Source organism: Microcaecilia unicolor, chromosome 8, assembly GCF_901765095.1.
Source record: "Microcaecilia unicolor chromosome 8, aMicUni1.1, whole genome shotgun sequence".
Classification (NCBI taxonomy): domain Eukaryota; kingdom Metazoa; phylum Chordata; class Amphibia; order Gymnophiona; family Siphonopidae; genus Microcaecilia; species Microcaecilia unicolor.
In genome coordinates this window covers 170044303-170116391 of record NC_044038.1, presented here as the reverse complement: position 1 = coordinate 170116391, position 72089 = coordinate 170044303, and the positions used below count along the sequence as shown (strand labels likewise).

At 45.1% G+C, this 72089-nt stretch overlaps 1 protein-coding gene and 1 long non-coding RNA gene across 2 annotated transcripts; both read right to left on the bottom strand.

Moving 5' to 3' along the window:
• Positions 1-18895: 18895 nt before the first annotated feature.
• On the bottom strand, positions 18896-20855 carry LOC115476578. Its single transcript, XR_003943202.1, has 2 exons — positions 20492-20855; positions 18896-19405 (listed from the first exon to the last, which is right to left on the bottom strand). It is a non-coding gene; the product is annotated as an uncharacterized LOC115476578 (long non-coding RNA).
• A 13412-nt stretch (positions 20856-34267) lies between these two features.
• SAR1B (secretion associated Ras related GTPase 1B) lies at positions 34268-69239 on the bottom strand. The gene is made up of 8 exons (XM_030213014.1): positions 69031-69239; positions 61530-61624; positions 52361-52432; positions 50562-50686; positions 48431-48496; positions 37356-37459; positions 35508-35639; positions 34268-34986 (listed from the first exon to the last, which is right to left on the bottom strand). The coding sequence occupies exons 3-8, from the start codon at positions 52411-52413 to the stop codon at positions 34870-34872; spliced, it is 597 nt and encodes a 198-aa protein (XP_030068874.1). The 5' UTR covers positions 52414-52432; positions 61530-61624; positions 69031-69239; the 3' UTR covers positions 34268-34869.
• Between the last annotated feature and the right edge of the window lie 2850 nt (positions 69240-72089).

Here is a 72089-nt window from a genome sequence, read left to right as displayed (position 1 = left end):
TGCCATCTCCTGGAAGTTGACAGGAAAAAGAGAAAACGGGTCCTATAGGGAGCTGTAGCAGCTGAGTGAAATATGAGCGGTGCAAGTGTAGGTCCGTAAAGATTTGCTTCAGTACATCTCTGTTATCCTATAGCAGGGCCAGCGTAACCATTAAGCAGGCAAGGATGGTACCTGGAGTGGCATCTTCTGGGAGACAACAGATACTATCAAAACAAAAGGGAATGTTTTTAGCTGCATGGAAGATGATTTCAAATAACCCATTTACCTCAATAAAGAGCTTTTAAGAATTACCCTCACTGCCAATATATGACTAATATTTAAAAGTATGATGTTCACTTATGCATTTTTACAGGATTGTTCTGAGACACATGTTGATAACAGGGGCGTAGCCAGATTTTGGGTGGGCCTCGGCAAGAATTGGGTGGGCACCAAGTGTTCTTTCCCCCCCCCCCCCCCCCCCCCCCCCCAGAAAAAAAAAAATCTCAACTGGTGGGAAAACGTTTCCACCTTGGCAGCAGTAATGCACTGAAAAGCAGGTGTCATGGAGAGTAGCGTTTTTGTTACCATCAGGGGGAAATCTTCAGCTGGCGGAGCTTGGGATTCACACCAGTTACTACTAAACATGTGCTACTGTTGGGTGGGCCTGAGCCATAAATGGGTGGCTACGCCACTGGTTGATAAGGTGATTCTGATTATCAAAATGTCAGGGGATGGGGAGAACTAGAGATCTGAAAGTTAATTGAGAATGGAGGGTGAATTGCTGCAGATGGAGAAGAAATAATGGAAGTTGTTGAGGGAGGAGAGTGTGGGGATGTGAGAACCTACTGTTTGGAGTTTCTTTACAAGAACTGTTGTTTTGGTTCTTATAGGATCGGTTGTGTTTGCTTAGGAATCAGGATGGTGGGGGGGGGGGGGGTCAAAATGATATGTTTAAAGTGGTGCATTGCAGAAACAACTTGCACTATCTGACTGAATAATTTCTACTTTTGGGGGGGGGGGGGGGAAATCAATAAACTTGTTTAAAAAAAGAGTGGAGGGTGAGCTCACCCAGGGCAACTAATATCCTTGCATTGGTCCTGTCCTACAGTGATATTCCTAAAGCATCTTGAAAAAAAAAGTACGAAACAATGGGGCCAGTGTACTAAGGAGATTCTTCAATTTTATACCGATGGGAAATATTTGATTATGTAATAGCCTGGACTGTGTGGTGATTGAAAATACTTTGGTCAACAAAATTATTAATAATTATCATTACATCTCAACTAGAGACCAGGAAATCAGATAGTATATACCGTAAGAAAACAAACCCTAAATAACATTGATCCAACAAGTCCACCTGCCTATAGTCATTAAATCTCCAAACCCCCCCCCCCCCCCACCCCCTCTAAAAAAAAACCCTAACGCCTACTTTTTTTTAAATAGCAAGAAAACCAAGTTTCTTTTAATTGGTCAAAAGGATAGTTTATCACTCATGTGCTTTCTTACTCTGAGCAGCATCACTTATAATCTTGGCATATCTTTAAAAAGCTTAGGAGTAATCCTAGATTGCAATTTGTCATGGGTGATGCAGTTGTAATCCATTCCAAACCTGATTTAGGTATGTGCAGAATATTTACAATTTATTTATAGCAGTATTTATATCCCACATTTCCCAAACATGTTTGGTTCGATGTGGCTTACAAATTTAGATTTGAAGAGGTAGAGAAATACAATTTGGTTGGAAGAGGTAGAGAATTACAATTTTAAGATGAAGGGTAGGGGGAAAGAGGAACAAAAGAATTAATTTTTCAAGAATTTTAAGCGAGTTACATCTGAAATTGTGGCGGGTCAGTTAGCGAGTTCGTTTTTGTTCTGTATGGGTAGGAACTTTTTCAACAGGTAGGTCTTGAGGTGTTTCCAAAATTTGGTGTGAGGTGTTAGGGATCCTAGTGACTTGGAAAGGCATTCCACGTCTTGGAGCTTTGGTAGGGTAAGCTAGATGAGTGAACAGACTTATAGATAAGCTTATGGCATAGAGCAGTGGTTCCCAACCCTGATCCCAGAGGCACCCCAGCCACTCAGGTTTTTGGGATATCCACGATGAATATTCATGAAACAGATTTACATGCCAATCTTGTCAAGTATTTGGATTAGGATGCAGTGGTCAACCATGCCAAAGGCCGAGGACATGTTGAATTGTAGTAGCAATCTGTTTCTGCCCTGGCTGATTTCACTTCTGAAGTTAGTGATCAGTGCAGTGAATGTGGTTTCCATGCTGTGGCGAGATCTGAAGCCTGATTGAGAATTGTGTAGAATTGAGAATTTCTTTAGCTATTCAGTGAGTTGTTTATGCATTTCAATAGCTTAGCCATGAGGGGTATGGAGGGCCACTGGTCTGTTTTTGACATTGCTTTTGTTTGATTTAGGGTTTTTGGGAATAGGCGTTAGAATTTATTTATTTATTTGTTACATTTGTATCCCACATTTTCCCACCTATTTGCAGGTTCAATGTGGCTTACATATGTACCATAGAGGCATTTGCCAGTCCGGTAAAGAAACAAATACTGGGAGCTCCAAGAGAAATATGACCTGCAGGAGACAGATAAATATGCATACTGTATCTGCAGGTTAAGCACTTCATTGTATCAGAGAAATGGACAAAACACCCACCAGCAGACCATGAGAAATTTGAAAATCTGTGGGGGGAGATAGATGTGATAGGCAAGGGAATTTCTAAAATATATGGGCACCTTCGGGGCCAAGATTTTCGAAAACATACATTTATGGAAACATGGGAACAAGATATGGCACAGACTTTAAGCGAGGCCGAATGGAGGAGGATATGTAATGAAGTTAAGAAAACATCAATTTGTGTTTTGATCAAAGAAAATGCTTATAAAATACTGAGCAGATGGTATTATACACCAGACAAAGTCAATAAAATGTACCCTGGGGCTTCGGCGGACTGTTGGCGGTGTGGGCAAGGCAAGGGTACATTTTATCATATATGGTGGGAGTGTAATATGATACAAGAATATTGGAGAGAGATAGTGAAAGAATTATCAACAGTTTTGGAAATTCTCTTCCCATATGAATCTAAATGGTGTTTGCTTGGATGGGGAAACCACAGAGGGCAAAAATGGCAACAAAGAGTCAAACGAATGGGACTAGCAGCAGCAAAAACGGTTATAGCGCGTCATTGGAAAAGCAATCAGGTGCCCACAATTAATGACTGGAAGGTTAAGTTGAGGGACATCATAGAACTAGACAAATTAACAGATAAAAGGATAGGGAGATATAATACTGAAGCAAAAGAATGGGTACGGGTGCAGGAAATCCTGGTAGACAAAGGGAACGAAGAAAATGGCATGACATCCTGAGGGTTAAAGGAGGGAGGGAGGGGGGAAGGAGGGGGGAGGGAGGAGGGGGGTAGAGGGATGGGGGGAAAATTGTTTAAAATGTAGTTGAGCATTGTTACGTTATTAAGTGAAATGTAATGTTATGATAAGATATAACGCAGTTGTGATATTTTGCTCTCAATAAAATTTACAAATTTCAAAAAAAAAAAAAAAAGAAACAAATACTGGTGGTATTATGGTTGACTAAGGAACATATGTTTCAATTACAATCGGAATAAAGGAGAGGAAAGATTATTTAGTGTCCAGTACAAGCTTTGGTTATGTTGTGTTGCAGAGTGCAAGCATTTAATTTGGGTCGGCAAGGTATGCCTTTTTGAACAGGTAGGTTTTTTAATGATTTCCTGAAGTTCAGGTGGTCGTAGGTTGTCTTCACAACTTTTGAATGATGTTCCCCTTTTCCCTATGCATGTAGCAGTTTGGCTAGGTAGGTCTAGGAAATGAGCGGGATGTTCTCGTAGTAGGTAGCGGTGGCATATGTCCATAGGGCAGTGAAATTTGGTGGTTTTGAGTAGCAGTTGGTGGATTAGAGCCATGTTTGGGGAAGAAAAAGATGACCATGAATCTGTTGGCATCAATCGGTTCGCTTTTCCTGGTGAGTTCGGCTAAGTACAGATCAAGGTTTGAACCATCTTTCTGGAAGGAGGCTCTTAATGAGGTTATTTTACCTTCAAAATAGTTGGCTAGTTCTTGTGCTCCCGACAAGTTATCAGAATTGCATTTCAGATGATTAGTGAAGGTGAGCGAGTTGATTACACTGTAGATTTTTTTGTGTTTCTGTAGTCGGCTCCAATTAGCTGTTTGTAGTAGTTAATTTGATTTTCCTCAGGTTCGCTTTGTATTGTCTGATTTCTGATTTCCATTTCATTTTATCATCTGTTTTGTGTTTTTGCTATAGTCTAATTTTCTGCATTCTCTTTTGTGTTCCTTTAATTCATTGTATCATGGATTCACCTTGTATCTAGCGGTTCTCTTTGCTTTTAGTAGTGCTATGGTGTTGAGGACATTCCAGCATCTGTCCTCCCAGGACAATAGGAATTGTGTGGTCTTTGGTGTGGGAGACTAAGAACTGGAGTAGGTGGCAGACCAGAAGGTTTCATTGTCAATTCTGCTTTGGGATTCATAAGTAGTATGGTTAGAGGTTTCGTTCCAGTTCAGGGTCGTGAGTAGTTTGTAGTGGTTGGACCATGGTATTTCTATCCATTTTAGGTCGTTGTGCTCTAGGTGGTGTGTTTATATGGTATTAGGTTGAATGTGTGACCTTTGTTGGGGGGTGGTTGAGGGGATGGGTATTGGAAATTCCATTGTTGAAGGAAGTTGCAGCATTCTTTGGTGGTTGCATCGTTTGTGTTTTCTAGGTGTATGTTTAGAACACCGAGAAGCAGTATGTTTGAGTGGGATGTGCATGTGTTGGAGAATTCTTGATTGGTTTCTGACCATTTTCCAGGTGGTCTGTAGAAGAGTATACAGCACAGTTGATCTTTTAGGGTGTCATCTTGTATTGTGCATGATAGTATTTTGAGTTGGGGGAGCTGAAGGGAAAATTAGGTTCTTACCTTGGTAATTTTCTTTCCTTTAGTCATAGCAGATGAAGCCATTACGTATGGGTTATGTCCATCAACCAGCAGGGGAGATAGAGAGCACTCAAACTTTCACAGTGCCCTCTTGGCCAGCTAGCTCCACTGCCTCTTCAGTATTTGAAGCTTCCAAAGCAGTATGGCAAACCGCAATGGGAATCACAAGAGCTTTCCTCACAGCGAACGATGGCCCATCACAAGGGCATGAACTCATAAAGGAGGGAATGCACATCCTCCTGGAGGGAATAAACTCATCCTCCTTATTGTATAAGTGGAGGGGAACACACGCGCCTCCTGGAGGGAATCACACATCCTCCCAACACACTGGAGGGAATGAACTCATCCTCCTATTTATAGAACTGGAGGGGAACACACGCGCCTCCTGGAGAGAATCAACACATCCTCCAAAAAAAAACATGCTGGAGGGAATGAACACATCCTCCTAAATTTAAACTGAACATGAATCCTGAAGATTGTTTTCCAACTTTCTCCCAAGGAAGGAACTTCAGGAAATTAGAACAGAACCTGAAAAACAGATTCACAGCATACAGACAATCATACAGGGAGGGCTCATGGCTTCATCTGCTATGACTAAAGGAAAGAAAATTACCAAGGTAAGAACCTAATTTTCCCTTCCTTGTCATCAAGCAGATGAAGCCATTACGTATGGGATGTAACAAAGCAATCCCTAGATAGGGTGGGAACAAGCCACACCACGCGCTAGCACTTGTGCACCAAAACGCGCATCCCTCCTGGCAGCCACATCCAGCCTGTAATGTCGGGCAAAGGACAGCTTAGAAGCCCATGTTGCTGCACTGCATATCTCTTGAAGAGAGAGTGCTCCAGTTTCAGCCCAAGAGGAAGAAATCGCTCTAGTAGAATGCGCCTTAAAGGCTACAGGCGGAACCCTGCCAGCCAGCAGATAAGCTGAAAAGATAGTTTCTTTGAGCCAGCGGGCAATAGTGGCTTTAGACGCTGGAGGACCCCTCTGCGAGAACCGGATAGCCAAAACAAACAGATGATCAGAAGTCCTGAAAGAGTTAGTAACTCGCAGATTACTGCAGCAGAGTCCTGCGCATATCCAAAGGTGCAGCTGCCCAAAAGATTCTGGAAACTCTTCCTCTGAAAAGAGGGCAAGAAAATAGGCTGGTTTAGGTGAAAGGCTGAAACCACCTTAGGCATAAAGGAAGGCACGGTCCGAACCGTGACTCCGGACTCTGAAAATTGCAGAAATGGGTCTCTACAGGACAGCGCCTGGAGCTCTGACACCCGTCTCGCCGAGGTAATGGCCACCAGAAAAACGGCCTTCAGTGTCAAATCTTTCCTCCGATGCTCGCCGAAGCGGCTCAAAAGGAGATGCCTGCAGGGTTTTCAAACTAGGCCCAGGTTCCAAGCTGGACAGGGTTGCTCGCACTGGAGGTTCGGAGCCGAAGCACCCCTCTAAGAAACTGTGCCACATCTGGGTGAGCAGCCAAAGACACGCCTTCACCTTACCACGAAAGGAGGCCAACGCTGCCACCTGCACCCGCCAAGCCTTTTTGGTACACCTTCCTGCAAAAAGTCCAAGAATCGGCGAGACGGAGCCCGCATTGGAGCAATGGCTCTGGAATCACACCAAGACCTCAAACAGGCACCAAATCCTGGCATAAGCCACGGAAGTGGACCCGCTTGCGGGCTGCAGGAGAGTGGAAATAACCTTTACCCCTCAATTGCGCCCATCTCAATAGCCCTGCCGTAAGACAAAGCGGCCCGGCGTCCTCCATGGCTACCGTCCCTGAGTCAACAGGTTCGGTACCAGAGGTAACGGCAGAGGAGCCTCCAGGAGCATCTGTCGGAGGTCTGCATACCAAGGGTCTCCTTGGCCAATCCGGGGCGATGAGGACCACTTCTCCTGGGTGCAGCCGAATCCGCAAGAGCAGCCCTATCAGGGCCATGGGGGGAAACACATAAAGTAGACCCGGAGGCCAGGGTTGAGCCAAGGCATCCAACCCCGCCGAGCGAGGATCTCTCCGTCTGCTGAAGAAGCACGGGACTTGGTATTGGCACTTGTCGCCATTAGATCCATCACGGGCTTGCCCCATTTGGCACAGATCTGCAGGAATACTTCGTCTGCCAGATTCCATTCTGCTGGATGGATCTGATGCCTGCTCAGATAATCGGCCTGCACATTGCTCTGACCTGCAATACGAGCTGCCGACAGACACTGAAGATGCAGCTCGGCACCAGTGGCAAATCAGTTCGGCACTGCGCGGCTAGTGCTCTGCACCTTGTTCCGCCTTGTCGATTTGTATAGGCCACCGTTGTCGTGTTGTCCGACATCACTCTGACAGCCAATCCTTCCAGGGTCACTTGAAAGGCCAGAAGCGCCTGAAACACAGCTTTCAACTCTAGGCGGTTGATGGACCACTCCGACTCCTCGGGTGTCCATAGACCCTGGGCATGCTTCCCCTTGCAGTGTGCGCCCCAGCCCATTCAGGCTGGCAATCTGTTACCACTAGGCACCAAACGGGGAGCGTCAGCGGCATTCCTCGCTGCAGCATGCTGTCCGAGAGCCACCACTCCATGCTGAGGTCGGGCCCGCAGGGAGCCAAGTAAGTCTGCATTGGTAATCCTGAGAAATAGGAGACCATCTCCGGAGGAGGGAATACTGTAGAGGTCTCAGGTGCGCTCTCGCCCAGGGTACCACTTCCATCGTAGCTGTCATCGATCCCAGCAGCTGGACAATGTCCCAAGCTCGCGGGCGGGGCATCCTCAGGAGCAGACGGACCTGATTCTGAAGCTTGCACCGCCTTAGCTCGGGTAGGAACACATAGCCCGAGACTGTGTCGAACCTGGCCCCCAAAAACTCTAGAGATTGTGAAGGGGACAGGTGACTTTTGGCCATATTGACGACCCAGCCTAGAGATTGCAGTACTGAGACCACTCTGGCTGTAGCTTGTAAGCTCTCTGTTGCAGAGTCTGCTCTGATGAGCCAGTCGTCTAGGTACGGGTGAACCCTGATACCTTCTCAGGCTGAGAAAAGCAGCTACTACCACCATTACCTTCGAAAAGGTCCGGGGAGCTGTGGTGAGGCCAAAAGGCAAGGCCCTGAACTGGAAATGTTTTCCCAACACCGCAAACCTCAGAAACTTCTGGTGCGGGTGCCAAATCGGTATGTGCAAGTAAGCTTCTTTCAGGTCTAGAGACGTGAGAAACTCTCCTGGCTGTACCGCCGCAATGACGGAGCGCAGGGATTCCATGTGGAAATGCCGCACTCTCAGGGACTTGTTCGCTTCTTTTAAGTCCAGAATAGGGCGAAAGGACCAACCTTTTCGCGGCACCACAAAGTAGATGGAGTATCGGCCGCAGCCTTGCTCGGCGGGAGGCACCGGGGTCACTACCCTTAACTGAATCAGACCTTGTAAAGTCTCCTCCACCGCCGCCCGTTTGACGGCAGAACCGCATCGGGACTCCACAAACACGTCTCTTACTGGGGCGTTGAATTCTATTCTGTATCCATCTCTGATCAGGTCCAGAACCCACTGATCTGAGGAAATCTTGGCCCACTCCTCGACAAAGAGGGAAAGCCGTCCTCCGATGACAGGCATCGAGGAGAGGGCCGGCGCACCATCATTGAGAGGGTCGCCCCTGAACTCCTGGTCTTGAGCCACCGGCTGCGGAACGCTTGTCCGAGCGAAAGGAGTTCCTCTGCTGACCACAGGCACGTGAAGTGAACCCAGCAGAACACCCCGGGTGGTACCTTCTAGCTTCACGGAAGCGAGGTCTGTACGAGGAGTGGACCGCCTGGCCCTTACAGGAAGGCCTCTGCCTATCTTCGGGCAAGCGCTGGGGTTTAGGATCACCCAGGCCTTTCACAATTTTCTCCAACTCCTCACCAAATAGGAGAAGTCCTTGAAAAGGCAACTTCACCAACCTTTGCTTAGAGGCCATGTCCGCTGCCCAGTGTCGTAGCCACAGACGACGGCGAGCCGCCACTGCTACTGCCATTTGTTTAGCCGAAGCTCTGACAAGGTCATAAAGGGCATCAGCCAGAAAGGACAAGGCCACCTCCATCCGCAGAGCCACATCCAAGAAGGGCTCCGCTCCATCTCCGGGCTGAGCCACTGCCTGTTGCAGCCAAGCTAGGCAGGCTCTAACAGCATAACAGCTGCATGCAGACGCCCGAACAGTGAGACCTGCAATTTCAAAGGACCGTTTCAATGCTGTTTCCAGCCTACGGTCTTGAACATCCTTCAGGGCAACACCTCCTTCAACAGGGAGGGTAGTTCTCTTTGTCACCGCAGTGACTAGGGCATCCACTGTAGGCATTTGAAAACGAGCCATATGTCCCTCACGCAGAGGGTATAACTGCCCCATAGCCCTGGAAACTCTCAAAGGTCCCTCGGGGTCAGCCCACTGAGCCAAAACAAGCTCTAGGATGGAGTCATGCAAAGGGAAGGCCCGAGCAGCTTTCTTGGTACTAGCCATCCTGGGATTACCCGAGGAGGCCATGCCACTGTCAGGATCTTCAATCGAGAGGGCCTGCAGGGTATCTGAAATAAGCGCTGGCAGCTCATCATGGTGGAAAATCCTCACCGCGGAGGGATCATCCAGATCCTGTGGTAAATTCGCACCTGACTCTGGTTTCTCAGACCAAGAACGTCTGTCAGAGTTCTCCGAATCCTCACACCCCAACCACGGGGGGGAAAAAGGTGCACCACAATCTGAAGGGGAATTAACCCTTCTGCGCTTATCTTTAGGCCAAGCATCCGGGAAAAAAACCTCACTGGGCAGTCCCAGGCCACAATCCATCGGGGGGGCAATCAGAGGAGCCTCAGGCGACCCTTGAGGAAGGGCTCTTTTCATCATGTATGCTTTATGCAGCAAAAGCACAAAATCCGGGGAGAAAATCTCACCCTGGGCACCCAAATCCTGTCCGGTGCTAGCCACTCCTGAAATAACCTCATCTCGAGGTGCCCCACCCGGCTCAGGTCTCTCCGTGTCCACGGAGGCCGCGCCATGCAGTGTAAGCAAAATGGCGCCCGCTGCCAGCTCAGAGCGGGAAGAAACATCGCTCGCCATGCTCGGGCCGGCTCCTACGCCAGTACAGCACGATTTACAGAGCCCTGCTGCTGATTTGCGCTTGCCACAAGTGGAACAGCGCTTTACATTGTCCGCAGCCATCGCCGAAAAACGGCGGTAAAATCCAAAATGGCGGTTTCGCGCCAAAATTGCCCCTATCGCGGGCCCACCCCGGAGGAGTTGGAAAACACTCTTACCTCAAAGGATCTAGTGTACAACTACGATCCTGCTGAAAATCAGGTCTAAAACCTCTGTTCCAGCGTCTCTGCGTTTAAAAACGCGACGCAACTTTTTTTTTTTTTTTTTTTTTTTAAGCTGTGAGGAAAGCAGAGGTATTGAAGACTCCGGAGGCTCATATGAGTGGGAAAGGCAGGGAAAGGGCGAACCTATATGCCTGCATCCAGTTGGTGGGTAAGGACAGGGAAAGCAAGGCAATATGTCCACATCCACAGAGGTATGGGTAAGGCAGGGAAAGGGCTAACCTATGTGCCTTTAAAGTGAAGCTGCTATAGCCTCCAACACCCCGGTTAACAACTGGCAAGCCAGGAACCACCTCCCGGCAGATTTTTCTGGAGCTCGAACAAGCTGCAGCCACCCTGCTAGGGGAGATAGAGAATACTGAAGAGGCAGTGGAGCTAGCTGGCCAAGAGGGCACTGTGAAAGTTTGAGTGCTCTCTATCTCCCCTGCTGGTTGATGGACATAACCCATACATAATGGCTTCATCTGCTTGATGACAAGGAATTTGGAGATAATTTCTGTTTTGAGGAAGGATTTGAAGATCACAGCTAATCCGCCTCTTTTTTTTTCTTTTTCTCATGGAGTGTATGATGTTGTAGCCTGGTGGGCCTATTTCATTTAGGATGGGGGTTGTTGTTGAGTCAATTCCAGGTTTCTGTGATGAATAGTACTCCTAGGGTTTCCTCTTCAATCCAGTTTACCACTAATGTGGCATTTATGTAAGCAATTTGTATTGGTAAGTAGCTGGTAAAGAAGTTTCTCCAGCTGGGTCAGATCCATAAATGTACATGTGCCACCCTGACACTGCATGCTATAGGAGGTCTGCTTATTAAAGCTCTGGATCATGGCTGATTATATCAGAAGGACACACAGCATACCTAATCCTTTTCATCCTTTCAAAACATTCCTTGTGGACACAAACTCTCTCTTTCTACTACTACTACTTAGCATTTCTATAGCGCTGCCAGGGTTACACAGCGCTGTACAAGTTTCACATGGGGAAGGACAGTCCCTGCTCAGGAGAGCTTACAATCTAAAGGTTACACACTATGTAGTCAGTGTAGGTAGCTTACAATCTAAAGGTTATAACTAAATAGCTTACAATCTAGAGGTTACAAACTATGTAGTCAGTGTAGGTAACATGAATGGGAAGGTGGTTAGGCGCCAAAGGCAAGGGAGAAGAGATGGGCTTTGAGTAAGGACTTGAAGATGGGCAGGGAGGGCGCATGGCGTATGGGCTCGGGAAGTCTGTTCCAGGCATAAGGTGATGCGAGGCAGAAGGGGCGGAGTCTGGAGTTAGCAGTGGTAGAGAAGGGTACAGATAGGAGTGATTTGTCCTGAGAGCGGAGGTTACGAGTGGGAACATACGGGGAGAGGAGGGCAGAGAGGTAGTGGGGGGCTGCAGATTGAGTGCACTTGAAGGTCAATAGGAGAAGCTTGAACTGTCAAACTCTCTCTTTCTCCCAGCTGCAGTTACAGGAGGTTTTCTTTTTAAAGCTCAGAGTCACACCTGATGCTGGTAGGATGCACTGGAACCGGAACACAGCTCTTCTCCTCATCTTCTTGCAGTGTTCCTTATAGGTATAATCTTTCTCTGTTAACACACTAGAGGGGACAGTCCCTCATGTTAGATACAAGTGGGGAAAGCATGTAGAGTTAATGGCATTCAAGTCCTCTGCACATGTATTTACATTTGTGTTGCCTGTGTGTCTCTTTAACCCGGGTCCCAGCACACAGGAGCAGGAGAGTGACAGACCAAGGGAGGAGCAGACATAAAAAGGTAAGAGGGCAGGAGGCATCACAAGTGGAGGGGAGCAGCAGCCTGGGCTCGGCTCTGCCTCTTGGCAGCCCCAAGAGGATCCACATTGGCATAAACACCGCAGTATCTCAAAATGTTTCAGCAGAGTCCTGCATCTTGCTTTCTCAGTGTCTGCCTAAGGAAGCATAGGTCAATATACCAAAAATATAAAGCAATACCTTATTAAACTGTCTACTTTTTGACTAGATCAGAATTAATTCAGTCCCTTCCTTGTATTCAAACTCAAGCAGTGAAAGAAATGCAAATCTATTGTGCCATGGAGCAGTGATTAAGGAGGAGTAGATGATCCAAGAACACAGATTCCTTCACAACCAAGAGAGCTGCACGTCACGCAGATACAATTAGAGCTGACGTCCCCTGCAGCATCCAGGATCAGCTGGAATCCACTGTGCTGCCACCTACTGTCTAATGCTAGCATTACATGATATATAGTCAGCCTATCTACAGCACATCCTTGATGAGCTATGTTAATTTTAAAACATTTTAGTTATTGGGATTTATTTACTGCCTTTTTGAAGGAATTCACTCAAGGGTGTGTACAGCAAGAATAAGTCAAACACAATAAATAGATAATTACAGCAGTAAAATTATTCAAAATAATACAATTTATGACATAGTAGCACACTATCATTTCTATAGTGCTACTGAATGGCAGCATTATGCACATTATATGTAGGTACTTTCTTTGTCCCTTGCAAGCTCAAAATCTAAGATGTTTTTGTACCTAGGGCAACAGAGGGTGAATTGAGTTGCCCAGGGTCACAAGAGTTGCAGTAGGAATTGAACCCAGTTCCCCAGCTCACTGCATTAACCATTAGGTGACTCCTCCACAATATCAACACAATACACTGTAAAACATTTTAATAGACAGCATAGTGTACGTAAAGACGGAGCATACAGAGTAATAGGCATTAGAAAATAAAGGTGAAACATTAAGTACTTTTTTCCCCATATATTGAGTAAAGTGATACGGTTGCTGTATCAGTCCAAATAAAACAAAACATAGAATAATAATAAGATACCATTTTATTGGACTAACTTAATACATTTTTTGATCATCCACCCAGACCCCTCCCCCCTTGTTTCTTACCTAACCCTCTTCCTGTGTCATTGGAATGCTTTTTGTTTCAATTATATATACTGATATTTGTCAGCATTTGCTTATTTCTGATCTGAAGGGTTACCTTCGAAAACTAATCAAAATATGTACTGTTAGTCGAAAAAAAGGGTATCGTCTTTTTTTCTCTTTGATGTTTTATTTCTATTTATTTCCATTTGACTCTCCGTAAAAAAAAATGAAAATAGCTTCCAGTGCACAAAAACATCTGATGTCTTTTTCCCCCTGTGCAAAAAATACATCCAATCAGTGTTTTCATGCCTGATATCAGTTATTATTAAGGTACTGTATTGAGAGATGATGATCTCTCAATACAGTACCTTAATACTAACTGATATCATGTACTCCTCTGGAAACTTTAAGCCTGCAGTGGATGAGTAAGTAGGCTAAGAACCAGGGGAGCTAGGGCTCAGATGGTGCCAACACACCTTGTAACCTTAGACAAGTGACTTCACTCTCCCATTTCTTTTTGGTACAACTTAGCTTGTAACAGGGAACTACAATTTGCCCTGAGTTCATATTTAGAAAATGTGAGTAATTAACTCAAACGTTAAGGCTATAGGAAAGACTGGATGATCTACCTCAAAGTAGATGAAGATTTCTGATGGCTTTGGGTTCAGCTGATGGGGGTAGTTTCTTCATCCTCCTCCTTTTCAGGTCACTCTTGCTCCATTTGCACCAGATACGTATTGGACAGGGGCAGAGCTTCTCCATATGGCATCAGTCCTATGAAGAGGTTTGCTTTTTGGTATTGTTGTTTCTATGATTTGTTCCCACTGTGGATATCACTAGCGCTAATGGCTTAGGTGTTGTCAGTTTTTCAAAGTGGGGGCATAGGCGTGGGGGCATAGGCGTGGGGGCCTTGCCCCCCCCTCCCAAATTTGGACTCAAGCCCCCTACAAAATAGCAGTTCCTCCCCTTACCCCACTAGGAGGTTCCAGCACCACGCTGCAGCTGCTCCCTCCCTCCCTCCCTCCCCTCGCAGATCCAGCATCCTTCTCTGCCCCCCCCCCCCCCCCGGCATGCAGTCCTCTAGGCACAGCCTTTGACTGGCAGAGGCAGTGAAACAGACTGCTTGTGGCCAGTCCTGCCAGGGTCTTTCCTTTGTCATATCCACCCATAGGAAGTTATATCACAGGAGGCAGGACGTAACGGAGAGAAAAGTGCTGGCAGGCCCAGCCGCAAACAGTGTTTCACTGCCCCGCTGGCGGTCACAGCTACGGGTGGGCCCACCCAGCGCCAGCCCCCATTGCCGGCCACTGCTGCTTTTCCTGTTGAGCAACAGGGCCGGCACTACAAAAAAAGAAGAAGCGCTAACGGCGCTAAGGACGAGAAATGTTTAAAAAAAAAAAAAAAAAAGCGCGGCACCGGCAGGCACTGTCTTGGCAGCCTTAAGGCTGCGGGAGGAGCCTGCGAGCCAGCAGCCAATGCCTCAGCAGCCCATGCCTTAAGGCTGCCGAGACAGTGCCTGCCGGTGCTGCGCTTTTTTTTTTTTTAAACATTTCTCGTCCTTAGCGCCGTTAGCGCTTCTTCTTTTTTTGTAGCGCCGGCCCTGTTGCTCAACAGGAAAAGCAGCAGTGGCCGGCAATGGAGGCTGGCGCTGGCATGCAGGGCGGGGCCTCGTCGAAGAAAGAGGGAAAACATGAAGGATGGGGAGAAAAAGAGGGAAACAGAGGAAGGATGGGGAGAATGAGGGAAAACATGGAAAGATGGGGAGAAAAGAGGGAAACATGGAAGGATGGGGAGAAAGAGGGAAAACTTGGAAGGATGGGGAGAAAAGAGGGAAAACAGATGGAAGGATGGGGCGAGAAAGAGGGAAAACGGATGGATGGGGAGAGAGACTCTGGATGGAAGGATGGGGAGAGAAAGGGGAGAGACTGGAAGGATGCAGAGAAAGCTGAGAGACTGGAAGGATGTGGAGAGAGAAGGGACACTGAACAGAAAAGGGTAGAGTGATACAGAGACACTGGTTAGAAAGAGGGAGAGAGACATTAGATGGAAGGATCAGGAGAGAGGATAGATGGATGGAAGGATGGGGAGAGAAAGAGGGAAGACGCAGGATGGAAGGGTAGGGAGAAAGAGGTGACACTGGACGGAAGGATGCAGAAAGAAAGAGGGGAGACTACTGGAAGGATGGGGAGAGAGAGGGGAGACTGGAAGGATGGGGAGAGAAAGAAGAGAGCTGCTGGATGGAAAAGGAGAGTAGTGAAAGACTGGAGAATAAGAGGCAGGGGCATGGGGAGAACAAGGGTGAGAAAAAGATGAAAAGCCATAAGTAGATGAAGGAAATTAAAGAATGGATAGTAAGACTGAATTAAATCAGGACAGAGAGAGAGAGGCAGAAAAATATTGAAGAAAGCAAAGAAAAAGGAGAGAAAAATGAGAAATGGCCAGGAAACCGTGGCAGAAGAGTTAAGCGAAAACGAAGGAAAGCAGAATCTAGAGACTGGGAGCGACACAATGAGAAAAAGTAAATGGCCATACAAGAAAGGTAAAGAAAATAATTTTATTTTAATTTAGGATAAAGTAATATGGTACCTGTGTTAATGAAGTTTCAGAGACCAATACTTCCTTCCTTAGGTCAGGCGAGGATACCGTAACAGCATTATACTGACCTGAGGCAGGAGGTTTTGGCCTCTGAAAGCTCATTGAAAAGGGTGTTAGGCTATTAAATAAATTTTCTGAAATCTGATGCACTGAAAAGCAGCACTTTACCCTGTGTGACAAATGCATCTGATTAGCGTGACTAAATTTTGCTGGGGGAGGGGGGTAGAGAGAAAATTTTGTGCCCACACACTTTGGGTTCAGGCCCATCCAAAATTGGCAGTCTGGCTACGCCACTGGGTCACATACTGGCATCAGAGGACGGGGAGGCGCCAGAGATACTAGACCCACAAATTGGGGGGGGGGGGGGGAGCATGAGCAGGCAGAACCAGAGACAGATGCTGTGTGATCACCAGAGAAGCAGAGGGGAGGAGAGCACAGAGTAAATGCATAGCTCCCCCTCCCCCAAAAAAGGACTGCTGGATACAGCCCTGCTTCACTGTACCTTAAACTTTCTAATTTCACAAGACAGAGCATCTTTGCCTCTTGTTTTTGCTTTTATCTCCAAATAATAAAGTCTTTGTGGATAAAAATGGCTTTGGATTGTAGCAGGCTTTCCGCGCTTCAAGAGGTCATGTAGCAGGCTTTGTACGCTGATGCAAACAGAAGTCCTTCATCGGAAGCTCAGCACTATGGGAAGTGAGCCAGGGCCAAATTTCCATTAGTAATTCTCCTCCTTCTACATATAGTATCTAGGGGTTGCCAGACTGGGACAGACCAAAGATCCATCAAGCCAAGTATCCTGTTTCCAACAGTGACCAATACAGGTCAGAAGTACCTGGCAAGATCACAGAGGAGTAAAACAAATTTTATGCTGCTTATCCTAGAAATAGTGGATTTCCCCGTCCAACTTAGCAGCAGCTTATGGACTTTTCTTTTAGAAAATTATCCAAATCTTTTTTAAACCCTGCTGCTTTTACCACATTCGCTAACAACAAATTCCAGAGTTTAATTACACACTGAGTGAAGAAATATTTATAACAAAACTCCGCTCTTTGAATTTCCAAGTCAATTGCTCTATTTCCCCTCCATCAAGTGAAAGAACCAGAAGGTAAAGGGAGTAGCATCACAGCCAAGGGTAAGACACCTCCCCTCTTAAATCTGAATCCACCACTGAAGTTTAGATTATTAAAACTTTCAATACAAGAATAGCTAAAAGCCCGGATTTATAGAAGGATTAATCATAATGACAAATTAATTTCTTTAACTTTATGCTACTACTATAATGTATTTGCTTGGGTCTTACCTTGAATATTTTGAGAACAAAAAAAAAATTTTTTAGAAAAAGCAAAATAATTTCACCATAAATGTTTTGCAGGTTCCAGCTAGTATGACATGATTCCTTTTCAAATTCAACAGGAGTGTCTGAAAATGGTAGTATAAGGGCAGAGAATTAGCTATTGAAACTAACTAAAGGACTGTAGGGCTAACAGCCTGCATGAAAACTAAGATGTTCTGACTCTGAACCATTCGCTTTGTGTAACTACTTTTATACTGTTGTGGAGTACAGGACTACAGCATCGGAATATGAACTGCACCTTCCAGATGCCCAAGGAACAAGGCAAGGATGCAAAAAAATTATTAATTTACAATTTTTTTTTAAGAGAAAGAGGCCAACTGAATTTTGGTTTCAGTGCCAAAGTGGCCCAAAATCCTTTTTCTGCCCCATTTCAGCCAAAAGGCTAAGCCATGGTTTCAATTTTGGCCAAAATGACCGTGAGTTTTTGGTGGAAACTGAAAATATGAGCTTTTCACCTGTATACCTTTCTCCCTTCCCCTGTCCACCCGTAGGTGCCCCCCCTTTGGCCTCTTACAATCACAGGTGGTCAAGGGGTGTAGTCAGGGCAAGACTGATCCCCAGCCACTCCTGCCCATGCTGGCTCTACTCTCAAAATGGTTCCCATGACCTCTAGTCACAACTTTGTGAAACTGATACAACAGGTCACAGCAGCCATTTTTGAAAGTAGAGTTTATGGGCAAGAGTGACTGGGGAATTACTCTTGCCCTGACTATTCTAACCACTGGGCCACAAGGGATTGTAAGGTATTCGGGGGAAAGCCACTTCTGCATTTTTTTCTTGTGTGTAATGCAATTGTAGGTATGTTTATGTTTGTTCAAGCAAGATCAAAGCAGTTTACAATGGTACAATAAAAACAAATAAAATAGAGTAAAAGTAAAAACACAATCAATTGATAGGAAAGAATAACTTAATTCACACTACAGAAATATGTTACTTCAACAAATAAATAGCTACAAACTCTCTAAACCCACCACAGGAGAACTCTGCAGCATTAGGACCCAAAAGCCAAACGGGGGAAAAAACTCAGTTTAATTTTAAAATTGGTTAAAGATGAGTTATGATCTTGCATAGCAGTTTATATGGTACTTAAAGCACTCCAAATAAATGCTTTTGATACAAACATTTAGCAGGAATTTAAGTCCATAAATCTGGGACAAGCTCCTTAGGAATTAGCGACTGTGAAGATATGGCATCAGCCGTCACACTCCAAAGATGGTGCAAAAGCAGCGTTTCAATCAAATTTGTAGCGGGCAGAAGCAAGATTCTATGAGAAAGAAATCTGTAGTGATTATTTTCAAGCACCAAGTACTGCTCAGCTTATAGCATTAGTAGGAAAATGATATATAAAGTTCAATTCATTGTAATATTAGAAAATAATTTGAAAAATATATTGCTCTTGCTTGTAATTTTTCTGCATTTGGGTCTCCATGATATATATCTATATCTATATTTTTTTACACATTCTCACAAGGTTCCTGTAGCAGAGGATATGTAACGCCATCTCTATTGGCTTGGGAACCTAAATGGACCAGACTTATCGAGAAGTCCTTGTTAAAATGGATCCTACAGTTGTCAGCCTGTGCGTGCACTTCCTGGGACTGGAGCTCCTGTGGCTTTCGCAGAGGGGGCTCCTGACTGAAAGCTCAGACAATCCGTAGTGGGCCTCATTGGTTCACTTTCGCACAACCAAACTTTAGTTGTTAGTTTCGGCTTCGGCCAAAACCAGGTGACAGTTTCGGTAGCTGTTTTGGTCAGCCTCTAAACAGAACAGCAAAACAGAAGTGCAGATTCTAGCCAATTTTAATAAAATCCAACATTTTTAAATACATTTAACCAACAAGAGGTCATGGCAGCTGACAAATTAAAATCAATAAAATCCACAAACTCAAAAAAGTGTTGTTCAATTTCTTCTTCCCCAATCCTTGACTAATCTCTCTGTCCCCTTCCTCCTTCTCTCTCCATCTCCTTTCTTTAGGATTGTAAACTGTTCCAATATATTACTTGATGTATTCAGTGTTAGCTATTAGACAGCAAATGACTCCATGCAAACTGCACTATAAGGACATCTTGAAACTGGGACCTTTTTTTTTTTTTTTTTTTTAAGTTTGATAGCACATTTATGTTTCTATTGACTTCCATTATCCACATTGCTTGTTCTCTTTTAAGCATCTTCTTTTGGTATGATGGCTCTGCTATCACAGTGTCTGGTACATAGCCAAACAGTGGCAAAGAAGAAATACCCTAACAGCACATATAAAATTTGAGTCACAAGCAGAGGGTGAGGCCATCTTGGCCTTTTGGGTAAAACAAAATAAATAGAAATTAAAAAAAAAAAAAAAAACATAGAAAAGAAAATTAGTTATCTTTTCTAGTGGACTAACAATATATTTTTGATTTGCTCTTGAAAGTAACCTTCAGATTTGGGTAAGTGAGAAATTGTAGCATCTGGGGTGGGGGTGGGGTATTGTCATGTTCACACATACCCTACTGGGGACACAAATAGGAAGGGTAGAGATTTGGATTTAGCTCATACCTTTTTCAAGTTACATATAGTTATAGTAGATATTTTCCTATCCTCAGAGGGCTTACAATTTGTTTGTACATGAAGAGGGTATTTTACTAAAGATCAGCACTTGTTATCTTCAAAAGGGTCCATTAAATTCCTATAGACCCTGCTGCAGTTAATAGGGGATCTTTAACTAAAGATTGGCACACAAGTGACTTCAAAAGATCACAAGAGGAGGCAACATGATTTAAACCCTGGCTTCTCTAGTTTGCAGCCCACTACTTTAATCATTAGACTACTCCACTTCACTCTACCCTAGTCTCCCCCCCTTCAAGATCATATTTGCTCTTTAGGGGGAAAACCCCACTTAAATTTTGGCTATATTTACCAAATTATATATATATATATATATATATATATATATATATATATATATATATATATATATATATATATATATATATATTAAAAAAAAAGAAAATTCCCCAGTAGTTACAGGTCTCAAATCCAGCGTACATGAACACCAGGAAAACATTGCACCAGTCATAATTAGAAACTCTGCTAAATGTGGTGTTTATTGCCTAAAGGTAGCTGACATATTATAGGGCTGGATTATTTAATTACACTTTGTGTCACAGATTAATCAAATCTAGGACTCCAATTCCATCCAAAACCACCTCTCAATAGCATTCATCCAAAAGCCAACACGCTACTGAGAATGCTTGTTTAAATAATAAGATTATCATCAGATTATCATCAACATCATCAAAGTGGCCTGAACAAACCAGTTTATGGAAATGAGTTACAAATGCAACACTGACAAATTAATTGCAGTTTTCACTAAAAAAAAAAAAAAAAAAAGTAGTAACCTTACATTTCAACACTGGAGTTTTCTGAGCTTGCCTGCCCAGTGACTGGTCATCACAGCATTTAATACTTCACAATATAATATTTAACTTCATGCTAAAGCACTGAACACTTGCTACATTTAAACAATGGGTCCAATTCAAAACTTCAAAATACTACCCTCTTCACCAAGCAATGAAATGCCAAAGCAAGTGAGCAAATTAGCAGTTTCCTGTTTACTGTGTCAAAAATAGTACTAATATCATTGCCAGATGGTAAAGGATCAATTACACTGTCTTAGAACCACATAACCCTCCCCCCCTCACAGCAGTCAGTCACGAAGCCTGGAGATCTTTGCAACCTCATAGGATATCAATATAAAGCAAGGAGCCAAACTAGCAGGAAAAGATTTGCTATTTGTGACTGTTGACAAAATAACTTTCCTCTCCTGCTTTAATGTTCATGACTAAGAGCCACGGATACACAAGCTGGTAGGAGCTGTAAGCACTGGGATTTCCTCCAGAACAAAAAAAAAAAAGGGGGGGGGGGTAAATAGTACAACAGGAGAATTATTGTGGGGGTTGGGGGTTGGCAGGAGGCAGCTAAGACCTTTATAAAGTTGATGAGGCTCATCCTGGTTTTACAGCACTTAGGGTCCCTTTTACCAAGATGCGGTAAAAGAGGTCCTGTAGTAGCGTTGGTGTGTGGATTTACCAGGCACCGAGGTTTCTTTTACTACAGCGGACACAAGGCCAAAAAAAGCCTGTGAAGTGCACACTTGCCAGGGGGAGCCCTCCATCCTATTTAGGTTCCCGCACTAAACCGGCGTTAAAAAAAAAAACCCTCCAATTTCAGTTGCGCCAGAAATGGCGCATGCCGGGGGGGCAGCACTATTGCCAGCACCAGCGGTAGTGGCGGACTGGCACACGACGCAGCAGGTAGCTCTACCACGGCATTGTAAAAGGGCCCCTTAAAATTGGGAAAACTTCTGGGTCTCTGCCACTGACTTTGAGAGACCCTGGGCAACTTTCTCAATCCTAATCTTGTGTGTCAGTGTACAGGCATTAAAAAAGAAGAAATAGGGGTAGACCAGATGCATATCCAAGTAGCAGGTTTGTTTAAACATAAAATCCAAAGACAATGCAGTTCTGTGTTTCGGCACTAACCGCGCCTGCCTCAGGAGTCAATACAATGCATCTCTGCCACTGATGAAACACATAAAATGGCTTGAGAATCCAATAATACAGTATTCAATAAAAACACACACACTTCACTTTGAATCTGCTACTGTAATTCCTTGTATTGACTCCTGAGGAAGGTGCGGTTAGCTCCGAAATACAGAATTGCATTGTCTTTGGATTTTATGTTTGAACAAAGCTGCTGTTTGGATATACATTTGGTCTACTCCTACTTCTTTTGTACACTGCCTGGATTGTAGCGAGGGGGATACTTGTTTTGTGTTCAGTGTACAGGGATAGCCATACCAAAACAAAAAGAATGCATTTACTAAACTTGAGAAATTTTACCTTCGAGCAGTGCAAATGGTGAACAAAGTTGAAATGTTCCCCCGAGGCTGTACAGCACAAGTAAAATATAAAGCAAAAACAAAATGCAACGCCTAACACTTTTTAAATTGAAAGGTGTCCCTGAGATTTAGGAACTTGCTTCAGTTGACCTCTGACCCTTAGACTAGTCCCATGATCAAACCCTGCAAAACAGTGCTGGAAACGAATTAGAACAGAATATCTGTTCCTCCTTTCTAAACAAGAGATTAAAAAAAAACAAAAAGAACAACATACTGGACCCAATTTATCAACGGTCACCAGGAACTCGACATTTGAGAAAACCCTTTGATAAAAATCAGGCATGGCCAACATTAATTTTATTGTAAACTGCCCAGTGATTAGATAGAAAGACAATATAGGGAAATGGGACTTGATATACCGCCTTTCTGAGGCTTTTGCAACTACATTCAAAGCGGTTTACATATATTCAGGTACTTATTTTATACCAGGGGCAATGGAGGATTAAGTGACTTGCCCAGAGTCACAAGGAGCTGAAGTGGGAATCGAACTCAGTTCCCCAGGATCAAAGTCCACTGCACTAACCACTAGGCTACTCCTCCACTCCATATATAAATGAAATTAATAAGGGAAAATTAGGTTTTTACTTTGGTAATTTTCTTTCCTTTAGTCACAGCAAATGCATTACAAATGGGTTGTGTCCACCTACCAGCAGGGGGAGATAGAGAACACTGAAAACCATAGTGCCTCTAGGACGGCTAGCTTCATCTGCCTCTCAGTATTTTGAAGCTTCTAAAGCAGTGTTAAACCGCAAAGTAGCATAACATGAACTTTCCTCATAGCGAATGAACACCCCAGAACAGGAGCAACAACACAAAGGAGGGACGAACTCAACCTCCTGTAGAAGAACAGAAATCCTGAAGACTGTTTTCCAACTTCTCCCAATGCGGGAACATGTCTGCAGGAAAAACTGAACACAAAACAGAGTCAATCAGGGAGGGATCATGGATTCATCTGCTGTGACTAAAGGAAAGAAAATTACCAAGGTAAGAACCTAATTTTCCCTTCCTTGTCATCAGCGGCAGATGAATCCATTACGAATCGGATGTATCAAAGCAATCCCTAGATAGGGCGGGAACAAGCCACACCATGCGCCAGCACTTGTGCTCCAAAAAGCGCGTCCCTCCTGGCAGCCACATCCAGCCGGTAATGTTGGGCAAAAGAAAGCTTAGAAGCCCAAGTTGCTGCACGACGTATCTCTTGACGAGAGAGTGCTCCAGTTTCAGCCCAAGAGGAGGAAATCGCTCTTGTGGAATGAGCCTTAAAGGCATCAGGCGGAGGCCGGCCAGACAGCAGATATGCAGAAAAGATGGCTTCCTTAAGCCAACGGGCTATAGTGGCTTTAGACACTGGAGATCTCTGCGAGGACCTGACAATACAAAAAGGTGATCAGAGGTCCTAAAAGCATTTGACATCTGCAGATACTGCAACAAAGCCCAGCGCACATCCAGGAGGTGCAACTGCCCAAAGGATTCTGGAAACTCCTCCCTAGTAAAGGAGGACAAATAGATAGGCTGGTTTAGGTTAAACGCTGAAACCACCTTAGGCATGAAGGAAGGCACAGTACATACCATTACTCCGGACTCTGAGAATTGCAGAAAAGGGTCTCGATAGGACAGCACATGGAGTTCAGATACCCGTCTCGCCGATGCAATGGCCACCAAAAAGACCGTCTTTAGAGTCACATCCTTCTCCGAAGCTCGCTTCAGTGGCTCTAAGGGCGAACACTGAACAGTCTTTAATACTAGCCCCAGGTTCCAGGCCGGGCAAGGGGCCCGCACGGGAGGCCGGAGCCGAAGCACCCCTCTCAGAAACCGTGCAATGTCAGGATGTGAAGCCAGGGAGAGGCCAGCGACCTTCCCCCGAAAGCATGACAATGCTGCCACTTGAACACAAACCTTTTTGCAAACCATCCTGCAGAAAGTCAAGTATCAGCGAGACAGAAGCCCGCAAAGGGTGTGATCGCTTTAGAAGCACACCAAGCCTCAAACTGGCGCCAAATCTGAGCATAGGCAACGGAAGTGGAACGCTTGCGGGCCTGCAAGAGAGTGTGGAGATGACCTTGTTAGAATAGCCCTTGTCTCTCAATTGCGCCCTCTCAATAGCCATGCCGTAAGACCAAAGTGGCATGGATCCTCCATGGTCACCGGGCCCTGCATCAACAGGTTCGGAACCAGAGGCAAAGGAAGGGGAGCCTCCACCAGCATCCGCCGGAGGTCCGCATACCACGGCCGCCTGGGCCAATCCGGGGCAATGAGGATCACCACTCCTTGATGTAGCTGAATTCGCAGGAGGAGCCGACCTATTAAGGGCCAAGGAGGGAACACATACAGGAGGCCCGGAGGCCAGGGTTGAGCCAAGGCATCCAACCCTGCCAAGCGAGGATCTCTCTGTCTGCTGAAAAAGGACGGGACTTTGGCATTTGTGCTTGACGCCATAAGATCCATTACAGGCTTTCCCCATTTGGCACAGATCTGAAGGAACACTTCGTCTGCCAGTTCCCACTCCGCTGGGTCGATTTGATGCCTGCTTAGAAAATCGGCTTACACGTTGCTCTGACTTGCTATGTGAGCTGCTGACAGAAGCTGCAAATGTAGCTCGGCCCAGTGGCAAATTAGAGCGGCCTCCGCGGCCAGTGCTCTGCACTGAGTGCCGCCTTGTCGATTTATGTAGGCCACTGCTGTCGTATTGTCCAACAGAACTCTGACAGCCAGTCCCTCCAGGGTTTTGTGAAAGGCCAGAAGCGCCTGAAATATCGCTCTCAGTTCTAAGCGATTGATGGAACCACCCCGTTTCCTCGGGTGTCCATAGACCCTGGGCATAGCTTCCCTGGCAATGTGCTCCCCAGCCATTCAGGCTGGCATCCGTTACCACCAGGCACCAATCAGGAAGCGCTAGCGGCATTCCTCACCGCAGCATGCTGTCTGAGAGCCACCACTCCATACTGAATCGGGCCGCAGGGAACCACGTGAGTCTGCGTTGATAATCCTGGGACATCGGAGACCATCGTTGAAGCAGGGCAATCTGCAGAGGTCTCATATGCACTCGCGCCCGTGGCACCACTTCTAAGGTGGCCGTCATCGACCTCAACAGCTGGACAATGTCCCAAGCTCGCAGACAAGGCATCCTCAGGAGCAGACAGACCTGATTCTGAAGCTTGCACCGCCTTTGGTCGGATAAACAAACCCCGAGGCCGTGTCAAACTGGACCCCCAAATATTCTAGAGATTGAGAGGGGGGTCAGGTGACTTTTGGGTATATTGATAACCCAGCCCAGAGATTGCAGTACTGGGACCACTCTGGCTGTGACATGATGACTCTTTTGCCGAGTCTGCTCTGATGAGCCAGTCGTCTAGGTACAGGTGAACCCGGATACCCTCTCGCCTGAGAAAGGCAGCTACTACCACCATTACCTTTGAAAAGGATCGGGGAGCTGTGGCGAGGCCAAAAGGCAACGCCTGAAACTGGAAATGTATTCCCAACACTGCAAATCAGAGGAACCGTTGATGCGGGGGCCAAATAGGTATGTGCAAATAAGCTTCTTTTAGGTCCAGACGTGAGGAGCGCAGGGTTCCAATTTGAAAATGCTGCACTCTGAGACTTGTTGACTTCCTTCAAGTCGAGAATGGGCCGAAAAGACCCGCCTTTTCGCGGCACCACAAATTAAATGTAGTAACGACCGCAGCCGTGTTCCGCGGGAGGCACAGGGATCACCGCCCCAAGGTGCAACACGACTTGTAGGGTCTCCTCTACCGCTGCCCATTTGATGGCAGTACCGCATCGGGACTCCAAAAACACGTCTCTCACCGGGGCATTGAATTCCAATCGGTAACCTTCTCTGATCATGTCCAGGACCCACTGATCCGAGGTAATCTTGGTCCACTCCTCTAGAAAGAGGGAAAGGCGTCCTCCTACAGCTGTAAAGGAGGAGTGGACCGGCGCACCATCATTGAGAGGGTCAACCTTGAACTCCAGGCCTAGCACCGGCCACTGCGGATCGCTTGTCCGAGCGAAAGGAGTTCCTCTGCTGAAAACGGGCACATTGAGTAAACCCAGCAGAGCGCCCCAGGCGATACCTTCTAGCTTCACGGAAGCGAGGTCTAGAGGAGGAGGGAACCACCTGACCCTTGGAAGAAGGCTGAGGCCTATCCTCAGGTAACCGCTGGGGTTTAACATTCCCCAGGTCTTTAACAATCCTCTCCAACTCTCTCCAAATAACAGAAGTCCCCGAAAGGGCAACTTCACCAGCCTTTGCTTAGAGGCCATGTCAGCCGCCCAATGCCATAGCCATAGAAGGCGGCGGGTGGACACCGCCACAGACATCTGTTTAGCCGAAGCTCTGACCAGATCATAGAGGGCGTCAGCTAAAAATGACAAGGCCGACTCTATGCGCAGTGCAACCTCAGCGAGGTACTCCACACCATCCACGGGCTGTTCCACTGCCTGTTGTAACCAAGAAAGGTAGGCTCAAGCAGCATAAGAACTGCAAACAGACACCCTTAAGGCTAGGCCCGAAATCTCAAAGGACCGTTTTAGCGCCGATTCCAGGCGCCAGTCCTGAACGTCCTTCAGGGCGACCCCTCCCTCTACTGGGAGGGTGGTCTTTTTTGTCACAGCCGTGACTAAGGCATCCACTTTAGGCATCCCAAAACGGGCCAAGTGCTCCTCACTCAGAGGGTAAAGATGCCCCATCGCCCTGGCCACTTTCAAGGGCCCCTCTGGGTCAGCCCATTGAGCAGAAATAAGCTTTTGGATGGTGTCATGCAAAGGAAAGGCTCAAGGAGGCTTCTTAGTACTCGCCATCCTCGGATTACCAGAGGAGGCCTCGCCTTGAACAGGATCATCAATAGAGAGGGCCTGTAAGGCATCAGAGGTAAGCGCTGGCAGCTCATCACGGTGGAAAATCCGAACCGCAGTGGGATCATCCAGATCCAGTGGCAAACCGGCACCTTCCTCTGGCTCCTCAGACCACGAAGGCCTGCCAGATCCCTCAGAGTCCCCACAGCCCGACCACCGGGGGGGGGGGGGGGGGGGGGGGTGCGCCACTCTCTGACAGGGAATTTACCCGTCTATGTTTAGCGTGCATCCAATGCTCAGGGGCATCCACTTCTGACATCTGCCCTGGGCCATCATCAGTCGGAGGGAGACCAGGTAGCAACGCAGTGTCAGACACCTGCAGCAGAGCTCTTTTCAGCATGAAGGCTTTATGTAAAACTAGTAAAAAAGGCCCGTTTCTGACACAAATGAAACGGGCGCTATCAAGGTTTTCCTCGGAGTGTGTATGTGAGAGTGACTGTGTGAGAGTCACAGTGAAAGTGTGAGTGCGTGTGTGTGAGAGAGAGAGTGAGTCTGGGTGTGAGTGTGCTTGAGAGTGTGTGTGTGAGAATGAGAGTGTGTGCAAGTGTGTATGTGAGACACAGTGTGAGAGAGAGTGTGTGTGTGTGTGTGTGTGCGAGAGAGAGAGTGTGTGTGAGACACAGATTCTCTGTGAGAGTGAGTGTATGAGACCAAGCGAGTGTGTGAGTGACTGTGGCACATAGAGAGTGAATGTGATACAGTGTGAGACAGTGTGTGTGAGAGTGAGAGTCAGAAAGACACTGTATATGAGAGAGTGTGAGCCCTGCCCTCCCAATCCATGCTCCTCTGTCACCTGCCCCCTCCATTCATCCTTATCCAGCAATTCCCCTCTCTCCCTGAGCCCTGCCCTGCAATCCATATCCATCCATGCCCATCTGTCCCCTCCATTCATCCCTATCCAGCAATTCCTCTCTCTCCCTGAGCCCTGCCCTGCAATCCATATCCATCCATGCCCATCTGTCCCCTCCATTCATCCTTATCCAGCAATTCCCCTCTCTCCCTGAGCCCTGCCCTCCCAATCCATGCCCATCCATGCTCCTCTGTCACCTGCCCCCTCCATTCATCCCTATCCAGCAATTCCCCTCTCTCCCTGAGCCCTGCCCTGCAATCCATATCTATCCATGCCCATCTGTCCCCTCCATTCATCCCTATCCAGCAATTCCCCTCTCTCCCTGAGCCCTGCCCTCCCAATCCATGCCCATCCATGCTCCTCTGTCCCCTGCCCCCTCCATTCATCCCTTTCCAGCAATTCCCCTCTCTCCCTGAGCCCTGCCCTCCCAATCCATGCCCATCCATGCTCCTCTGTCCCCTGCCCCCTCCATTGATCCTTTTCCAGCAATTCACCTCTCTCCCTTCCATGACCCCCCCCTCGCATCCATTCTCCTCTCTCTCCCATGTCCCAGCCTGGCCCGCCCTCTTCTCCCCCCCCACCTTCGCATCCATGCCCCCCCCTTCGCATCCATGCTGTCGTTTCTCCCCTGCCCTCCCGCTCCCATTGTTCAACTTTACTGCCCACCCTCTTCTCTCCCCCCAACATCCCTTTTTTTTTTCTTTTTAAATTTACCTCCGTGGCAGTTCCGGCAGCGCAGCGTCAGGGAAGGAGGCGGCGCTCCCGACGTCTAGCCTTCCCTTCGCTGTGTTCCGCCTTCTTTTGACGTCATCCTTGAAATCAGATGAAGGCGGAACACAGCGAAGGGAAGGCTAGAGACGTCGGGAGCGCCGCCTCCTTCCCTGACGCTGCGCTTCCGCAACCGCCACCACGGAGGTAAATCTAATATAATAAAACGCACCGTGCGTGGGTGCAATCCGTTTGTTTGTTTTTTTTCTGCCCTCGACGTCATGACATTTGACGTGAGGGCGGGGCAGAGACGGCTGGCTGGCTTCACACCATGAATCCACGAACCCTACAGGGAGTGTTTGAGTGACTTCAGAACGTTCACGGTGTGTTTTATTATATTAGATAAGCACAAACTCAGGGGGGAAAAAAAACCCCAAAAAACACAACTCAGCCTGACCTCCCATCTCCGAATTAGGAGCTACGGGGAACGGAGCTCCTCTGGTAGCCTCGGCCCGAGGTGCCCCTCTGCTGACAGACTCCTCCACAACCGCGGGGGTCGAGCCATGTGGCGTTTCCAAGATGGCGCCCGCTGCCAGCTCCATTGAGCGGACTCATCGCTCGCCATGCTCTACCGTCTATACAGCATGTTTTAAAGAGCCCCGCTGCTGATCTGCACTTGTCACAACAGGAACAGCGCTTAACTCCCTCAGCAACCATTGCTGAAAAACGGCGGCTTTGCGCCAAAATCACCCCGATTGGAGCGCTGTCTGCGGGCCCTTCCCGGAGGAGTTGAGTACTGCTCTTACCTCAAAGGACCGAGTCCACCGAGCTCCAGTCACACTGCACGTCAATAAAAGCCTCAGAATAGCAGCACATAAAAAGCGCGTTTGTTTTTTACGCTGTGAGGAAAGTTGGAGGCAAACAGCTTCAAAGGTACTCCGGAGGCAGTAGAGGGTGGGAAAGGCAGGGACAGGGCGAACCTATATGCCTACATCCACAAGGGGGAAGTGGGAAAGGCAGGGAAAGGGCAAACCTATGTGCCTTTAAAGTGGGCACCACCAGCCACATCACCCCAGCTCAACTGGCCAAGCACAGGAGCTTCCCCAGGCAGAAATTTTCAAGGAGCTGAACAAGCTGCGTCCTACCCTGCTGGGAGATAGAGAAATACTGAGAGGCAGATGGAGCTAGCCGTCCTAGAGGCACTATGGTTTTCAGTGTTCTCTATCTCCCCCTGCTGGTAGGTGGACACAACCCATTCGTAATGGATTCATCTGCTGCTGATGACAAGGAAAAAGTTGTTTTCAGTTCTCCATTCTTAATAACTTTCCCTGGCTCCAGAACGCAAAAGGAATGGGAAATCCTATACCTTACCATTAAGGATCTTCCCTTGGAAGTTAGGAAGACACATGGGTTACAGTTCAATAGACAGAATGTACTGGAGTTGCCAAGCCAGACGTTACGTGTGTATTTTTCCCATAGCTGGTCCGTTCCGATAGAATAGGCTCCCTTTAGTGTTGCAGGTTGCCATTCTCTCTCTTTTCAGACAAAACTGAAGGCTTACCTGTTTTGTTTCATTTAATGTTCATCCCTATGAACTGTTTTTAGGAGACAGCAGTTACTCCTAGTCTGATACATTTTATTGCTTTTTGAGATAATGGGGTTGTTTACTTGCAACAAGGGTACTCCATAGCAGGGGAATGTAGCCACCCTGTTGGGCAATGTCATCCTGACAGCTCCTGGTGGCGGTGCTCCTTAGCTTCAGGAAAGCTTTGTAGAGCCCCTCTCCTCCTCGGCCACAGAGGGAAGGAAAGTGTGCTTGCAATCCCCTGCTGTCTATGGAGGAGAACTTCCAATACAGATAAGCAACACCACTTCCTCTGTGGACAGTCAAGGGAATACAGCCCTAATAGAACCAGGGGTCACAGAGTACTAGTGTGGACAGAGCGACCCAGAAAGTAAATCAGGAGGCTGGAGGGAGGACTGAAGGCTTAGGCAAAAAGACTGAACAAGCAGTTCTATACAAAGGTGCAATCTTGCACTACACGACCCAACTGGAAAGAATGTGTTTCGTTAATGGCATACCTGACTTAGCAGGGTTGTAAGGAAATATTAAAGGATTTTTTAATGAAAGAACTGTGTTCCCTTTTGTTTTTAAAGGCCCTTTTGTGCTGTTGTTTTTGCTTGGTCTTTTTCTGTACTTGGTTCCCTCTCTTTGTCACAGAAGGGTTCCTGGAGACCATGACAATTTGTTGTACATCACAGGGTGTAGCTTGAGCTGTTCAAGAACCAGGCAATCAGCGACAAGGATTAGAGGCCAGGGTGCAGAAGTTGAACCTGTTGGGTCAGTAGGATTAGTGGTGCAATCATTACACAGAAATAGGGAGAACCAGATTTTCCTGGGCATTGAGGAGCAATAAGCATTAGAGAGGCTCTGTCATGGCAGAGTTTTTGTAGCACTTTGGGAATTAGAGGGAATGCGTACAAAAGGCCCCAGACACTATGAGAATTGCAAAGATATCGCGAAAAAGTCTGTGTGGAAACAGGTGGAAGAGCAGAAGTCATTGCAGTTGGTGTTGCTCAGTGAAGAAAAGAGGTCTATGTCCAGCAACCCCCATTTATAGAAGGTGTGGTTTGCCTTCCAGTTGCTGAGTGACCATTTCTGTGGATTGAGTCTGCGACTTAGGGAGTATGTCATCTGGTTTTGTTTGCTCGGAAGATATGTGGTGTGTAATATTGATCGCAACATTAGGGCGAAAAGCCGAATTCTGGTTGCTTCTCAGAAGACTAGGATAAATAGGCTAGCAAGGTATGGCCTGAGATATCAGCTGTTTGAAATGTGCCAGCCCAGAGGGAGCCCTTGAAGACTCGCCTTGTCTGTGAGGTTTATGGTAGTCAACACCTTTTTTGATGCCTTGAGGCCTGACAAAGTAGAGGTGTAGTGTGCTGTGGCGGAAGTGGCAGCATGATTTATTTTGCCTTTTTCCCCTCCTCTGTCCTGTTTAATTGTACTTCCTTTCTTGGTTATCCTTTCCTATAATTATTAGATATTGTAAACCGCTTAGATGGTTTGTCCTTGAGCGGTATACCAAAGAGAAACTTGAAAACATGTTTATATGCCATATGTGGGAGTGCCCAAAGATCCAACAACAAATGAGTGAAATATCAGCACAGCTGGAGCACATGAGAGGGCTTTCTCTACCTAACACACTGGAACGATGTGTGCTGGATCTCCACAATGAACTGGAGTTGGAATCTCCTCAGCAAGAGCTGTTTGTTCATAAAGTTTGTCTTATTGCAAAGAAATGTATGATAGCCTGCCACAGACTCTCTGTGAAGGAATTCTGCGCTTGATGTGTTAAAAATAGAGAGGCTAACTGTATTAAGGGTAAGGGTGAAGGTGGTTGAAATGTTTTTTTGCAGTAAGGGAGCCTAAAAAGGCCTCCCAAACCATGTGGCTTCGAAATACTCTCCTTAATGCATTACAAAACTGAGGTTAAGTTGGGAGGCTAGGGGGAAGGGGAAATAGGATTTTATAAAACAAGCAAGTTATATGTTAATGTGGTCAATCCGCACAATTGTCACTTTTGTAATAATCCCTGTTGAATATACATATATATATGATATGATGCACTGAAGTATGCTTTAGTAAAAAGAAATTTCATAAATAAATTTCTATAAAATCTCCTGTATCTCGACTAGACTGTCTCTTCTGTATATCTATACAACATTGTATATACTCCTGATAGAGCGCACTCAAGGTCTTAAAATAAGTTTTACTCTGGGCCATATGTTGAAGAACACCAATTAAAAGGGCCACAGAACTGCTGATATGCAGCACCGCAATCACCTAGTACAGCAGCAGCAGCAATAAAGACTCCAGATCAGCACCAGAAAGTTAACCAACAGAAAGGTTACATTTATTCTTTCATCCATCAACCACAACAGAACGCATTACCTAGTTTGGCAAAAAAACTCAATAGTTTAAAATTGCATTTCCTCATGGTTCAAGTTAGAATCCTATTTTCCATCACCAGCATCCAAATCAAAGGATGATTAAGATACCTACCACTTGGTTAAAGACAAGTGTTTTTACCCACCATCTATTTTTGTCCGCAGTGAAACTGCACAAGCGAATCAAGCTCAGAATAGGTTTTGCATCTGCTGTGATTTTATGATGTGAGAGTCTAGTATAAAATACTGTGTGAAAACCAATCTAAATGCAAAGTGTATGTTTACAAAAATATTTGTTTTTTTTCTTTTTTTTTACAGGGGCATTAGGTTACTGAACCATCTTTATTCATTTCAAGCTGCCCGTCTTGAAAAAGCAATTCAGAACTTTGTCTTTTTACTTCTAGCTATTTCCAGTTTCGAAAACAAATTTAAAAACGTACCTACTTAGGAAATTTGTTTTGAAAACTAATAATTAGTTTGGGTATGTTTTTATTTTTCAGTATAATTCTGTACATATATTTGAGGTTTGAAGGCTGTATTTCCTGGAAATGTCCACCTTCTTTTACAATGTGATCCACTTTGAACCGTGAGGTATACAGGCAGAACACAAGCTATACTGTTAATGTCAAACATTTGCAGCTAGCTGTGTTTTCAGACTTGATAAATAGAAGTTTGAGCTTATTTTGGTAATATTTCTTAACAGTCCAGTAATGCACTGCTGGCAGAATAAATGATTGGGATGTAGGATACAGCTTCTCACCTGCTGAGTCACCAAATGAGAGATTTTTCAGACAGCTGGAATTGCAGGTACTACAGTTGATTTGGAGATTTATAAGAGATGCCATTCAGGGACAGCTTATCCTAGCCTTAGGGTACTCTAGTATCCCCATTCAGGTCACCTTTTTGTTTGATTCTAGCAACTGAGAGTGGAAATAAAACATTGAACTGATTTCTAAAAGCTCAGCCTCCTTAGCAGGGATCTACAATACTGTAACAAGAACCCTAGAGAGATTATATAGAGAAATAGTACACGTCAGGAACTGATAGAGAATCTGTTCTCATTTAAGATTAGAACCAAATACTATAAAACCTATTTACCAGACCATTTTTCCTACAATGTACAGCTTTTCAGACCACAGTTTTGCTGCAGTTGTGATCAGACAGATTCAAACAGCAAAGGCACTGGTATTTTTTTTAAACTGAACATCTCCCTCATAGGTACTGTGACTCAAGACCAACATCTCAATTCATTCTAACACCAAAAAACACACACAATGCAGTAATGCCTTAACTGATTTCACTAAAAGCGAGAGCCACAGTAAGCATGGTGGGCCCTAAAGGACACACTTATAAACTGGCAGGATACCATTTATGTTTCTTGAAGACAACTTGAATCATATACACCTCCGGCCCCCTAAACGCAATCCTCAAATCCCAACTTCTTTGCTACCAACTGGTCTTGCTTTCAAGATACAAAACAATGAACGTTCATGAGACACACTTGAACCTAAGTTATTAGTACAAGCTGCCTAGTTTGATTATTCAGAAAAACTGGAACCTGCTGAGGGTTCTTGAGGACTGTATTTCAGAACCCTCCCAGTGAATAGGTAACGAGAAAAGAAGTCCACAGCACTAGCACTACTTGATTAACTGCTAGAAATTAGAGGCGAGCACAGTACTGGCGTTATCTACCTGAATTCTTGCTAACAGATGTACAAATTAGTGTTTAGCTGCAATATTTCTACCAGTCTAAAGAACAACTAAGTCAACCTCTGTCTCCTTAATAGAACATACTGCACGGACCAAAACATTCAGAGGACACCCTTCAATGGTTTACACATCAAAACAAAAGCACCTTCTGGTTAAATATGCCAAAAATTAATTCTGTTTTATTGCATGACGTTGCATAAGAAGGATTATGTTTGGAAACTGTAAGGCATCATGCAATTACCAATGAGCTAATTAGTTGCGGTGTCATAAGATAGGTGGTTACATAGTCTAAGTTTATTAAACCAGTTTCAAAAAAGTACATAAAAAAATTTTACACGATGATCATTCAATACCTTTCACACGCCTGTACCTTTCCCTGTTAAAAAGTGCATTCAAAAGATATGGTACTGGAAAGTCACTCTGTCCATAAACTGGAGGGGCTGCTACCATGAATATCTTAAGTTGTGAGAAACTAGAAATCATGCTATGGGATTACAGAGATCATGTTTTCAAATGCAAACTTTCTTGAAATTGGTTTTCAATCCCATACTTAAAAATTTAGAACAGTTGATATATCAATATTCTTTAAAAAAAAAAAAAGAAGAAAGAAAAAACAAAAAAGCTTTTAGAACCAAATATTTAACAAACAAAAGTCAAACGAGTTCAAGTTATGCACGCTGAGTTATCAAATAACCGAGTGGACTTAATATTCATACTCGCAACAGAATGCACCAATGCAATTTTGGCATTAGTCAATGTATTGTGAGAGCCAGCGAAAACCTTCTCCATAGCCTTCTCTCTTTAGCACGCTGCACATGAAGACTTCAAGGGGTCTGGCGTTCAGTTCTTTTAATGAGATGTTTCCCTAGAAATTGAAAGAGCCCAAAATCAGTTGCAGCAAGTACTACAAAATAATTGTTTACAAACAAACATAGAATGCAAATCTAGCTTTCTAACATGATACAGGCAGGTATCCTAAATTCTAGAGTTTAACTTTATCTGTACATTCAGAACTCCTGCCTAATTGCTTTGTGATGCTGAAGACAGATTGCATGTTGCCTGCACTGATTCTCTCTTTAGTTTAGGTCTGCTATCTGGCAGGCCTACACTGCTTTATCTAGGGAGCCACTATTTAGAGCAACACTTCTTCATATATATATAACAAATTCGAAAACATTACACATTCCTGAACATCAAAAAAAAACTAGTTAAAAGGCTCCAGACTATTGCAACAAAGAAAAAGGAAATAGAAAAAGGACTGTTTGGGGACAGGATGAACAGTTTGCCAAAATTGGAAATAAAATACTGTTTAAATAAAGACTTGCTGAAGCAGAATTTTCATGCAATTCAGAAGCACTGGTGGGATTGAAGAACGAACTAATTTACCTTTCCCGTCGTCTGACCATAGAGTCCAAACATTTCTCTTAACTTCTCTTCGCTGATGGCTTCTGGTTTGTCGATTTTATTGCCAAGAACTAGGATAGGCACGTTAGCAATTGTTTCATCTGTCATTAGTGCCTACAAAAGAATACAAAGAATTTCATCAGCAACACAAAACAGAAGTCCCGACAATGTGCCTGCATTTCCTCAGCCTGCACCTTTGGAGGAAGAGATTTGGAAAAGGGGGCTATTTTATAAGCCCTTTTCACAATATGCATATGTAAATACCAGCATTCACATATCAAACGAACATAGAAAACCTGATTTTAGAAAGTTGAGATTTATACATGTAAATTGTGAATAGGAGCAATTTTGGGCATGGTTCAGGTGAGAAAGGAAATGCACCTTTATGAGTGCCTTTTTTTTTTTTTGCAGTATATTAATTTTATTTTGAGTTTATTTATTTAGAACAAAAATAAGCATAATAATAACTGTAGCAAAGTCCTCTCCAAGACCCACCCCCTCTTCAATCCTATACCCAAGGTGTGCACTGAGGTCCAGATATCAATGTACCGTTATCATATATAGCGGGAGTACCAGAAGCTTAAAAGAATGCATTGCAATGATAAAGCTTCTATAATATAGTCTCTAGCTGGGGGAAGACTCTTCAAACCTTATAAGCGTCCCCAGATTTAGGAAATTTAGTCATACGTCCATGTCGCAATGCCGTCAATTTTTGATATTTGAAAAATAAAGTCAAATTTTTTTGTAATATCTGAGCTATGGAGGGCTGTTTTCAAGCTTCATGATCAATGCTGAAATGTAAACCTGCTCTTCAGCATGTCTAGGTTTTGTAAAATTGTTTTGGGACAGTGTTCTATAGTAGGGTTTAGGGGAAGTTGCCTCCTTTATCCCCTCCCCTGCCCCTCACTGATTGTGGACTCTGTACCTAACTGGGAGAATATAGATGGCTGGGTTTCCAAAATGACAGACATACACGACTAAGTGTCCACACTTACATATCTAGGTTCTAAAAATTACCAAACATACATGTAAAGTTCCAGCACACATATAGATGTTACTTGGCTGCTTTCGTTGATGTTTTAGCCATTGAAAATTGCAAACTGGATGCCGCCATTGCTTGTTGCCAAAAAATAAATAATAATAAAAAAAAGGTTCTACACTGGAAGATCTTTTTCTAAAATATTACCAGAAATTGATGCAGCCCAACTTGGACATCTCAGTTCTGATTTGTATACTTTTTTCTAAAATCTGCCCTACTTTCTGTTGTCTGGCAATAAAATGAAAGGGTAAGAGGGGCCTATACTTGCAGTAACAGATCCAACAAATATTTCATTTTCATTTGCTGTTGACTGTCAATGCTGAACAGTTCAAAGTAAACAGATCAGACTAAAGACAAAATTAAAATTAGCACAAGTCATACATGAAGGAGGAGAAAATGATTCACCTGGGAAAAGCTGCTATTGAAAGGGAGGCCTCCCAAAAACCTGAGCAAGAGAAGCAGCCGAAGGACCAGCGTAAAAGGCAGTCAAATAATGGATAGAAAAGGATAAGAGCCTTATGGAGGCTAATGGAAGACAACCCTAAAGAAACAAGGTTCTTAGAGACTAAATGGTGGTGAGAAGGAACAATGCAATGGGAAGTGATGTTTCAAAAGTTACAGGGCAGGCATAAGAAAGCATGAGCTTGTAGCAGTGAAAAGGGAGAAGCCAAGCAGGTGAAAGGAACCCACATCCCATGCCTCTCTTGAAATGGTGAGGACAACCCCCCACCCCCAGTAATACATATCTTAAATTAAAACAGTATTAGAGGAATATTAGCTTATTTACTCACATCAAGTTCTACTTTTGACTCTGCCAGTCTTGAATGATCTGCACAATCCACCAGGAACACAATACCATTGATGGCTGGGAGGTAGTTTTTCCACACTCTGCGAGCTTATGCAAAACAGAAAGACTCAAATCAATGAAGGCCATGCTTTATCAACCAAGATGCTTAAGAAAAATATTCTAAGGTTTACAGTGCAGGAATCAAAGGCCCAAATACTCCAAATCCAAGACAGGTATAAGAAATTATCTAGGTAGAGAAGCCCTATCTTTTCAACTCGAGTAGCCTGTGAACTAATCATCTTAAGCAGAGGAATCCCTACTGTTGTTACCAAGAACATCCCTTTACACTGTGATACGTTTAGATAAATGTAGACAGTTACAAAAATATAATAATTTGAAAGTAAAGCAGGCTAAGAGTTTATTACTCTAAGCAGGTTTTGGAAAAAGGCAATATAGCACAAGCTTTATTTTCTCTTGTTAAAAAAAAAAAACGAAAAAAAACAGGAAAAACAAGAGGCGGGGCTTGTTATGTCCAATCTGGAAGTACTTGGTCACTTGTTGATAGATGCAACTGCAGGAAATGAAAATGATTAAAATTCTACAAAGGGAGAGCATATGCTGCCTGTGGCCCAATGGACCACTTTTCAGGCCTGCTCCCTCAAAGATTTCCAAGGTTATTTCAAAGATTAAACCTACTACTTTGTGTTTGGATCACATCCTATTTCTTGGCTTAAAATTGAGAGACATGGTCTGGTACCTTTACTATTACATATGACAAGTCTTGGAAATATGCTGTAGTTAGACCTATATTAAAAGGCATGAAGGAGGACATGTTAAAAGCTACTACTACTACTACTACTACTTAACATTTCTAGAGCGCTACTAGGGTTACGCAGCGCTGTACAATTTAACAAAGAGAGACAGTCCCTGCTCAAAGAGCTTACAATCTAATAGACAAGTGAACGGTCGGTCCGATCGGGGCAGTCAAATTGGGGCAGTCTGGATTCACTGAACGGTAAGGGTTAGGTGCCGAACGCAGCATTGAAGAGGTGGGCTTTAAGCAAAGACTTGAAGATGGGCAGGGAGGGGGCTTGGCGTAAGGGTTCAGGAAGGTTGTTCCAAGCATAGGGTGAGGCGAGGCAGAATGAGCGGAGCCTGGAGTTGGCGGTGGTGGAGAAGGGTACTGAGAGGAGGGATTTATCCTGTGAACGGAGGTTACGGGCGGGAACGTAAGGGAGATGAGGGTAGAGAGGTAGTGAGGGGCAGCAGACTGAGTGCATTTGTAGGTAAGAAGAAGCTTGAATTGAATGCGGTATCTGATCGGAAGCCAGTGAAGTGACCTGAGGAGAGGGGTGATATGAGTATATCGGTTCTGGCGGAATATGAGACGTGCAGCAGAGTTCTGAACAGACTGAAGGGGGGATAGATGGCTAAGTGGGAGGCCGGTGAGGAGTAAGTTGCAGTAGTCCAGGCGAGAGGTAATGAGAGCGTGGACGAGAGTTCGGGTGGTGTGTTCAGAGAGGAAAGGGCGAATTTTGCTGATGTTAAAGAGGAAGAAGCGACAGGTCTTGGCTATCTGCTGGATATGCGCAGAGAAGGAAAGAGAGGAGTCAAAGATGACTCCGAGGTTGCGGGCAGATGAGACGGGGAGGATGAGGGTGTTATCAACTGAGATAGAAAGTGGAGGAAGAGGAGAAGCTCAGAATTATAGGCTCATCTCAGATTTGCCTTTTATGGCCAAAACTACTGAATAGCACTGGAACAACCAGTTATTTTTGTAGAATCTGCTCACATCTTACATCCCTGACAGTGAAGATTTAGAGAGGGCCACAGTACAGGGGCCTTGATTACAGCAATTTAGATAAAGGATATATTGCCCTTGCAAAATCATTGGACTTAGCTTTTGACCTGATTCACACATTCTTATTGCAACTTTCACAAGATGTAGGTATCGCAGAGGTAGTACTAGAGTGGTTCAGTTCATTTTTGAACCAAAGGACATTTCAAGATTCTCAAAAATCCCTGCTTTCTACAAGTTTTGATATTGATCGTGGAGTCCCACAAGGCTTCTGCATTGTCTCCCATGCTATTTAATATATTTTTAAGTCTGCATATGATATTTATTTATTTAGAACATTTATATCCCACATATTCCCACCATGGCGGGCGCTACGTGGCTAACAATATTTATGAAAAGAACATCATACAAATTCAAGGCCGGGGCAGAGAATAAGGAACATCGTGGGAGGGGAGCAAACAACAGGAGATGCAAACGAGGGCCGGTAGGAAGTTAAAAAACAGAAGAGTATGCTTGACCACATAGATAAGTCTTAAGGGACTTCTTGAATATTAATACCAAGTCTGGGTTTGCGTGTGTTTTGTTACGCCGATGATATTTTAATCTTAGCACAGATTGATCCAGATACTTTGGATATCTCAGAAATGTAAAATGGTCTAGAAGCTGATTGGTTGTTTCAACGGCATCAGGTTTTAAATATTCAAAAAACTAAAATCTGTTGCATTACAGGAGATTGGGATAGGCCTATGGTTATGCCAGTATTGTTTGGAAATCCCATACTACCAGTGGAATGTTTCCGTTACTTGTGAGTGCTTATTGATTCAAGATTAACATTTGAAGATCAGGTCAATAAAATGGTAAAAGAGGGTTTTGTAATTTTGAGAAGATTATGATCTTTGAGATATTTGTTCAACGAGGAAACGTAACATGCTTTGTTAATATCAAGGTTAGATTATGCAAATGTGATTTGTGCAGGTCTGTCGGGTAATAAATTGAAGAGATTGCAAACTCTGCAAAATGTGGCTATTATGCTCTTGGGAAATTAGAAGAAATATGATCACGTTTCCCTCTTTTTTGTGCTTTACCACTGGGTGCCAACAACATTTAGAACTTATTTCAAGATTTTGGTTTTGGCTCAAAGAGCATTTCATGAGGTAAAACCCTCTTATTTAAAATAGCCTGACTATTCCATATATTCCAGGAAGGGTCCTTAGATCTATGCAGGATTGCCTGATGGTTGAGCCATCAAGAACTAGAATAAGGGGAGTCTGGGCTAGGGAAAGAGCAGTCTCTTGCTTAGCAACTCATTTATGGAATACTGTTCCATAAGATATACGTGTAGAGTTAAACTCTAATACATTGAAGACCATGCTTAAAAGGTTTTATTTTGGGCAAGCTTTTGTTTTTATTGAACAAGAGGTAGTTAGGATTTATTAGGAATCTGTTAATGGAAAGGCACTATCTCTATGTGATAGAATATGCTGTAATGTCTTTCCTGTCAACAAAATTGGAGTTCCTTCCTTTTTAATATTTTGTGCTTTTTATTTTTCTGTGTGTTTTAACTGCTGTGATCTGTTCAGGCCAGGTAGTATATTAGTTTTGGATAATACTGATGTCAGCTCATCCCAGCATACTATGAGTAATTGAGGAGTATACCACCACCAGTACAAAGCTGAGGCTACACATGGAGTAGCCATAAGAGCCTCACAATTAAAAATGTACTCTATCTAGAGAACAGCTTACAGAACCAATTATACAGCAGGACAGATGCTGCCATCTGCTTGGCAAAAAAAGAAGGAAGTGGAAAACACAACTTCAAGAGATCAATCCGAGACAAGGGGTGAGATGCTCCAGGAAAGCTTTATTAGGACCTAATAAAGCTTTCCTGGAGCATCTCACCCCTTGTCTCGGATTGATCTCTTGAAGTTGTGTTTTCCACTTCCTTCTTTTGTTGAATTTTTGTGGAAACTGCGAACCCCTTTTGTTTCTGCCATCTGCTTGGCAACGTATCCTTATTTTGCCAAAAAGGCTTTCTTTGCAAATGCTCTGGTTATATGCATGCTATAGATGCTCTCACTGCTGTTGCATTATGTAAGATCATCACAAGAGCATGCTGGCACCAGTCCCCTAGACCATAAGACAGTCAGATTTCTGGATGTTCCAGTATGAAAGCTGTGCTAAAAGATATCGCGTGTTTTCACTGGCTGTGCCAGTAATGTGGAGTACACGTCTACCTGCTTTAGTAAGGACTTAAAAGGCACACTGGTACTTCTTCCAGTGTAGTGTGTAGTTGTGTATGTCTTATTTCTTCAAAGTCTTAGGGATGCTGCACAGCTTGTTTTGTCTATCCCTGTTTTGTTATTAACTTTGTACTGCTCGTTTTATTTATAAACACACTTCAAGTCAGGTGGTGACAGGGTGGTGAAATTTCTGATCATCCTAAGACATCAGCCCTTTCCCTCTTTTTCACACTATCATTGGAACAAATGTTATGATTTGCTTATATTTTCTGGCAGTGTCATTTGCTCATTCTACTAAAAGCTGAGTAGCAACGTATTGAGTTACTTTCTAATTGGTGACCTTTGTCCCTTTGCTTTCAATGTGCTAACATGATCAGCACATAACTTTTACATACTAACTGACCTATTAGCAAACCACCTTTGGACCTTGCGTAGGTGGAATAATGGGAGAAGTCCGACATTGAGACCAGCACAGACTTTAAACTGTTTCAAGGTGTATAAGAATCTACAACATTGCCTCACCCACTGTCCACTGGAGGTTTGATAGTGTAAATTGGCAGTAGCAATAATCCAGGCAAAGTTTTGCTTTAACACTTTTGCTTAGCTAAAAACCAAAAAGTGTCCTTTTGCGATTACATACAGCTTGCTGTATCCCTGAAGCATTTGCCAGCATCGGCTCCTCTGTATGTGCTTTAGGCCATAGCTCTTGCTTCAAGGCATCAACTGGAATAGGAGACGCAGTTCCCTCTAAGCCGGACAGGACTCCTCCAACTGCATTGCTGCCATTAGGGGGTGGTGTTTTATTATGTTTTCAATCCAGTATCCCTGGAATCCTGCATAGCTTGCCTGTCCCTTACTATTGCAAATGTGACAGTGAAACAGCACCACCCACTGGCAGGACCGTAGCTGGAAGACTCCCACTCAGTTTAGAGGAAACAGTGAATAGGGTCTGGGTCTATGGGAGTGCAGTACAAGGCTGATATACAGAAAACATAAGCATCTGAAGAGGAATCAAGTTTTAAGCTGGGTAACAATGCTATACAGCGATCTCTAGGATAAATCTTGAACAGCAAGTTTCACTATACAAAGCACAGACAGGTAAAGCAAATGATACATACCTGTAGCAGGTGTTCTCCGAGGACAGCAGGCTGATTGTTCTCACGACTGGGTTGACGTCCACGGCAGCCCCCCACCAACTGTAAAAAAAACTTTGTGGGCGGTCCCGCACGCAGGGCACGCCCACTGCTTATGCGCGGCCTTCTTCCCGCCCTGCGCGGACCCTTCCCCCTCAGTTGAATGACAAGCAAAGAAATGATGAAAAACGCAAACTCCAAAGGGGAGGAGGGGGGTAGGTGAGAACAATCAGCCTGCTGTCCTCGGAGAACACCTGCTACAGGTATGTATCATTCGCTTTCTCCGAGGACAAGCAGGCTGCTTGTTCTCATGACTGGGGTATCCCTAGCTCTCAGGCTCAGTCAAAACAAGAACCCAGGTCAATTGAACCTCACAACGGTGAGGGCATAACAGAAATTGACCTACGAAGAACAACTAACTGAGAGTGCAGCCTGAACAGAACAAAATCAGGTCCTGGAGGGTGGAGTTGGATTCAAACCCCAAACTGATTCTGCAGCACCGACTGCCCGAACCGACTGTCGCGTCGGGTATCCTGCTGGAGGCAGTAATGTGATGTGAATGTGTGGACTGATGACCACGTCGCAGCCTTGCAAATTTCTTCAATAGTGGCTGACTTCAAGTGGGCCACTGACGCTGCCATGGCTCTAACACTATGATCTGTGACATGACCCTCAAGAGCCAGCCCAGCCTGGGCGTAAGTGAAGGAAATGCAATCTGCTAGCCAATTGGAGATGGTGCGTTTCCCGACAGCAACCCCCCTCCTATTGGGGTCAAAAGAAATAAATTGGGCGGACTGTCTGTGGGACTATGTCCGCTCCAGATAGAAGGCCAACGCTCGCTTGCAGTCCAATGTGTGCAACTGACGTTCAGCAGGGCGGGTATGCGGTCTGGGAAAGAATGTCGGCAAGACAATTGACTGGTTAAGATGGAACTCCGACACCACCTTTGGCAGGAACTTAGGGTGCGTGCAGAGTACTACTCTGTTATGATGAAATTTGGTATAAGAAGCATGAGCTACCAGGGCTTGAAGCTCACTGACTCTATGAGCTGAAGTAACTGCCACCAAGAAAAAGACCTTCCAGGTCAAGTACTTCAGATGGCAAGAATTCAGTGGCTCAAAAGGAGGTTTCATCAGCTGGGTGAGGACGACGTTGAGATCCCATGACACTGCAGGAGGCTTGACCGGAGGCCTTGACAAAAGCAAGCCTCTCATAAATCGAACGACTAAAGGCTCTCCAGAGATGGCTTTACCCTCTACACAATGATGGTAAGCACTAATCGCACTGAGGTGATTCCTTACTGAGTTGGTCTTGAGACCAGACTCTGATAAGTGCAGAAGGTAGTCAAGCAGGTTCTGTGCAGGGCAAGAACGAGGTTCTAGGGCCTTGTTCTCACACCCAAACGACAAACCTCTTCACTTAAAAAAGTAACTCTTTTTAGTGGAATCCTTTCTAGAGGCAAGCAAGACACGGGAGACACCCTCAGACAGACCCAACAAAGCAAAATCTACGCCCTCAACATCCAGGCCGTGAGAGCCAGGGACTGAAGGTTGGGGTGCAGAAGCGCTCCGTCCTTCTGCGAAATGAGTCGGAAAACACTCCAATCTCCACGGTTCTTCGGAGGACAACTCCAGAAGTAGAGGGAACCAGATCTGACGGGGCCAAAAAGGCGCTATCAGAATCATGGTGCCGTGGTCTTGCTTGAGCTTCAACAAGGTCTTCCCCACCAAAGGTATGGGAGGATAAGCATACAGGAGGCCGTTCCCCCAATGGAGGAGAAAGGCATCCGACGCCAGTCTGCCGTGTGCCTGTAGTCTGGAACAGAACAGAGGCAGCTTGTGGTTGGTCTGAGAGGCGAAAAGGTCCACCGAGGGGGTGCCCCACTCTCGGAAGATCTTGCGTACCACTCTGGAATGGAGCGACCACTCGTGCGGTTGCATGACTCTGCTCAGCCTGTCGGCCAGACTGTTGTTTACGCCTGCCAGGTATGTGGCTTGGAGAAGCATGCCGAACTGGCAAGCCCAACTCCATATCCCGACGGCTTCCTGACACAGGGGGCGAGATCCGGTGCCCCCCTGCTTGTTGATATAATACATTGCAACCTGATTGTCTGTCCGAATTTGGATGATTTGGTAGGACAGCCGATCTCTGAAGGCCTTCAGTGCGTTCCAGGACCGCTCGGAGCTCCAGGAGGTTGATCTGAAGATCCTGTTCTGGAGGGACCACAGTCCCTGGGTGTGGAGCCCATCGACATGAGCTCCCCACCCCAGGCAAGATGCATCCGTCGTCAGCACCTTCGTGGGCTGTGGAATTTGGAATAGAAGTCCCAGGGTCAAATTGGTCCGAATCGTCCACCAGTGCAGCGAATTGCGGCAACTGGCAGACAGGCGGATGACATCTTCTAGATTCCCGGTAGCTTGGCACCACTGGGAAACTAGGGTCCACTGAGCAGATCTCATGTGAAGGCGAGCCATGGGAGTCACATGAACCGTGGAGACCATATGACCCAGGAGTCTCAACATCTGCCAAGCTGTGACCTGCTGAGACGCTCTGGTCTGGGAAGCGAGGGACAGAAGATTCTGCGCCCTTGCTTCGGGAAGAAAGGCCTGAGCCGTCTGGGAGTTCAGCAGAGCTCCTATGAATTCCAGAGATTGGACTGGCTGGAGATGGGACTTCGGGTAATTTATCACAAACCCCAGCAGCTCCAGAGGTGAATAGTGCACTGCATGGACCAAAGAGCTCCTGCCTCTGAGGTGCTCTTGACCAGCCAATCGTCGAGCTACGGGAACACCTGCACCCCCCAGCTTGCGTAGATACGCCGCAACCACCACCAGACACTTCGTGAACACCCGTGGTGCAGAGGCGAGCCCAAAGGGCAGCACACAATACTGAAAGTGCCGTGTCCCAGACGGAATCGGAGATACTGTCTGTGAGCTGGCAGTATCGGGATGTGAGTATAAGCGTCCTTTAAATCCAGGGAACATAGCCAATCGTCCTTTCTGAATCATTGGTAGAAGGGTGCCCAAGGAAAGCATCCTGAACTTTTCTTTGACCAGATATTTGTTCAGGACTCTCAGGTCTAGGATGGGGCGCATCCCCCCTGTTTTCTTTTGCATAAGGAAGTACCTGGAATAGAATCCCTGCCCTTCCTGCCAGGGTTGGCATGGGCTCGACCGCATTGGTGCTGAGAAGGGCGGAGAGTTCCTCTGCACGTACCTGCTGTGATGGGAGCTGAAGGATTGGGCTCCCGGTGGGCAATTTTGTGAAGTGGAGACCAAATTCAGGGTGTATCCGCACCGCACTATTTGGAGAACCCACTGGTCGGAGGTTATAAGAGGCCACTTTGGTGAAAGCTTTTAACCTCCCCCCGACGGTAGGTCGTCCGGCACGGACACTTTGATGGCGGCTATGTCCCATGGATCCAGTCAAAAGCCCGTCCCCTGCTTTTGCTGTGGAGGCGCAGGGGTCTGCTTAGGCGCACGCTGTTGACGGAAACGAGCGCGCTGGGACTGTCCCTGTGCCTGAGGAGGCCTTCGGGCCGGCTGGGTGTACTACACTTGCTGTAGGCGTAGGGTGCAGCCTGCCGGGCCCAGGAAAAACGTCCACCTGCAGAGGTGGATGCTGAGGCGCCCGGTGGGAGAGCTTGTCGAGAGCGGTTTCCCGCTGGTGTAGTTAGTCCACCAACCTGCTCGACCTTCTCGCCAAAAATGTTATCCCCCCGGCAAGGGACATCCGCCAGTCGCTGCTGGGTGTGGTTGTCCAGGTCAGAGGCAAGCAGCCAGGAAATTCTGCTCATCACTATACCTTGGGCCGCAGCTCGAGATGCCACATCACAGGTGTCATAGATACCCTGGACAGGAACGTTCTGCACGCCCTTCAGCTGCCTGACCACCTCTGAAAAGGCCTGGACTGCTCCGGGGGGAGCTTGTCGACCAGGTCCGCCAGTTGCCTCACATTGTTCCGCATGTGAATGCTCGTGTAGAGCTGGTATGACTGGATGCGGGGTCACGAGCATGGACAATTGGTAGGCCTTCCTCCCAAACGAGTCCAGAGTGCGAGACTCCCGCCCAGGGGGCGCCGAGGCGGTATCCCTCGAACTCCGTGCTCTCTTGAGAGCAAAGTCCACGACCGCCGAGTCATGAGGCAATTGAGGCCGCATCACTCGGGTCTGAGTGGATCCTGTATTGGGACTCCGCTTTCTTGGGGATGGTGGGATTAGATAGTGGCTTCAGCCAGTTCCGAAGCAGTGTCTCCTTAAGGACATTGTGCAACGGCACCGTGGAAGACTCTCTAGGTGGTGATGGATAGTCGAGGACTTCGAGCATCTCCGCCCTTGGCTCATCCACAGTGACCACGGGAAAGGGAATGCAAAATAGACATATCCCCCTGACAAAGAAGGCAAGGAGAGGCCTCGGCATCAGGCCAGAGCACACCGGCGCCTCCATCAACGGCGCGGGGGCACAAGCACCCCCGGTGCCGGCAGAGCCTGGTGCATCAGCCCTTCCAGGATCTCGGGAAGGATGGCTCGGAGGCACTCTGTCAAGGCCCGCTGTCGGGAAAGGCAGGGGGGCCGGTGTGGGGTGTCGGTGCCAGAAGCTGCTTGGGTCCAGGAGACGGTACCGAAGTACCCGCGGACTGACGCAGCAACACCTCTTCAACCGAGGGGGAACGCTCCTCCCGGCCCTGCCGCTTCCTGGCATCGAGTCATCCCTCGAGGTACTGGAGCTGGCAGTCCGTGCGCCGTGGGCAAACGATGACGGTGTTTCTTTTGCTTTCTTCCGATTGCCGTCATCGGCGGGAGAGACGACAGCAGGAGGTAGAACCCCCCACCCCCCCCCCCGGCCTCGAGGAATCGGATCCGACAGGGTTTGGTCCCGATGGCCCTGGGTAGAGGGAGTGGCCAGGGCCGACTGCCCGCGCGGCCACCCCACCGTCACCGGCAGGGCCAACAGTACCTGTACTCCTGGGGTCGGTGCCAGGGTCGGCGCTGATTCGTCGACATCGGTACAGGTACGAAGACCCGGCAGTCGACACCGATGCCGTCGGAAGTCGACGTCGAAGAGCCGGCGCAAGTTCTGAAAAAACGGTCCCGAAGAACTTGCCTCGCCACCTGTGTCCGCTTCCTCAAGCCGAGAAAGAAGGTGCACGTCCTGGAATTATGCTCCAGCCCGAGGCACTGGAGGCACCAAGCGTGAGTATCGGTCTGCGAGATCTGCTGGCCGCACCAACCACCACTTTTTGAATCCGCTCGGGACCTTCGAGGACATCGAAGGAAAAATCGCATCGGCGAAGTCAAGTCGTCGATGGTGGCGGTGAAAAGCACACCCAAAAAAGAACGATCCCGCACGGCCACAAGGCCGCGACGAAGCGCCCTCGTGGCTAAGACGACGAGGACACTCTTTCTTTCTTTTTTTTTCAAATTCGATAGGAAAAAAACGCGAACGCAAACAGAAAAAAGCCGCGGCTAGGCCACAATCCGGTTTCCGGGGCTGACAAAGAAAGAGACAATAACACGTCTCTCTCCAGCGCAGAATAGAAAAAAACTGAGCGGAAACGGTCGCGCACGGGGTGGGAAGACGGTCCCTCTGCGCATGCGCGGTGGCGTACCCTGCGTGCGGGACCGCCCGCGAAGTTTTTTTCTGGTTGGTGGGGGCTGCCGTGGACGTCAACCCAGTCGTGAGAACAAGCAGCCTGCTTGTCCTCGGAGAACACCAATTGCAGCATTACCAAAGATATTCTTCAAGTTGAATTATCATGAATCCAGCTTCGTGTGCAAGGAACAGCCTACTTAACTGAAGAAAAACACATTTCTCAAACCCCACTGTATGTTTCACACACAGCTGTATATATAGATATAGATATATAGAGAAATAAAATATTTAAAACACACAAAAAAAAAACAACTTACCTTGGGCATGTCCACCCAGATCAAAAGTAGTAAAAGTCATACCAGCAATCGTCAGCTCTTCCGAGGCTAAAATTAAAAACAAAATGCTGTTAAAAAAAAAAAAGTCTACACCTGTAATTGCTTTAGCATACTGACTGGAAATGTCTGTGTGCTCCTTAACATAAATACAATTTGATATTTTCATTCCATTTTCTAAATCCGATCACATGTTTACTGTTTCCCCTCCCCCAGCTATTTAGTAACTTAACAATAACAAACTGAAATATGCAGGTGCTTGCCCCCCCTCCCCCCTCCACTATTAATATTTTAATTGTTCTAACACACCTCCTGAGGCTACAGAAGCATTCAAAAGTTAATTCTTGGTTTCTTTTCACAAACCAGCATAAGACATCAAGACATGAGTTAAGCAGAGAAACACAGGGGGACCTATTTACTAAGCTGTGTTAAGCAGTTAGCACAGATTTTATTAGGCAGTAGATATTAGTGCAAACCTACACTAACAGCTACCGTGTACGGTAAACTAGCCAGTGTAGTAAAACCCCACACTAGTTGCTTAACACAGGTAAGCACAGGTTGTGGCCGTGACAGGGTGGGGTGGAGGAGTGGCCAGGTGTCATAAGCTAGAACGGCTGCACCTAACACCACCTCAAGAGGAAACATTAAGTGAGTTGTGTTATCTGCAGTCTGGTAATGTGACTGCTGCCCCCAACTGTACAAAAAATAGAACAAGCCCCCCACCAAAGGGCAGCAGCCAGCGGGTCGGTCCCTTCCCAATACTCTCTGTGTATGCTTACCGGGAATCACCGAGTGGCAAGAGACAGAGCAGTCCCCCTTCACTTCCATCTCAGCCGACTCCAGGTTTCAAAATGGGTCCTAATGACCCCTAGCAGTACACTAATGCTAGCCACACTCGTGTAAATCTGAATAGTGGACAAGGAGATAGAATTGCCCATGAATCTAAATAAAGAATTTTCAAAAATGGTGAAGAATGTCTTATTATCTGCCTTAACCTACTTCAGAGAAATGTAGGTTTGCATTAGAAGATGCAGCACAAGTAGTCTGCAGGGTTCTTAGGCAGCCAGGTCCAGTGTTATGGCAGACTATATTCTAGACTATTTTGTGTTAACACAAAGTGTAGCCAGAGTATGTTGTTAACACTTGCGATTTGTATTCAACTGACTTAATTCAAGACATTCTGTTACAGCAGCCAGATGTCACGAATCTCTCCCAATGTGCATTTCCCTCTACACTCAAATAGCAGCAGCACAAAAGTCTGAGAAGTGATGGTGTCTGGAGCCAGCATACATGGCACCAAAGGTGCTTTTTAAAAAGTCCTGCTCCTTATTAAGGAAACTTTGAAAAAAAGATTCAGTCCTTACAGAAAGCTTAGAGTGGGAAGCTGCCCTGGTGGCAATGAACTGCTATGGAGAAAGACCGGACAGGGCTACCAAGTGATGAATGCACTGCCCCAGGACAAAGTCACTGCACACAGTGATGCCTACTGGATGGAATTAGGCCCCTGATTATATAAACCTCTGCCAAGGACTCTTATTGCAATGACTGGATAAAGTCAGGTAGGGATCCAACAGAGGAAAATGAAATAGAGGAAAATGAAAAATCATGGTACAAGATCCCAGAGCTGGTTCCAACCAAACCTGAATCCAACCAGAGCAGGGAAAAAAAAAAAAAGGTGGTAACCATCTGACTACAGTGAGTTTTGACAAGGATGTCTGTTTTGACAAGGATGTCTGCTTCAAAGGCATCTTTAATTCTTAAATGCCACAGTCTGTAGTCTTAATGTCTCACTACCATGCACTTAATGCCTTTCTTCCAGGAATGAAAACAGTCGATTGGACGTTAATGCTGACAGTTTTGGAAGATGGACAAACTTTTGAGAGTAGTTCCATTTTAAACAGATACCTTTGCTCCTGGGGAGCAGTGTTAAATTTGCCTTAATTCTCATCACACATCAGTATTTGACGTGATTAAAATGGCTGCTTCTTAAAAGGGACGAAAACTTCCTTTCATGTGTTCCTCAAACCTTCGAAATCCTGACCACAAAAAGACTGACACAACTACATTTGGACAGTGCAGTACTGGAATTGACACAAAGGCAAAAGATTTTACTTACTGGGATGTAATGTGGGAACATGTTGTCCCAATCTGTCATCTTTCAGCATGTGTAGCAGCGTGGTCTTTCCAGCGTTATCCAATCCCAGAAATACTAATTTGCCTGACTTCTTATACAGTCCTAAAATGAAACAAAGGAAAATTTGGTAAACGCATATAGGGATTGCAGTTTTGCAAATTTAGGTCCAACAGGTCAGCAGTCCAGGGCATCTTGAGACTAGTCAAGGCTGATAAGCACATATGCTCTTTAGAGCCAAAATAAGGTGGCAGTTTAACATTAACTATTACCTGCTGACAATACTGCACAGTATCCGGGCTAGTTGCCACCAGGACAGTTCCCACCTACCAATTCCCGCCTGGACAACTGCCCCTTGGCTATTTCTTACTGGCATGTAGTTTCCTTGTTTTTTTTTTTTTCTTAGGTTTGTGTTCGTTCGGGTTTATTTTCTTATGCATCATATTTTTTTTATGAGAAGTGGTCATTGCGTGGTGTGGATGTGTTGGTAATATTTTGTATCTATCATATATATATATATATATTATAATATATATATATATATATAATATATAAAATGCTCTTTACTAATTTGGATTTTGGTTTATTTTAATTTCTTTTGGTGTGGTGTGGTATGTTAAAGATAATGTTGGAGGGTGTGTGTATAATATGAGAGTTCCGGGCCCCCACAACGATCTAGACGGGGAAAGGAAGGAGGAATCATGATGCATCAACTACCTCTGAACTTCAAGAGGTAACTAATAAGGTAGGACATTTGGAGCCAAAGGTGAAGGATATACAGAAGTTAATGTGATGTAATGACAACATCTTACTACCTCAGAAGGTCTGAACAGAGTGGAACATGCCACCAGGTAGTTACACCTCAGACTTGTGAGCTTCCAAGATTTTGGGGTCAACACCAAGGGATATCTTTTAGGAAATATTATTGGAGATTCTAGAAGCTTCTATTCCACCACTGATAAGATGTATTTCCTGCCAACTATTAAGAAAGAGACTGCAGATGCAACAGATCACCAATCCCCCCTTCATCAGATAATTTGGACAATGATCTTGGCAAGATCCTAGTGTACAGGAAGCCAATAGGGTCCTCCTGTTGGCATCATTGTATATCAGCAAGACTGATATGGTTATGAAGCATATTTTTTGATAACCATTTACGGGACAGAGCAGCCTGGGCTTTCCCAGAAGTTATTTGTGCTGCCAATTTCCTTGCAAACCTTTAGTTACATATGCTGGCACTGGCTATATGGTCTTCGTAATAGTACAAGCAAGTATGTTTGGTAGAAAAAAGGTCACTGGAATCTATGGTGTTTTGGACTTTAGATTATGCAAGTGTAGATAATTCACGAGTCCTGCAATTGTAGGTTAACCCTAGTTATATACAGTTCTTTTTTTTTTTCCTTCCCATCAAAAAATTTAATAGTGTTCTAGGAATATTTTCTGCTTTAGAAGACTTTTTTTTTTTAAGTATTTTATGGAATTTCACGCTCAAACTAATTTAAACACTTTCAATAACTGCTCATACTGCCTTGGAGAATTCACAGGCTTCATTTGGGAATGAATGTCAAACCGGGATTTGAGGCAGCTTTCCACTATATTTATCCCATTTACAATCGTTTGCTGTCAGTGTCACTGTGCTGCAATTGTTGAACTTTATGCCATTTAACCAACTTTGCTTAACCCATCGATTCTTATCTAGGACATTATTTACAGTCATTGAACCACTGATGACTTAACAGAAGCAGCTGAGATTACAAAGTGTATGTCATGTGTCACTTACCTAAAACTGTAGAACACTACTGAAACCACTGTAAATCCAATCAAATATGAAGGACATATCCAAATCTTAGGAGGGTCTGAAAGAGAAAAAAGTTGAATTTCAGGTTAGCATTTACCAGCACCAAATAGAACTACAAAAAACCTTCTCCCACACGCTTTAGGAAAGATATTTACAATAGAAAATACTAGGATAATCTTCATTACCTGAATTATAGAATTGTCTAGACCATAAATATTGTTACACACTGAACAACAGCTGTTAGTGCTCAATATGGTCAGAACATGGGGCCAAAGGCATTTTACCTTCTTATTTCTTTACTCTAATTATTCTACATATTTATACAGATGTGTGCAAACTTTAGGCACTCCTGGGCTATAAAATCCTCAATCCACAGATTTTTAATAATATTCAAACCTGGGGACTATAAGATGTGGATCTAGAATGCCTACAAAATACTATTTACTTTTCTACACTTTGCCTAAAATCCAAGGTGGATCAGAATCAAACATTACAAAAAAAATTACCCTAGCCAGCTCACTGTTTAAGTATCTCTGATGGAGAATATCGATCTACAGAACTGATGGTTCACACGGTCCCGATACACTCTTTCAGATCTTTTTATCTAAGTCATCTTTGAAATAAGAGGCAATTGCTTACTATTGAAGCTGTGTATCCAGAACTTACCCCAAATATTTCTAACCTAGAAATACCATAGGATCACACATCTAGAGGACAGAAGAAATAACACTAAGGAATACAGCAGTCTCTTCTAAAAATACTACTTAAGAGACATTCACAAAAAGGAGGATCCATTATTCAGAGTTCAACAGAAGAAAACCAGGTCATGGTGGAGAAACATTTCTACGGATTGCTTTTGAAATGGAGGAGATTGGCAAGACTACATTCTTGCTGAATCCCTTAATATCTACTAATGGTGGGTCTCCTTGTTGCGAGTCCAAACAATCAAGTCTTGATTCAACAGAGATTTATCCAAGCAATCTTTTTTTTTTTTTCAATCAGGGGCCACTTTGGCAAACACCCCAAAATATGTGAGAGTCAGAATCATCACCAGATAACATATATACTTAGGAAGACAGTCAGGGAACTGACACAGGGGTTGACTGTGGCCACCACTGGCTCTCAGGCTATACATCCTGCTTGGATGTGACGATGTCTTGGCCTTATATCACCATCAGACTGAATACAGCCAAGTTGTCAGCCGTTTAGACTACTGGTAGACCATCCCATCCAGTGATTTATTCCCTCCTTCATGGCTCTCCTATCATACTCACAGATTCTCTTCACTACATCAGGGTTATTCTTGACTCTCAAATAACTTAGATGCAGGTTTCAGTCACTGGCCAAGCCTCTGTCTTTGAGGTTCAATTAATTAATTCGATCAAGTGCTGCATAAGTAATTATATTTACTTTGGTATCTGCGTCTGAGACTTGAGGTGTTTTTGGACAGTTCAAAATAATGTAATCGTGCTCTTATGCAACATGACTAAGTACAATAATGTTACACTATTGTTATATCCTTATCACTGGTTTCAATTTAAGGTCATCCTGCTTGTCCACAAGGCATCTTACTCTGGACTTTCACTCTACCTGCTGTTGATTCCTAATGCCCCCTCCCATACTTCCATTCTCAAGGAGGGAACTCATTGGTCATACCCTCATTTACAGCTCTAGACTACATTCTACCTGCAGTTCTGCTTGGCTCCTATCTTGTGGAACTTGCTACCCAACTTTATTTGCAGTAAGTCATCCTAATTTAAAGACCAACTCTTGATTCCACCTTCGGTGGTGTGGTCAATCTGGGCTGTCCAAGCTGAGATGGCAGGTAGAGTAGGCATACTGTTCTATTCCTTTCTTCTTCAATTAAATGAGTTCCCCTGTTTTCTATTTTAAAGAAATTTCATAAGGGAAAATTAGGTTCTTACCGTGATAATTTTCTTTCCTTTAGTCATAGCAGATGCAGCCATTACAGATGGGTTGTGTCCATCAACCAGCAGAGGGAGATAGAGAGCACACTTTTTTCAGTGCGTCATACCAGCTTGCTCCACTGCCTCTCTTCAGTATTTGAAGCTTCCAAAGCAGTATGGCAAACCGCAATGCGAATAACATAAGCTTTCCTCACAGCGAACGATGGCCCTACAACAAAGGGCATTAACTCAGAATGGAGGGAATGAAACATCCTCCCGGAGGGCATAAACTCATCCTCCACTGAGACATAACTGGAGGGAATAAACTCATCCTCCAAAACATGAAACTGGAGGGAATTAAGTCATCCTCCTTTAATTGAACAAGAATTCTGAAGACTGTTTTCTGACTTTCTCCCAAGGACGGAATCTCCAGAAAACACGAACAGAACCTGAAATAGATTTACAGCAGATAGCATCAGACAGGGAGGGATCATGGCTGCATCTGCTATGACTAAAGGAAAGAAAATTATCACGGTAAGAACCTAATTTTCCCTTCCTTGTCATCAAGCAGATGAAGCCGTTACAGATGGGATGTATCAAAGTAATCCCTAGATAGGGTGGGAACAAGCACACCATGCGCCAGCACTGCGCTCCAAACTGTGCGTCCCTCCTGGCAGCCACATCCGCCCTGTAATGTCGGCAAAAGAGAGCTTAGACGCCCATGTTGCTGCACTACAAATCTCTTGAAGAGAGTGCGCTCCAGTTTCAGCCCAAGAAGAGGAAATTCCTCTAGTAGGAATGCGCCCTAAAGGATCAGGCGGAGGCCGACGGCAAGCAAATAAGCTGAAAAGATAGATTCTTTAAAGCCAGCGGGCAATAGTGGCCCTTAGACGCTGGAGACCTCTGCGAGGACCTGATAGCAAAACAAAACAGATGATCAGACGTCCTGAAAGAGTTAGTAACTCGCAGATACTGCAGCAGAGTCCTGCACACGTCCAAACAGGTGCAACTGCCCAAAAGATTCTGGAAACTCCTCCTCGACAAAGGAGGGCAAGAAAATAGGTTGGTTTAGGTGAAACGCTGAAACCATCTTAGGCAAGAAGCAAGGCACTGAGTCCGAACCATGACCCCGGACTCCTGAAAACTGCAGAAAGGGTCTCTACAGGACAGCGGCTTGGAGCTCTGACACCCGTCTCGCCGAAGTAATGGCCCACTAACAAGACGGCCTTCAGTGTCAAATCTTTCTCTGAAGCACGCCGAAGCGGGGCAAAGGAGCACCCTGAAGGGCCTTCGGCACTAGCCCCAGGTTCCAAGCTGGACAAGGTGCACGCCCGTGAGGACGGAGCCGAAGCACCCCTCTAAGAAACCTGTGCCACATCCGGATGAGCAGCTAAAGACACGCCCTTCAACCTTGCCACGCAGGGCCGAGGCCAATGCTGCTACACTTGCACCTGCAGGGAATTATAGGCCAAGCCTCTTTTGTACACCATCCTGCAAAAAGTCCAGAATCGGCCGAGACAGGGAGCCAGCAGGGGTGGATCTCTCTGGAAGCACACCAGACTTCAAACTGGCGCCAAATCCTGGCAATAAGCCACGGAAAGTGGAACGCTTGCGGGCTTGCAGGAGAGTGGTAATTACTTTATTGGAATAGCCTCTGCCTCTCAAATGCGCCCCTCTCAATAGCCTGGCCATAAGACCAAATCCGGCCGGGCGGTCCTCCATGGTCACCAGACCCTGTGGACAACAGGTTGGGAAACCAGAGGTAACTGAAGGGGATCCTCCACGAGCATCTGTTGGAGGTCCGCATACCAGGCCCTCCTGGGCCAATCCGGGGCGACGGAGAACCACTTCTCCTGGATGCAGCCAAATCAGCAGGAGCATCTCGCCCTCTCAAGGGCCACGGATGGGAACACACTACAGTAGGCCTGGAGGCCAGGGTTTGAGCCAAGGCATCCAAACCCGCACCGCCGCGAGGATCTCTCCGTTGCTGAAGAAGCACGGGACTTTGGCATTGGAGCTTGTCGCCATTAGATCCATCACGGGCTTGCCCTACTTGGCACATATCTGTAGAACACTTCGTCTGCAAGTTCCACATTCCGCTGGCTCGATCTGATGCCCTGCTAGATAATCGGCTTGCACGTTGCTCTGACCTGCAATGTGAGCTGCGACAGAAACTGTAGATGCAGCTCGGGCCCAGTGCAAATTTGTTAGGCCTGCGCAGCTAGAGCTCTGCACTGAGTGCCGCCTTGTCGATTTGGTGTAGGCCATGCTGTCGTGTTGTCCGACATCACTCTGACAGCCAATCCTTCCAGGGTCACTTGAAAGGTCAGAAGTGCCTGAAATCCCGCTTTCAACTCTAGGCGAGTTGATGGACCACTCCGACTCCTCGGGTGTCCATAGACCCTGGGCATGCTTCCCCTTGCAATGTGCGCCCCAGCCTTTCAGACTGGCATCTGTCACCACTAGGCACCAATCGGGGAGCGCAAGCAGCATTCCTCGCCGCAGCATGCTGTCTGAGAGCCACCACTCCATGCTGAGTCGGGCCGCAGGGAAGCCAAGAGAGTCTGCATTGGTAATCCTGAGATACTGGAGACCATCTGTGGAGTAGAGCATACTGTAGAGATCTCAGGTGCGCCTCTCGCCCAGGGCACCAGTTCCATGGTGGCGTCCTCGATCCAAGCAGTGGACAATGTCCCAAGCCGCGGGCAATCCTCAGGAGCAGACGGACCTGATTCTGAAGCTTCCACCGCCTCTTGCTCGGGTAGGTACACATACCCTGAGGCTGTGTCGAACCTGGCCCCCAAATATTCTAGAGACTGCGCGGGGGTCAGGTGGACTTTTGGCCAAATTGACGCCCAGTCCGAGACCTGAAGTACTGAGGACCCAATCTGGCTGTTACAGCTGACTCTCTGCAGCAGAGTCTTGCCTCGAATGAGTCCAGCCGTCCAGGTACGGTGTGAACCCAGACTACTCTCTCGCCTAGCAAGGCAGCTACCACCACCATAACCTTCAGAAAAGGTGCGGGGAGCTGTGGCGAGGCCAAAAGGCAAGGCCCGGAACTGGAAATGCTTTCTCATCACCTCACAACCTCAGAAACTTCTGGTGCGGGGCCAAATTGCGAATGTGCCAAGTAAGCTTCTTTCAGGTCCAGAGACGTGAGAAACTCTCCTGGCTGTACCGCCGCAATGACGGAGCGAGGGTTTCCCATGTGAAAATGCCGCACTCTAAGGGACTTGTTTAATTCTTTTAAGTCCAGAATAGGGCGAAAGACCCTCCTTTCGCGGACCACAAAGTAGATGGCAAGTAGCGGGCCGCAGCCATGTTCGGCGGGATGGTACCGGGACACGGCCCCTATCTGAACATCAGACCTTGTAAAGTCTCCTCTACCGCCGCCGTTTGGCAGCAGAACCCGCATCAGGGACTCCACCAACACGTCTCTTACAGGGGCGTCGAATTCTATTCTGTAACAGTCTCTCTGATCAGGTCCAAGACCCACAGATCTGAGGAAATCTTGGCCCACTCCTCGGCAAAGGGAAAGACGTCCTCCGAGCCAGGACTCAAGAGAGGTCCGGTGCACCATCATTGAGAGGGTCGCCCCTGAACTCCCAGGCCTTGAGCCAGTGGCTATGGACGTTTGTCCCGAGCGAAAGGATTTCCTGTGCTGAAAAACGGGGCAACGAGACAGTGAACCCAAGCAGGAATGCACCCGGGGCAGGTACACTTTCGAGCTGCAACGGAAGGCTAAGGTCTGTAAGAGGAGTGGACCGCCGCACCCATAGAGAAGGCCGAGGCCTATCTTGGGACAAGCGACCTGGACGGTTTTTTTCGCCTCACCCCAGGCCCTTCCACAATTTTCTCCTAACTCCCCCAAACATGGAGAAGGGCCTTGAAAGGGCACACTTCAACCACCTTTGCTTTAGAGGACCTGTCCGCCGCCCAATGCCGTAGCCCAAAGACGACGGCGCGCCGCCATACTGCTACCTGCCATGGTTTAGCCGAAGCTCTGACAATATCTAAAGGGCGTCAGCAAGAAAGGACAAGGCCGACTCCACTCCGCCGGAGCCACATCTGAAAAGGGCTCCGCTCCATCACGGGCTGTTCCATGCCCGTTGCACCAAAGCCATGGCAGGCTCTAGCAGCATAACAACTGCATGCAGCTGCCCGACTAGTGAGACCTGCAATTTTGATCGTTTAAGTGCTGATTCCAGTCTACGGTCTTGAATATCCTTCAGGGCAACACCTCCTTCAACCGGGAGGGTAGTTCTCTTCGTCACAGCTGTGACTAGGGCCTCCACTTTAGGCATAGCAAAGCGAGCCATATGCTCCTCACTCAGAGGGTATAATTGCCCCATAGCCCTGGAAACTTTCAAAGGTCCCTCGGGGTCAGCCCATTGAGCCGAAATAAGCTCTTGGATGGAGTCATACAAAGGAAAGGCCTCGAGCAGGCTTTTTGGTACTAGCCATACTAGGATTCACAGAGGAGGCTGTGCCACTGGCAGGGTCCTCAATAGAGAGAGCCTGCAGGGGATCAGAAATAAGTGCTGGCAGCTCATCACGGTGGAAAATCCTCATCGAGGAGGGATCGTCCAGATCCTGAGTCACTTCTGCACCAGACTCTGGCTCCTCAGAACATGAAGGCCTGCCAGAGTCCTCCGAATCCTCGCAGCCCGACCATGGGGGGGGGGGGGAAGGAGGTGCAGCACTCTCTGAAGGGGAATGAGCCCTTCTGCGCTTCATATTCTGCCAATTATCAGGGAATAACGCCTCAGAGGGCATACCCAGGCTAGAATCCACCGGGGGGGGGGGGGGGGCATTAGAAGAGGCCCGTGCCGAGCTTTGTGGGAGAGCTCTTTTAAGCATGTATGCTTTATGCATTAATAAGACAAAATCAGGGGAGAAAAACTCACCCTGGGCACCCGGATCTCTGCCGGGGCTAGTAGCTCCATATCAGCCTCACTCCGAGGCCTCCCCCGGGCTCAGGACTCTCCGTCTCAGTGGAGGTCGCGCCATGTGGTAAATTCAAAATGGCGCCCGCTGCCAGCTCAGAGCGCAAAGAATTGTCGCTCGCCGTGCTCGGGCTGGCTCTAATGTCTGTACAGCATGATTTACAGAGCCCCGCTGCTGATCTGCGCTTGCCACACTGGGAACAGCGCTTTACTGTCTCCGCAGCCATCGCCGAAAACGGCAGTAAAATTCAAAATGGCGATTCACGCCAAAAATCGCCCTGATCGCGGGCCCACCCCGGAGGAGTCAAAAAACACTCTTACCTCACTGGACCGAGTATCACAGCTCTGGTCCCACAGAAAAAGGCAAGGAAAAAAACCTCTGTTCCAGCGTCTAAGCACCAAAGAGCGACGCAACTTTTTTTTTTTTTTAACGCTGTGAGGAAAGCAGAGGTAAATAGAACTCCGGAGGCTCAGGTGAGTGGGAAAGGCAGGAAAATGGCGAACCTATGTGCCTGCATCCACTGTTGGTGGGTAAGGACAGGGAAAGCTAAGCAATGTGTCCACATCCACGGAGGTATGGGTAAGGCAGGGAAAGGGCGAACCTATGTGTCTTTAAAGTGAAGCTGCTATAGCCTCCAACACCCCCTGCTAACAACTGGCAAAAGCACAGGAGCAACTTCCAGGCAGATTTTAAATGGAGCTCGAAGAAGCTGCAGCCACTCTGCTAGGGGGAGCTAGAGAATACTGAAGAGAGGCAGTAGAGCAAGCTGGTATGAGGCACTGAAAAAGTGTGCTCTCTATCTCCCTCTGCTGGTTGATTGGACACAACCCATCTGTAATGGCTGCATCTGCTTGATGACAAGGAAGCCACCTTGTTGCTATACTGCCTTCTGCAATAAAGAAATACCTAACAGACCCTAACACCATTGTATTACAGGAGTGCGTCAGGAAAACCCGCAACCTAATCCATAGATTCTGAAATAAGAGCTAGCTAACTAAACATATATAACAACTTGGATGAGTCCCTAGGGTAGATCTGGATTTTGGGATTTAAATTATTTATATTTGCACCTTCAGGTATTGTTGGAAGGCACCTGCCCCAGAAGACAAAACCTAAGGGTTAGATTTACTGAAGTGTTCTAATTAAGCACATTAAAACAACAAAAAAAAGAACAAACAAAAAAAATCCATATCCTGTTGAATAAAACAGGATCTGCTGTGTATGTTAACACAATAGCATCTTTGCGTAAACCTAGCCTTGAATTTGTGCCTGAGGCAATGGAGGGTGAATTGGTTCATCCTTTTTAAACCAGGTTTTCAGATTTGTCATCTATTATCATCTACTGTCGCACACTGATGTGCAACAGTGCTGTCTACACATGTAATTACAGAGGACCAGCTTCACCAGTCATGCCAGTTCTTCTAACTAGGACAATCAAACCAAAATTACAACCGTTACTTGCTCTACATAGGCAGTGAAATGCCTTAATATTACCTAGATCCTTTCTTCTCACTTTACTTTCTGCATAAGGGATTCTTCAAAGAGAACCCAATAGCTATATCAATTTATGGGCTCACTTATCAGTAACTTGCAGTGGAACAAGGTGGCAAAGACCTAGTTTCCCTGACTATCCCCGTCTCTCTAACTTAGCAGCAAGGAACATTTTCTGCTCATAATCTGCCATGCAGTGAACCACTTAGAATCTCAAAGAGGAATATTCACGCCATATCATCTCCGGTTTTAAGCATTTGCTCTGTTCAAGACATGTCTTCTAAATTTTGTAACAATTAGACTGCAAGACCTAAGAAGCTGGTAAAATACTGCTCCAATGTTTAAATATACTAACAAAAAAAAAAAGTCAATGAAATTTCACCGTCATATCAATGTTCACAAAATTGATGCAGTGCATGAGCTGTGGAGGAGGGACCAGTGTTACACGTGTTATGTTTTGATCAAAAGTTTGTGTGATACATCTTGTTCATTAAGCCAATAAAAAGGTGTTATGACCTGCAAGATTCCAGTTTTTGTCCAGCGTCAGTATGGCTACTGGAACCCTGAACAAACATTTATAAAACAGTTTCTATGTTAGTGTTAATCTGTTAATGGGATTGACAAAGGGGGTCATTTATTAATAACACACATGTGCTAACACCACTTTTGTATATTATCTGCCACATAAAATGGGCCCTGTGGTAAACAGCGGCCAATAACCGTGGCAAATGACCCATGTATTAAAGAAAACAGTTAACTGAATGCCTGCTTCAGACAGGAACTAGCTACAGTACCTGAACTGTAACTCACCTTTAGCTTGGATTCAGAAAAGGCTGGGCTGCAGATATTTCAAAATCCAGTCCTCTCAGGTGTCACAGTACTTCAAGTTCATCTGCATACAATTCCTAGATATGATGGGTTGGATTTCAACATTAAAAAGACCTGTACAAGCTCGTACAGTTTCCAGATCCTCAAGAGCGTAATTGGACAGCCCTAGTCTAGTATTAGAAGCTCCCAAGCTCTCTCTGTTCATTTGAGAGCCAAGGCAAAAACCATTACAATATCATCAATATTTTTTAGTACATTTCCCTTGTCTTAAAGCTGTAAATATGACCGTGAAATGCAGTTTTTAGTTCAGAAAACAGAACTTTAAAAGTTGTCAACTACCTTAAATAAAGCAACCGGTGGTAATTTTCCTAAAAAAATAAAACATATCAAACTGGGGCCAGACGCCTCAACCTTTTATTCCAACTGCAATAAGGAAAAGGGTCTGCTAGGTTGCCGATTTTGAAAACACCCAAGGAAACTGCAGCTGTTTGGTCCCACTTTTTGTCCATGTTTCCTTGATTGAACCTCCCTTTATCTCCTGAGTCACCTCCGATGACTCACTTTGGAACCTACTACCCTGTGCCTATGCTGCTCCTTCATTTTTCAGATGGGAGTGTATAGTTGGCACAGTCATCGTCTTGGCCCAAGCCCTATATATGACAGAGATATACTTAAGCTATTTGACTGCACAGGCTGCTTTGGGCAACAAAATGCCTGAATACCTGCACAAAGCACCCTAAACAATCTTTTGTCCGACCCAGAAGTTCTCTACTGCTTCCAGCAATCTATACCAGACCCCACCCTAGTTCCATAAGCCTTCATTTGTACTAGCAATATTTCCCCCCTGTTTGAACATCTCCCCCTTCTCCTCCCTACATACAAAACTACACCTGTGCCAGCCACCACAGCAAGTTTCCTAAGCCAGAAAGCATGGAGCCTGGGTCTCTTAAGAACCTGAAATTGAAACCTTCAGCCAGGCATCTAGGGGTTACTCCCACAATAGCTCCAATTCCCCTTGGCACTGGAAACACCGTCTTTGCAGAATCCTGGCTCCAAGGTCCGTGAAGTGATAGTCCTGACCCAGGAATCAGACTGGACACCATCTACAATAAAGACTATCATCTGAACCACAGGACTGGCACAAACAAAAAACTGGTTTTATATCAAGAATGCGTCTCTCTAGTTATAAAATTAAAAGTGATTAAGCTAGGGAGATGAGGGTGTTTCCAAACTGGTTTTCAATTTGTTTGGTTTTTTTTTTGTTTAAACCTTGCATAAGTCCTGGAATTCAAACACACACTAACTCTCCAGCAGTTTAAAAAGACACTACTCTCCTATGAATACAAACGTTCACTAAGAATTCTAAAAGCAAAGGTCGAGAAAAAAAACACAGCTGCAGGTACACGTCTACAGGAAGCACTTTCAGAACATGGAAGAGGGATCGCTTACACAACACAAAACAGGGTGAACGCTGTGACCTAACTAGAAACTCGGGTTCTAGAACAAGAAATAAGTTCTTAGAACCCAGTCCATTGCTCTGACAAGCTCCTTTTATACTAGGTCAATTCCAAATGAAAGGGAAGAGACATAAAAAGGATTTTGCTGGGAATGGCACCAGTTTCAGGAACTCTCAGTGTCAAGGACTGTTGGCCATGAAGTTTATGTAGTTTTGCTGTTCCTCCAGTGAAGGAGCACAGAACTACACTCACTTCAGTTACAAGGTTCACATCGTACCGAGATTTTCCAAGAAATTGCCTATATAGGCAGAGAATGATTTAATATCACTAAGTAAATGATATATTTGTATCAATGTACAATGAAATAGGAAACCTAAAATTTTAGTACCTATAGAAAAGCAAGCAGAAAGAGGGGAGAAAGAAGCAGAATGAATGTGCTATTCAGATCAAGACCAATCACCTTATAGTAAGATATCAGAAACCAATGCATACAAATACTGTTTAACCCTCACTTGTCATTTGGTCCCTCTGAGAACTGACTTGGCCACGTGAAGTTCTGCTTAAAGACACAGAAGCATACATGCTGCCATATTCTGTATAGTCTTACACTACTTAACAGCAACATGACATACAATACATCACAAAAATCCAAGTGCTCATTGGGAGGGACTGAATCACTGCATTTCATCTAGATAACTGCATTTTTTACACTGAAAATGATTTGTTAGCTCAACCCTTATAATTTGTTCTCACCTTATTCCTTCCTTTCTCCAAATTAACTCTAAAGATCTTACAGAGTAGACCAAAGAAATTTCTCTCTCAATGAAACTTATATAACCCAGGGAAACATGAAAGTGTTACTCATACCCTCTGTAACCTGCAACTGCAAGGTCAGGGTCAGGTGATTCTACAACCTCAACAACTCCCATTAAGTATAAACCCTAGAATGTGAAAACCTGACTTCATCTACTTCACTGATCAGCTTCCCCTAAAGCTTAACAAACATGAAGGACAGACACTCAAGGAGTGAGGGGGCCGGTGACATAAAAAGGATGCCAAACAATGGGAAACCATTCAAGGAATTAAGAAAATGAAAACCAGGCAACAACATGCTGGAAAAAGAATTTCCACAGAACACAACCCAAAATATTCCTTACACATGGGCTTGTAAACAAATCATGGTCACCAACACAGGTCAAATTTCATCAAAAATCTTCAGTTGGCCGTCAAGTCAATAACAGAAGAGAGTACAAGGCTGTCAAGGACAGTTAAACCACAAAAGTTTCAATTCTGTAACCAACCCGTTCTGTCCTACCAGCAGTTTAGGCATCATGATCCATGTTGCCCAGTTCATACTCAACATTAGAGCAAGGATTCTCAGCCCATTCCTCGGGACACAACCTAGCCAGATTGGTTTTCAGGACATCGCCAATGATATGAGATGCACTGCCTTTGTTGTATGCGAAAGTATGTAAAATGCATATTCATCATGGATATACCCCGAAAACCAGATTGACTAAGAGGCATATTTTCAAAGCACTTTGGGAGGCTAAGTTCCATAGGTTTCTATGGAACTTTGGGAGGCTAAGTGCTTTGAAAATGAGCCTCTAAGTGTATCCCGAGGACTGGGTTGAGAACCCCTGCATTAGAGCAATGGTTCACAAACCAGTCCTCAGCATACACCCAGTCAGCCAGGTTTTCAGGATACCCACAATGAATATACATGAGACAGATTGGCATACAGTGGTGACAGTGCAAGCAAATTTCTCTCATATGTGAGTAACCTGAAAACTATACTGGCTAGCTGTGGCTGTAATGCAGGGGTTCAATACTTGGAACACATCATCTGTGTTAGGGTCTGTGGCAGGTGAACACTTAACAGCACCAAGCAGAAACTGTACCCTCAGCCCACCTCTAAGTTTGAGCCAGCTTGGTAACCAAAGTACTCAGACAACTAAAAGCAACCCAGTCTTTATTAAAAAATGTAAATGCAATTATTCATTTGATATGTCAGTCATTTTAAGCAATAACTACTGCTCAAGGCAGATTACAACATACCATACATACATTTTTATTTATTTGTTGCATTTGTATCCCACATTTTCCCACCCATTTGCAGGCTCAATGTGGCTTACATTGTTCCGTCATGGCTATCGCCATTCCAGAGTACATTATAACCTTCTCATTTGTATTTTTGTTCATCCATTAAATACTTTTAAAAATTCTTGAAAAAAAAATTCACCCTGCTCTAATTTTAAAACACATGCCCAAATATTACATGAATTACTTTGTTTTTTCTATGCGACTATGTTTAAGCATTAGAAGTATGAACCAAAACCTAGTCCTATAAAGCAATATCAAAACCGTTTTATAAGACAAAACTAATGTGGTTGTTTTTAACTGAAGGGTATCTGGCTGACATCTGAAAGGCCAGAGTTGGAATGTTATGTCTAACAAATTTACTTTTTTTTTTCCTAAATAAATTCACCACAGGTTGTTTTGTAGATTAATGGTATTTAATTCCATACTAATACTAAATAGTTAAGAATTAACGTAGGTAATTCTTATTTTCAGTAACAAATACTAGCTGTTAAAACAGGAACAAGGAAATCCAACATCTTAGAGATTGATGGTGCACATGAAGCACAATCAGAACTACCTCTCATCAGGATGTGGCATTCAGTTTCCTACCTTTGAGAAATTAAGGAGAAGTTTCAACCAAGGAATAAGAAAAGGGACAATGAGTCATTGCCAGAAACTTTCTTGTGCTGAACCACTTCTGTTCGACTTGTTTCTAGTAGTCTCTCTGAGAGCATGTTATTTGATTACCAACTGGTGATAACAATTAGCTACATGACCCATCATGTAATTGCTTTTCTTGTTTAGAAGGGATAAACGTATGCATGTATGTTTATTGTAATCTGCCTTGACCAGTAGTAATTGCTAGATGACTTACTAAATGAATATTCCAAATATCCTATTAGCCATCTAAGCAAGAAAAAATTCAATAAAGAAACTCTCAGGTTGTATACAGAATTCCTCTCAGTAACAAGAAGGAATTCTGAAAGCTTGCCAATTGCTTTAAGAAAAAAGTCTCCCTCTGGTTGCATGCCAAGTTACTTGACAGAACCTTATCTCTCAATTCAAGACAAGGAAAATCCTCCATTGTGGTTAAAGAGTTACCAAAGCACAAGATTTTAAGAAGTGAGGTGTCAGTTGTCCATTTTATAGGCATGCAACTTTTGGGTCATAGACGCTGGTCAGGAGTTATCTTGGGAAAGCTTTTTGGGCTGGCATTAACATTGTTTGCTTGGGAAACCCAAATGAGCTCAAGATTATCTGACAGTGAGATTTAGATCACTTATCCAATTACTATTCTAGGACTAACAATGATTCTTGTTCATTATGATTTGTATGGAAAGGTAAATTACAGCTTTTAGTTTAAAATTAAAGTTAGTTATCAAACACACACCACTGGCTCCAAAGTAATTAAGCGTCTAAAACTGCTCCTACCATTTATTTGAACTAAGAGATAAAACTTTTGCATATTTATTTGCACACAGCTAGTGACAAGTAACTGGTAATTATTAATAATATTAGACATCTAATCTGGGATTTATGTACCACCAAATCTCCGTAAAGGTTCAAAGAATAGGAGATAAAAACTAACAATTCTCCAATTTAGACATAGCCTTCCAAATGTGCAATGACATACTAGTAGAAAGATATTGTTTTCTAAATCTTAATGCCTTTCAGCTGAAAGGGTTTGTATATTCATAAGCCCAAAGTGACTCACACTTCAAGCTCTCAAAGAATGAAAAATGAGAATCAAAATACTAGATCAAGTTACACTTCTGCAGATCTGGAGACGCAAGACCAACTTGGCATCAAGGGATAACAACGCTACCACCAGCTGCCTAACTGGAAAGCATATGCTGCTCACATGCTGTGCCCTCTGTGGATAATAAGCTGCATTCAAGTCATCTTGGATGCTTAGTCTCACTGCCAAGGCAAATATTGTTTGACCCTGGTTAGTTGTTTATGTTTACCCCAAATGTAGCCTATTTGGTTAAACGTGACCATGTCGCGATTTGTTTGAATAAAGACTCTTTTGGACTTCAGTGTCTGCTTTGGTGTTGCTTTGAACAAACGTTGACCATGTAGGTCTAAACCCAGGATACTGGGTGACAGTGGCCAACTTAAGTTACTCTGAAGTACCCAAAACTAACCTAATGGGGAGAGCCACCCATTTTGTTTAGTCTTCTATTTTAAATAATGTAAAACAAAAAAAAAACAAAACAAAAAACCCTATTAAAAAAACACAAATCTGATTTTTAGATATTACATCTATAGAACTGGTGATTTCTTGTTTATGAGCCTAAAGACTATCCAGTACCCTACTCCTCATTCTCTTGGTACAGCTTCATCTTGTGATCTGCTTTTAAGGTCCAATTCACGAGCTGAGAATTTCTGTGCCGATTAATAAAAGCTTGCTTGGTGAAAATTCAACTTCATGGATCCTTTAAATTTCATCCTATATTTACAGGTTTCAACTGTAAAACAGACAATAGCCAATTCCCACAGACTACCTGATAAGAAAAATAAAGGAAGTTAACCCAGGTGAGACTAGTTGTGTGAATAGCAATGGAGGAGGTGACAGGTTAGTTTGTAGCAGCAGAAAGTCTATGAGATTGAGAAATCACCTCCAGCCTAACCAACTCATTGAGTTCTAAAGACTCTTTCACAAGTTCATACCTCAACACGATTACTCTGAAATGCCATCAGCTTCTGTCATTTTAGACAAGACAGATACAAACTCAGTGAGGTCTAAACTCAGATGTATGCAAAGGGGGCTATAGAGAAAGAAATTTAACAGAAAATGTTGCTGGGGAAACCATCTCCTCACTTAAAATGTGCTCCATACAAAATACTAAAGCCAAACAGATAACATGCTAAAAAGTATGCTTTATTTTCTCATGCTCCTACTCAACAGAGACAAAAGCAATAATTAATCTGAATCTCTTAAAACTAACAAAGCCTAACATTAAGGAATCCACTATAGTGCCAATATCTTTACAGAAACCGACTTGAAATAACCTAAATATATTAGCGTCTAAATTTAATGGAATAACCTACAAACTGTATGCATTAAGCTTTCTTTCAACAAATTATGCAAAATATTTAAAGTAAACTTGCCCGAGAAATCTGTGTTGTCTTATTTAAACAGATATTTGATATGGACTAACAAATTAGATGGATTAGGGCACTGATTTTCTTAGTAACCCAGCATGCATATATAATACGGTTAACTTATCCTACCTTATTTGGATTAAGATGTTTTTTCAGTTGTATCAAATTAAATTTCAGTTCTCATTCCCACACACATCTAATTTTACAGAAAACTACTTAGGCAAACAATAACCTGCCTTACTTGAAAGATAAACCAGCGTAAAGGGCGAGCTTTGCTTCCAAGCTTTGTCGATAGAAAAGGGTTTAAATCAAAACTCTTCCGGTAAACACAATGCGCTGTCCCCCATTTTGCTAAAAGGGAAGCACTTGTTTCTCCGTAACTAAAGAAACCACAGGCGCCCAGGTTTTGTCTGGGGTGTTTTTGTACTAGCGTCCCCGTACAATCAACTAACCTCTGGGGGGGGGGGGGGGGCAGCCTCTGTTTACATGGAAACCCTTTCACTTACATACAAAATTCCGCTTATAGCACGAAAAGGCTAGCAGGTCCCTTCTGAAAAGGGATGTTTCCTGTTTCTTTATATAAAAATAATAAACAATTGAAACGACATAAGGCAGACTGGGAGAAAACGCGAAGTCCCCGATTAACTCAGATCCTCTGATGCCCGTTTCCTTGGATTTCTCTTTCTCCCTCTAGTTCGGGGTGGGGGGAGGGATTCGGGGGTTGGGGTAGGGGAGCGGGGGGGGGGGGGGGGGGGGGGGGCCGCGGCTGCGGTTGTTAATTGCGCCGGCCAGCACATTCACGGTTTTAAGGAGAGGGGGTGCGAGGACACGCTCACCTTCTGGGGGAGAACAAGCAGCTACCGCTCCGGGGGCTTGACATCGTTCGCCGTCCGAGGAACCGCTCCCCGCCGCTGCTCTTCGGAAGCCCGACCGGCGACCGCTTCCATCCTACCGCTAGCGCTCCACGGCCACGACACAGCTATGGTCGACCGCTCGCTTCCGGGCGCTGCACAGAAACCCCTTCCCCACCGGCCCGCCTGCAGGATCACTGCGCGTCGTGCGCGAGCCCGGTGACACTTGCGTGTAGAGCGCGTGACTCACGGAACTCCTCCCTCCCTCCCAGGGCTGCTGCTGCTGACGCATGCACGCTGCCTCGAGGGTTTACGCATATCTAGTGACACATGCTTTGCAGATCAAAGTTTCTCGGGTCCTGTGATCAGATGGAATCCTGGTGGTGAAAGCAAAGTCTAAGTCACACGTCCATATGGCTCCAGAAAAAGGAGGACAGATTGAGCCAGTCTGGGTTTTACTTCAATGGAAGCAAACCTCTGACTGGCTCAAAGTGTGTCCTCCTTTTCTGGAGCCGTGTAGTAACCCTAAGAATAGTTCACTTCAGCCACCCCTTCTCCCTCCCTCAGAAAAAAAAACTTGCTGATGAGGACAGGAAGGGAAATGGGACTTGAATATACAGCCTTTCTGAGGTTTTGCAACTACATTCAAAGCGGTTTACATATATTCAGGTTATCAGATACTTATTTGTACCAGGGCAATGGAGGGTTAACTGACTTGCCCAAAGTCACAAGGAGCTGCAGTGGGAAATCGAACTCAGTTCCCCCAGAATCAAAGTCCACTGCACTTAACCACTAGGAAGGGGCATAAGTCACTTGAAAGCATAGGAGCCAGCTGTGTCCAGGGAGAGGTAATTTCCATTTGGGTTTAGCTAGCCCAACAATTTTGAAAAGTTGTCTACTACGCATAAATGTACAGCAGAGAGTTGAAGGTTAAGAATCCATAGGAACAAGAGGTAGAAGAAAGGAAACTGTGTCCTCTATTTTTAAGATGTTTTATTTATTTCCCATCTTGTTTGGTTTAATCTGTAATAACTAACACGCTTTGGGACTTTTTTTTTTTTTTTTACTAAATGGCATTAGACCCTAACACATGCTTAATGCATGAAAATCAGGCTGCTTGCAGTAGTTTGCCTATTAGCGCATGCAACATGTGTATTAGGTATTTTTAAAAAATATTTGTGAGGAGAAATGGCATGAGTGGGAGAATGGGCATGGAAGTGCTAGCTAGCTAGCGCAGTGGTTCCCAAACCTGGTCCTAGAGGCACCCCAGCCAGTCAGGTTTTCAGGATATCCACAATGAATATTCATGAGAGAGATCTGCATGCACTGCCTCCACTGCATGCAAATCTATCTCATGAATATTCATTGTGGATATACTGAAAACCTGATTGGCTGTGCTGTCTCCAGGACCAGGTTTGGGAACCACTGAGCTTGCGCATTTGGCTAACACAGAGCTAATGTAGCAGCATGTAGCGCCTTCTAAATACAAGGCAATAAGTGCTCCTGCATGACTTTTTCCCAATAACATGTGCTAATGTCAAAATTAGTGCGACTAGAAAAAAAAATGGTCAAAAATAGTGCCATATTGAATCCAGCCTTAGCACTCACTAAAGCCCCGTGCTAGCATATGCTAAACCCAGATTCTAGTGCACGTTAGTAAAAGGACCCCTTTGTAAACATCCCATTTTAATAAATTCAGTGTATGTAAAGTGGAATGGAGAGTGGAAGAGTAGCCTAGTGGTTAGTGCAGTGGGCTTTGATCCTGGGGAACTGGATTTGATTCCCACTGCAGCTCCTTGAGACTCTGGGCATTTAACCCTCTATTGTATATACTATGTAAACCACTTTTAATGTAGTTGTAAACACCACAGAAAGACAGTATATGGAGTCCAATTCCCTTTCACTAAGTGGGTAGCATACGAAGTATCAGGGCCAGCGTTAGAAAGGTGCAAACTGGGCAGTTGCTCTGGGCCCCACAGGTAGAGATACAGCCTGTTGGTAGGCTTTGGGACCAGCTCCAAAATCATTTAATAGGACCCCAGCATGTTTAATACTGACCTGGACAAAAAAGGGTTGAATTAGCATACATTTAAACTTTGTAATAACACCAGTCCTCAAAGCACACACAGCCTTTTCTAAAGTTCCTGCAGGAATGCATATGCATTTGCTGGCATGTGTTGTGGGAGCAACCTTTTAAAAAAATATACATGTGGATAAAATAAGTAGCATGTTCCTGGCAGCTTTTACGAGAGTGTTGATTTCACAACTTCTATGTATTAGTGGAGCTGTTTCCACTTGTATCTGTCCCATTTAATAAACTTCCACGTGCTCCTCCAATTAATTGAAGCTGCAATTTTATTTTTCATTTTGGAGGAAATAAACGGAGGTATTAAGGAAAATGGCTCTCTTAATCCATCATGTAAAACCCTGGCCAAAACAAACACTTTTAAAAACTCATGCATGTCTCTAGGCTGGTGTAGAACCCAACAGGGAAATGTTTTCCCATACAAGTGTATTCCCTTTGTCCAAATGGACTGTACACATGTAGATTTTGTCCTACCAATGCACCATCCAAACCACACCCTCACTATGCCTTGAATATCTGTACAGTATGGAACTCCATGTGTAAACAGCATTTTTCTGAAATAGCCAGTATACTTACACATGTATGCAAGCTACATGTTTAAATGCTATTATATGTACAGCTACTTTTAAAATAAGGACCTTAACTTACAGTATATGAGTGATCCTTTTCACTTCTGACTTGTTTTTTTTTTTTCAAATAATGAAAATCACTTGAGTTTTGCTGACATGATATCATATTTACAACAGAAGCTTACCTCAGATTAGAGTTTAATCAAATAAGCTTATACAGGTCCAACATCGCTACTAAACTGGCTTCCGTGACCCATTTATAAAGATCTAGTGATGATTGTCATCCAATCCACAACAGAATTTTAAATTCACTAATCATAATCAAGATCATGCTAATGATAGCCATTCAACTTCCATATTTAACCCTCTGGTTGCATCATTCTCAATAA

Excerpts from the sequence above, each read along its gene's own strand:
- SAR1B (XM_030213014.1), bottom strand. The coding sequence starts at position 52,413 with ATGTCCTTCATATTTGATTGGATTTACAGTGGTTTCAGTAGTGTTCTA. Across the intron at positions 50,687-52,360 it reads TTCAGTAGTGTTCTACAGTT|TTTAGGACTGTATAAGAAGT; the intron begins TTAGGTAAGTGA and ends CCTTTGTTTCAT. Across the intron at positions 35,640-37,355 it reads AGTCAAAAGTAGAACTTGAT|GCACTAATGACAGATGAAAC; the intron begins GTGAGTAAATAA and ends ATTCTTTTGTAG.